The 72,089-nt window shown below is 38.6% G+C and overlaps 1 protein-coding gene across 1 annotated transcript; it reads left to right on the top strand.

Annotated features, from left to right (window-relative positions):
• The first annotated feature begins 18,764 nt into the window (after window positions 1–18,764).
• On the top strand, window positions 18,765–40,398 carry LOC139745523 (perilipin-2-like). Its single transcript, XM_071655913.1, has 9 exons — window positions 18,765–18,938; window positions 28,314–28,556; window positions 29,662–29,744; window positions 30,383–30,563; window positions 31,630–31,761; window positions 32,325–32,530; window positions 33,673–33,837; window positions 35,968–36,093; window positions 39,922–40,398. Exons 1-9 carry the CDS (start codon window positions 18,932–18,934, stop codon window positions 40,057–40,059), a joined length of 1,281 nt encoding a protein of 426 aa, XP_071512014.1. The 5' UTR covers window positions 18,765–18,931; the 3' UTR covers window positions 40,060–40,398.
• The last annotated feature ends 31,691 nt before the right edge of the window (window positions 40,399–72,089 follow it).

Genomic DNA, 72,089 nt, shown 5'->3' with positions numbered 1-72,089 from the left:
AAAAAAAGTGAACCTTATTAATAACCCTCCTTCAGTTCGTCCTTCTCTTTATTCTTTGAAGCTATGCGTGCCTGCTTTCCAACGTGTTAGCATTGTACTTTATCACAATGAGCAAGCGGAAGAAGAAATAATGAAGATTATAAATAGATAGTGAGCTATACAACCTGAAACACAGTCCACGGTCAATCTTACACTTGTAGAATAATCATTTTCCGGAAAAGAAAACAATATCCCCTCTGTATGAGGGTGCATGGGAATGCTTTTGTTGAATTTCGTCTGAAAGACATTTCTACAGATCAACTTAAAGGGACTGTACATTCCTAGTTGGGTGAGGATTTATCTTTTAACGTTTTGCGAGATATTCACCACACTATGAGATGTCAAAGAGCATGCAATTCTAAGGGGTATCAAAAGTTTATTTGATGAAAATCGGTTTTGAAATGGCTGAGATATCTAAAAACAATGTGAAACACAGAGATCCTAATAAAAGGCTTGGTCTGGATCACCTTTTATCATTGTCATTTTTTTTAATGTCTCAGCCATTTTGAAACCAATTTTCATCAAATAAACGTTGAATCCTTCTTAAAATTACATGCTCTTTCATATTTCATAAGAGGTTTCTCATTATCTCACTTAGGAATGTTATCAACCTGAATCCCCACCTCTACCAGTACTGCACAGTCCCTTTAAAGTCAAATTGACGTTTTGATACTAAACAGACAATCCATTTACTCTGACTGATGTATAAATGTAGGTTATTTGACTTTTAGGGATATTGGCAAGAAAAATATGATACATACGTAGATCACATAACGTGCTTTAGGAGTCATTTTTGTAACTATATGTATCGTGGATTCTTTCTCTTTACGTTTATGCATTCAGGAAAAAAATAAACTTCTTATATTAACGAGAAACTGAGGTACCACATTAGTTTATATTTATTCAATTCGGCTATTTTTTTTTTGAAACCATGACTGTCCAATTCAGAGCTATAAGTCCTGCTTTCCAATTGATTAACGTGTAATTCATCACAATGGACACGAGAAAGATGAAAAATACTCAGTAACGAAGATGAGGAACAACATCAAGCAAGAAACTGGAGGATGCAACCGGCGACCTTTTGATGGTACTGTTAGAATTTTTTTCAATAAATAAACGAAAAAATCAAGATGACTGGACATTGACATGCCAGGGTAATGGAAGAATTTCACAATAATGATTGAGGGAATGGAAAGCGACAGGATCAAACTTGAGTGATATTCTATTTAGTCACGTTTTAGCCATTGGAACTCTCGTATTTATTGTACTCATTCCACGAATCGTTATAAGAGTTACTTTTTAGATGGATGTACGGATGCAGATCAGTGATTGTCATGGTACGAACCATGTAGCTTTTCGATCATGACTGGGTGTAGATATATTCACTATTATGTTTTCCCCTTTCCCCCTTTCGCAACCTCTCGAGCGGAAGTGTGTACTAACGAATCCAGTAAACAAGACGTTCAGAGCGGATGTGACTCTATTGTTACTGATAGCGTAGCGATCATGAAAAGACGAGGCATTTCTCGGCCAATGTTCTTTAAGAAAGTACTTGTACATAATTATGAATGAAAAATCGCCTTTCATCCCCCTCCCACAGGGGAAGAAAAAGAGAAATAATTTATACCGTTAACTCGCAGTGAATAGAGTTTGTAATCGGATTATTCGTCAGGTTATCAGTCAGTACCTGTTCTTTGCAGCCTATAGAATGTTGCCAGAATTAAATCTTTGTCTTTTCGCAAAGGATGTGTAAATAATTAACACGTTACAGAAAGCCGTAGGTCACGACCGTTCACCGTGATGAGACGCGTATTCGGGAAAAGGATTCTGGCAATCCGTTTAACTCTATGCTCCAATACTGATATACCTGAGGAACTGAGAGCCTGCATAAAGTTACAAAGCGTGTGATTGAGGAGAGCTATTTTTCTCATAACATGGATTCATTCGACGACATGGATCGAGGTGATCTTGCATATTATGGAGTTATGGGACTGGCAACCGTCTGCACGCTGGGCTACGTCATTCTAGTTGCTGTGAGTATTTCAACTGAAGTATGTATATCGACAGTTCCGAACATTGAGCTATCGCTGTATAGACCGCAGCACCACAATGACGGTTTATTTTTCTGCGGCGTTCTTTGAAAATTATGAAGTTAACCCGCAAAAATGTCACCTCCAGTGAATCAAGGTTTTATTCCTTAATCTGACCATAATCTCGTATAATCTCACGTTCGGTCATGTTTGTATTTGCATGACAATATATAAATCACGTCTAATTGTATCAACTGCTTTAGTTTATGGGGCACTGTCCTAGAAAAGTCATACAGTCGACCAAAGTATAAAGGTCTGATTAGATTTGTTGAAGACACCATGAACTCGATAGAATAGCACAGTCTTATCAGATTACCGTAAATTAGATTTGATGAGCTGAGGAATGTCTGTTTGATCACTGTTTTCTTCTTTCCGGTAGTTTTCTATACCCTTGAGATTAATACGGTATAGAAGTATAGATTAAAAAAAAAAAAAAAACATTGAAAGAAAGGTATTATTCAGAGGGGGGGGGGGGAAGGTTCAGGTCTGAGTTTCTTCAGTTTGTCTCCCTCTACAAATTCAATTTGTTAAGATCGCAACTATTTGTTGATTTACAGATCAGCAGTTGCGATCTTAACAAATTTAATTATTTTGTAGAGGGAGACAAACTGAAGAAACTGACACCTGAAAAAAAAAAACCACACTATTTTCGCAATACCTGTCAATATTAACTTGTTAAGTGATAACGTGGCTACTACCAACTGTCTCCATTTTTTTTTTGTTTCTCACAGAATAATCATCGATAACAGCCGTTCACATAGAGCATGTCAAATTTCCCAAATGTCCTTTTGTAAGTCTTGCTATCATGATAATAGTTTTAAGATTGACTTTAATGGCCGTTGATTTAAAGTAGAGCAGACATCTTGATTCATAGAAGTATCTCTTCCAAAACAAACTTCACTTGTAAACAAGCGGCAAGTTTCGAGTATACGGCATGTATGCTTTGACTAAAGATTTATCATTGGACTGTAGTCTATAATAACACGTACTGACTTTTAGCATGTTTACAGAGATTAAAGGGGAAAAAAGAGATCCTGTGCACTGCAATAATCCCCTTATAATTATTAATTCTCCGTTTCGGAATCTTAATGAAAAAGTGGATCGGTATCAAGACTAGTATTAGAGGAGAATGAAAAGCAAAGCAAAATGAAAATGAGGGAATGTGGGGTCACTTCACATATTTTTGTATGATTTGTATAAAAACTGCTGTTGCCATGGCGACTGGTTTCTTCCACTCACGAATTAAAAGTGTCTTATACACAACTTACATCACATTGATTGCATATGCCAAATTTCAACTGAATTACACTGTACTTTAAAACTTAGAGAGTAGTTTGATCCACAACTTTCATGATTTTTACGAAAATATGCCGTTGCTACGGCAACGCATTATGCGATACTGACGAAGGACGTGTCTTGTACATGTAGGCTTTGATGGAGGTCACACAATCTGAATTCTAGGACAATTGCTCAAAAACTGAAAGTACTTCGAGCCACAACATTTAGCATGATTTTAATTACAATTTGCCGTTACCATCAAGACCATAGTACGCATCCATTCACACGAAAAAGGTATCTTGCACATCTACACTTATGACAGCGTTCACACTTGCCTTATTTTCGGTCAATAATATTGCTCCAAAGATTAGAGAGTAGTTCGAGCCACATGATTTTTGAACCGACCGACCGGCCACTCGACTGCCCACCTCAGAGTGATCCCTTTATACCCCCCCCCCCCCAAACACACACACTATGTATGGGTGGGGTATAATAACAAAACATGTATTTTCAGTGAAACAACTATAGCTAGCTTGAATACGTCGTCCATAGAATCGAATACGGACTGAAGGACTGACGGACGGACAACCCTGAAACATAATGCAACCTCCTATGATATACCTATATTCCGAGGCTGATAAAAGTAGGGCCTAGGCCTAGGCCCCATGCCAATTAGTCTTCATGGGTGTATGCAAGGGGGGGGGGGGGGTCGGGAGGGTCGTACGACCCCCCCCCCCCCCATAAAAAAAAAAATTCAAATGGTCCACTTTTTGTAAAAGACATTTTTGTTTTTTGAGGCTTTTTACCCTATATAAAACAGGAAAAAAATGACCAGGTGGTGTTCCAGCAAATTGTCAAAAACCTCGTAAATTTCGTAACTTAGTTTTAATATGCTGTACCTTATTTCTAAGCTGCACTGCCATGCCAAAAAAGTCACCTTTGTATGCACCAAATGGCCCCATTTTAAGATACAAAATTCAAAAACTCCCTACCATGGGAGGGGGAACACCCCCTCCCACCCCCCCCCCCGGCTCGGTCGCTCTGCTCCCTCGCAAAGGAAAAGGTCCAAAAAATTGTATTACGACCCCCCCCCCCCCCCCGAAAAAATGCTGGATACACCCCTGGTCTTCATTAAGAAAAAACGCAGTTCATAAATAATCATACAAGGGATATGATATTGTACATGTACAATGCATTTACTTTTTTTTTCAAATTACGATGGACAGCCAGGGTATTCCTCAGCAAGTCTAACTGCATCTCTTAAAATCTATCTTATACAATATCGTATTCTTCTCGCTCGCTCTCTACCCGATTCAGTTAGACGATACTCCGCAGCAGCAGCGTTCTCAACGGCAGCACACCGGCGAAGCTGCCAATGGTGGTCCGGCAGCTGCAGCCCACAACGGTCATCCAGCCATCCGTCACTCAAATTCGATTGGCAGCGACGATAACGACAATGAGTTTCACGTTGACAAGGACGGACCGAGGTCCAAAGATGTTCTCACATCAAATCGACACAAACCGAAACCTAAGTCGAAAAAAAAGTATTATGTACACTGACCAACCACAATTACAAGCACAGTCGTCAAGAAGGCCTGCCTCTGTATATGACTTGACAAGATGATAAGGAAACATGTGAAATATGATATGCATGTATATAATAAATATATACATATTTTTTAATACTTGAATTCAAGAGAGTTCATCCATCTACGTAAATGGCGTGACTGATGACGTCATTGCTTCAAAACATCACCGTGGTGGTAATATCCTATATGCACTTCTGGGCCCCGCGGTAGTGATTTCATGGCTTTGCTTGGCTAAGGGATAATGTTGCTGTGGTAGTCACCATTAATTGCAGTTATATCATTATTGTATAAAGTTACATAGAATCACATTATGCAATAGAGACCCTGGACTTCCCTCGATTCTTCATTGTTCATTGACTTAGTGGCGCATAACAGAAGGACAGATTTGCCCTTGATGACTCAAATTATCATCATAATTAAACGGAAAAGTAATCATCGTGTTGTTCGCTCGAACACATCGGAGTACGGACAGCCAATGTGTTTTTATGAGTCCTTTGAAAACAGAAGTAAGACGATGATTACCATCAAGTTATGTTACCTTTGGCTCCATACCAACGTCCGTGGCGTTTTTTAGCACTGTTTAGGTCGAATAGGAATCTTGTCCTCATACTCTGCTTACGTAATGAAGAGAATTATCTGAAATAATGTTATATACCTACACCGGGTCTCTCAAATTATGTCCCTGAAATTGTAAATCATATAAACAACTTGACGTAAGATTAAATTGGTAATGAATATACGAAATAAAATGTACTATATTGTATAAATATGTTTCACACTGCATGCTTTACATGAATCAAGTTAAAAGACAAGTTCACCTTCATAGACCTGTGGGTTGAGTGAATGCAGCAATATTAGTAGAACACATCATTGAGAGTTTGAGGAAAATCGGACAATCCGTTCAAAAGTTATGATTTTTTGAAGTTTCTGCTCAGTCACGGCTGGACATGAAGACTACTTTAGCTTGTGATGTCATATGAGTACAACTATGTAAAGAAAGTATAAAGAAAATTCAAGATATTCTCACTTTTCTCACATAATAAAAGAACACTCAACTTCTCTCTTTCAGAAGTCAAGGGGAATAATATTACCCCTAACATAAGTCAGTAACAAGTCGAGGAAACGTGCAATTTATTCAAAAAGTCAAGTTTTGTGAAATTCTCTTTTTATTTTTCTTATATCGTTGTACGCATGTGACATCATACACTGTAGTAGTCTTCTCCTCCAGCAGTGATTGCACAGATATTTTAAAAATTCATAACTTTTGAACGGATTGTCGGATTTTCCCCAAACTTTCACTGATGTGTTCTACAAACATTGTTGCCTTCACTCAATCCACATGTGTGAAGGTGAACTTGTCCATTAAGTTTCCATTAAGTGCCAGAGTCAGTTATTGTGTAATTCAACATTCACTCGCAAAGCATACATAAGTTAGAAGATGCTATTTTATTTCGACAACACAAGTATGCTTCTGCTGTAATAATATTACTATTTCTTTCTGGGATAATACAAGATTCAAGATGAACAATGAATGAACAAATTTGCCGAAAGCCGGCCCGGAGATTTGATTATCGTGCTTTCGGGAAAACACTGTGTGTCTGATAGAGACCATGCAATTATCATTTGTATGACATGTGTATTGGGGATGTCATTTATTGGTTTATGCATGTCAAGGGTAAAGGGTTGTATATTTTGTGGTCTCTATATGATGTATGCACATGCGATTACCTCCAACAATGTCCAATGTTTCATGAACCGAATTATTTGTATTTCATTCGGAATAAAAGTTCAGGTTAAAGGGGATGGCTAATAACTGATCAGCGGGAATCAGTGGGAATGCTGGGGGATGATTGTTCCAATCCTTGTGGGATTCATTTAAGAGTACATTATACACGTATGTCTATTGTTGTGTGAAAATTATTTGCTTCAGAATGGTCTCATATTCAACTATTCAAGTAATGTGCAGTTCAATGTTTTCAGGTTAGCGTGGATGCCTGTACAGTATCGGGGCAATCGTTAACGATCGCCCCGACAATTTATTGTAATCGAGTTCGCAAATAGCTTTATTTGTCGTGAGCAGTTTTTCTTGTTGCAAATAAATTTTGAACATGATCAAAATTTCTCCCCTTTGAAATGTTACCATTTATTATAGCATGCTGTTTTCTTTGACTATAATAATTTACAAACCAGAGAATAGCATCCTCGCAAGTTACAGAAAATTTTAATTTCTCGATCAAAATATCAAAAGAAAGGAAAAGCCTTTGAGAGATCGAGGGTTACAACAACAACTATCTGTCCAACGTCTATAACTTTGCTTACATTCAGTGAGGCTTAAAGGGGATGACTAGTACCTGATCAGTGGGAATCAGTGGGAATGCTGGGGATGATTGTCCCAATCCTTGTGGATTCATTTAAGAGTACATTATAGATCTATTGTTGAGTAAAAACTATTTGCTTCAGAATGGTCTCATATTCAAGTAATGTGCAGTTGAACATTTCCAGGTTAGCATGCCTGTACAGTGTCTGGGCGATCGCTAAAGGGCTGTAATTCATTTACACATTTTTCAATATCACGCTTTCTCATGTTGCATGATGAAATATAACAGTGGTTACCACTTGATTTCGGTTTGATGAGAAAAGAACCATTTCGTGATCACTAAGGTAGAAAGGCAAGACTTTGCATTGTGAAATATGTTCAGGTATATATTTTGAGGTATATATCAACATGATCAATGAGTGTTTTAGAGTGTTTTGTCACCCTCGCTGCCATGGAAACGCATTGAGTCAATGAGTATACTCTTCTGCTATACTTTGAAAACGAGAATGATACGAGGGTTTCTTGTTTAACAAGTCACAATTTATATCTCCTATACCAAAACATAATCACAAAAACGAGCTTTAACACTCTGGAATACATTTTCATGACTATATGAAATATTTTGAAAGACGAATCTGGTGGTTTATACCACGACATCAAAATAAAAGGCTGTTGCTTAAAAGAGTTACCTGTATACTGACTCATCAAGACTAGTTAACAAAAAGCTATTATATCAATACTGGCTCTACTCAGAAGTAATTGAATTTCATCCAGAAATGTAGAAGAATTTCAGAAGAGAACAATATTCATGTGTGCAATACTTATTCCGTCGATTGTTTTGAACTCAGTACCAATCTGTTCATAATCACTTATTTCTATTTCTGTATAATTACTGTCATCTAGAACATTCTGTTCAAAATCTGTACATCGGAAACATTAAAAGGAAGCTCAGACATTAAACATTTAGTACACGTATAATCAGAATTTGACTGAAAAAAAAAGTCGTATATACGTAACAGACGAACACATCAAATGAATCCATTCGTTACATCCAAGACACCTATCCAGCATTTTGATCAAACTTTCCATTTGTATTACGATTACATGAACTACATGGAAATATCATTCCGACCCATTGGAAATATCATGCATGTATAAAATGCTTTTATTTTCTCTGTCACCAGTTCTACAGCTTTTCAAGATCTCTGATTGATCTGATTCTTACCTTCTTGTTATCCTTGGTCAGCACTGAGATTTGTCCATTGATCATGTTGGTAGTCCACACTCTCTTCACCTTCTCATGCTTCATCGCCATGTAGACCATGTTGGTCATCTCTTGTGTGAGATCTTATAGTGGATGTACACATTGGAGCCTTTCATAGGTTCTGTCTTGCCGTGTATACTCTTGTTGCGCACGTTATACCCACATATAGCAAACTTGATATTGATGGGCTTCGGAGCAGGAATTTCGTCGTTTGTGATGCCACGTCCAGGATGCCGGGTGGCATTTCTATTCGGTCGTACGCACGAAGCGGGATACGATGAGATCGATCCAAGTCGGCCGGCTGGATGTCGACGTCCTGTTTCTCGCAAATGATCTTGGTGACGACATCACCACTTTGTTCTTCGCCGTTCTCTGCAATACCGTGGAATCGTAGGCAGTTCCTCTTGCTTTGGATGCTGCTCATGTTCTTCCAAAGCACTGTGGTATAAAGAGATCTTCTTTTCCAGATCCTCTACTTTGGCTTCGAGGGCGACAATTAAGTTTGTCGGAGTCCAATGGAAGTTCATGTTGATGGAGTTGAAGACGTCGTTGGTGACATTGATTTTCTGTGATGGGTTTTGACACGGCCTGTAGAATGGCGAAGATAATGTCTTCGGACAAAAGAGCGTCCTGAATCATTCTCTGCGAGGTAAGTTCATGGGTTTCCATTATCCTCAATCGCGCCGTCTAGCTCTGTGATGAAGGAATCGCTTGGATCAGCTGATATATGGTCTCCACATCTTACGGGGAAGTGTCTGAAATTGCGCCGGCTACACTCGAGTCCCGAGGGCTTTAGCTCGATGATCTTCGTGAAAACCCAAACAGATCCCAACAGTTTGAAAAATGTCACTCACAATGTTATGCGAAAACAGCGAAGTTCTTCCGAGTATAATACGGCATACCCACAAACTGTTGGCCTATGGCTACAGACTTCTTGACACATTCTCACGAACGTTTCGTTCATATTTGAGGGCAATCTCGCACCCGTGACGTCTGACTTTTATGTACAAAGCTCATGGCCGATCGTGTCTGATGTCACAAGGACTTTATTTCAAACCAATTTCTTTTATTTGTTTTCTGCAGATCGATATCGGATAACATTCATCTGCACATCAAACACCATTAGGGGGAAAATTAAGAGCTCATGTCTACAATTACATTTACATAATCATCAAAGTCACAAAATACATTCATCAAACGAGAGAAATATGTTTGAAGAGTCAAGATAAAAGGAACCTTCAAAAAAGCACGTTTGTAAATGGGGTATGTCCTCAGGAAAGAAGTCAGCACATGCACAGACACACAAACGTGCGTGCACTCACCGACAAACAGCAGAGAGAATTGGGAAAGAGGGAAGAGAAGAGAACATTTTTTACTTATTTCCACTCACACAGATTATATGCTATTCATAACTTTCCTTAAAAATATTTGGCCCGTGGTTTTTGGAACTTTGTTCTTCGTGTATGTAGAATGTGATCTTCTGACTGACTGGTTATGGGCATACTATACTTCAGCAGTGGTATGCACGACATTCGCATAATACGTCGTATAATACGCACGAACTGCGCAAGACTGGTTTTTGGCTCCGTTGTCGGGACACCTTCTATCTCTCATGCCATCGATAGGGAAGTTACCAGGGGAAGTCACCGTGTGGAGCCGGGATTTGTAAAAACGTCTCGCCGGGATTTGTAAAAACGCCGGGAATTGTAAAAATGTCTCGCCGGGAAATGTAAAAATCTCGAAAATTGCATCAACGGGATTTGTAAAAACGTCTCGCCGGGAAATGTAAAAACGTTCAATTTTGCCGGGAATTGTAAAAACGCTGCCGGGAAATGTAAAAATCATGAACTTCAACGGTATTACGTACCGATGGTATATAGATAATCGCGATGTCTAACAAAATTGCTCATGAACACTTACCGTTATAATTTTCTTGTATAAACTCCAAGACGGATTTTCATCAAACTTGGCAGATGACATCTTTATGGTGATATGATCTTAATTTGTTTAAATAATTCCCCCCACCCCCGCCGAAGGGGGGGGGGGGGGAACAACTGACGCCGCAGAGACGTAAAGTTTCATGTTTGGTTATGGCGGATCCAGGGGGCCCTAATCGGAAGGGGAGGGGGAGGGGGAGAAGGGGAAGGGGAATGTTTTCAGCATCCTCTTGAAAAATCTGTTAAAGATTTTACCAAACTTGGCAAATAGCATCTTTATGGTGATAGATCTTAAAGGAGAAGTCCGGACGATTTTGAAAAAAATTAACCAAAATCTACATAAATAAAGGACCATAATGACTAAGTTTCATTGAAAAAGACCCTCCCAACTCGCCACAATCGATTTTTTAGCATCACTAATTTTGAATCGTAACCGTTCGATTTCTGTACGCCGGCGAGAAAGATCACGTGACAGCGTGACGTATCCTCCTCACATTGCTTTTTGCTTGGAGCGTCAGCTGGCTCGGAAGAGCCCTGCTTGAGCAACGGTGATACGGGCCAAGCAAGCGGTAGTAGCGTACCGCTCAACAGTCTCTGACCACACAGCGGATGCACGCGGCATGATCTATTGCTTCATTAAAAAAATGCCGATGTGTCAAGTGTTAGGGTGTTGTCAATACTTCAACTTTACTAGTAAGTCTTCAAATTGAAGAAATATTTCGATTTTAAATTGATATTTATCCACGATACTACCTTATCATGATCCTGAATGCTACAACACGCAGCCCCATTACGCTGTGTGTATTGGGCTGCTGGTCGTAGTTACCGGCGCGGCGGCGGTACCAAGCTGGCGCTGGCGTTTCTTCCGTGGTTCAAGTTACATGTATACTGTCGTATTTTATCACCGTCAGACACACTTTTCAACAGTCTCGGACAACAAAAGAGGCAATAATTCTGACATTGACAGACTGATTTCAGATTGTTCACACTCAGAAGTCGAAAAAACGATCGCGGACTGTGATAGCACTTGGCAGCAGCAGACGTAAATGTATGCCTGAACAGCCCGACAACAGCTAATGCATTGTAAGTGATGGGGTGGACACTAATAAGTACGGCAGTATTATAATACATACATATTTCAATTTAAACGAAAATGTTATAGCATTGCAACTATTTTACATTAATCTTTGAAGATTTTATATAGATATATAACGAAGATTATTTGAATAAAGGAATACAGCGTTTGGCAACAGCACTCGTAAATCGGTGTACGGTCTCCTGCAGTAGCGCCGACAAGGCACACCTATGCAGGCATGCAGATACCGCCCGCAGTCAGCAGTGCAATGGGAGATCGATGCGTAGCTGGGCTTCGCTCGCGGTGCTCTCAGCTGAGGAAACTGCGCCCGATACGTCACGCGCAATGCATTCTGGGACAGATAGTACGAAGGGCTGCTCGCGACGGATTCGAACATGAAGAATTATCTTATTTTTTAAAAAAATCATAGTAAATGTATCTGATGGTCTTTTCTCGTCGGGAAAAGGGTAATAGGTTCATGAAATATTGTTCTTTACACACGAAGCGGCTGATAATCGTCCGGACTTCCCCTTTAATTTATATTTTGTTAAAATCCCCCCCCCCCCCAGCCGAAGGAGGGATTTTAAGTCACTAAGGATCTACAGTCTGGAATTGTTTGTCTTCTTAGTCGAACCAAAAGAGAGAGCTAAGTTAGTGCTATGAAGACATTGATGACTGAAAATTCAAGTTTGATTATGGCGGATCCAGAGGGGTGCCCTGATTTCTTTCTCTTTTTTTTTGGGGGGGGGGGGTGAGGGGGGAGGAGAATATTTTTACATTTTCAGCATATTCTAAAAGAATCTTTGACGGATTTTAACCAAACTTGGCAACTGGCGTTTGTGTGTGTGTGTGTGATATGATCTTAATTTGCTAAAATGAGCCCCCCCCCCCCCATACCGCTGAAGGGGGGGGGGGGGATGGGGGATTTGAAGCCTGAGAGTGGTAAGTCTGGAATATTTTTATCTTCGTAGTCGAATAAAAAAAGATAGAGCTAAATTAGTGCTATATAAAGGCACTAATGACTGAAATTTCGTGATTGATTATGGCGGATCCAGAGGTAATCTGATTTCTATTTTTTTTTTGGGGGGGGGGGTGATTAGGGGTTGAGGAGAATATATCACATTTTCAGCATCTTCTTAAAACATCTTCGAAGGATTTTCACCAAAGTTGGCAAATAGCACTTTTATGGTGACATGATCTTAATTTAGTAAAGTAAGCCTTTACCCCCCCCCCCCCCGCCGCCGAAGGGGGGGGGGGGGTGGTGATGGAGTTGAAGCCTGAGAGTCCTTAAAGTCTGGAATTTTTTTATCTTCTTACTGTTGAACCAAGAAAGATGGAGCTGTGTTAGTGCTATAAACACATTAATGACTGAAATTTCATGTTTGATTATGGCGGATCCAGGGGTGCCCTGATTTGGGGGAGGGGAGGGATGAGGAGGATTAGGAGAATTGTTCACATTTTCAGCATCTTCTTGAAAAATCTATGACGGATTTTCACCAAACTTGGCAAATAACATCTTTATGGTGATATGATCTTAATTTGTTTAAATATATGCCCCCCCCCCCACCCCCAACGCTGAAGGGGGGGGGGGGGGGGGAGGAAGGAGTTGAAGCCTCAAAGCCCCTTCTGGAATGTTTCGTCTTTTTAGTCGAACTAAAACCGATAGAGCTAAGTTAGTGCTTCAACACCCTCCCCCACCCCCACATTCCCCCTTTGGTGGTGTGATCATATATTTTTCAAGAAGATGCTGAAAATGTAGAAAATTCCCCTCCTCCCCCCACATTCCCCCACACCCTGCATCAGTGCACCCCTGGATCCGCCATAATCAACCATGAAATTTCAGTAATGAATGTCTCCATAGCTTCATATCACTAACTTAGCTCTTGTCTTTTTTTAGTTCGACTAAGAAGATAAAAAATTCCAGACTTTATAAGGCCTCTGAGGCTTCAACTCCCCCATCCCTCACCCTTCGGCGGTGTATAAGGGGGTCGTTTTAACAAATTAAGATCATTATATATCATCATATAGATACTATTTGCCACATTTGGTGAAAAGCCGTCATAGATTTTTCGAGAAGATGCTGAAAATGTAGAAGATTCCCCTCATCCCCCTCATCCCCCTACCCCCCCCCCCCCCAATCAGGGCGCCCATGGATCCGCCATAATCAGACATGGCATTTCATGCCGTCATTAATGTCTTCATGTACCTCTAACTTAGCTCTATCTTTTTCGGTTCGACTAAGAAGATGAAAAATTTCAGACTTTATGGACCCTGAGGCTTCAACTCCCCCATCCCCCTCCCCTTTGGTGGTTCGGGTGGTGGGGGGGGGGGGGGGAGGGGGAGGACTCGTTTCAACCATTAATTGAAATTATATCACCATAAATATGGTATTTGCCAAGTTTGGTGAAAATCGGTCATAATTTTTTCAAGAAGATGCTGAAAATGTAGGAAATTTCCCTTCTTCCCCTCATCCCACCCCCCCCCCCCCCATCAGGGCCCGCCTGGATCCGCCATAATCAAACATGAAATTTCAGTCATGCATGTTTCCATAGCACTAACTTTAGCTCTTTCTTTTCGGTTCGACTAGGAAATTTTTAGACCTTTGAGACTCTGAGGCTTCAACTACCCCCACGCCCTCCCCCCCCCCCCCCCCCCCATCGATGTGGGGGGAGGGCTATTTTAACAAATTAAAATAATATCACCATAAAAATACTATTTGCCAAGTTTGGTGAAAATCCGTCATAGATTTTTCGAGAAGATGCTGAAAAAGTGGAAAATTCCCCTCCTCTCCCTCACCCACCCCCCCCCCCGAAAATGGGGGTACCCCTGGATCCGCTGTAATCAAACATTAATTTTCAGTCATTAATGCCCTCATAGCACAAAGCTAATTAGCTATATCTTTTCTGTTTCGATTACAATGTATTAAAAGATCAGACTTAAGGGACGCTGAGGCTTCAACTCCCCCCAGGGCACCCCAACCCCACCCCACCCCCCCCCCCTTCGGCCGTGTGGACGGTGGGGGGGGGGGCCTCATTTTAACAAATTGATATCATAACACGATAAAGATGCTATCTGCCAAGTTTGGTGAAAATGCGTCATAGATTTTTCAAGAAGATGCTGAAAATGTAGAAAATCCCCTTCCTCCCCTCACCCCTCCCCCTCTCAGTTTAAGGGCCGCCTGCATGGTTCCGCCATAATCAAACATGAAATTTCAGTCATTAATGTCTTCGAAGAACCTCTATCTTTTTTGGTTCGACTAAGAAGATGAAAAATTCAAGACTTTAGATCTCTGAGGCTTCAACTCCCTTTTAAACAAATTAAGATAATATCACCATAAAGACGTCATCTGCCAAGTTTGATGAATATCCGTTTTGGAGTTTACAGGATTCGTTTGGAGTTCACAGATGCTGATTTATCGTTTGATGTATTCATGAAAATTTTGAAGTCATATTTAGATAAACATATTCAATTAGTGAAAGTTAAACAATCTAGTTATAAAAAACATCCCAGACTTCCGTGGATAACAAAATCACTTTTACGATCTATAAATCGAAAAAAATAGATTATATTACGCGGATAGAATCAAGCGTACTGAACAATCTCGTCGTAAATACACTATGTATAAAAATATTCTCACAAGATTATTACGTAATGAAAAAAGAGGTATTATATGGATCAGATATCCCTTTTCAAGCATGATATGAACAAGACTTGGAAATTGATAAATAGTGCTATTCATTAGAATAATGACAAACCCCGAATAACAAGTATTAAATTGGATGATGTTAAAATAACAGACCCTGTGTCGATAGCCGCTACATTTGATAATTATTTTTCCCAGGTTGGACATGACCTTGCTGAAAATATTCCCACATCTCAAAAGAAATTCCATGAATTTCTTGCATTACCCAACTCTAAGTCATTTTTCTTAATCCTGTCACAAGTTTAGAAATAAAAGATATTATTATGAATTTAGAAATAAAGTTCTGGACCTGATGCTATTGATAACATTATTTTACAGAATATTAGTGAAAGTATTGTCGAACCATTAACTCACATTTCTAATTTATCATTAAGTAATGGTGTTGTTCCATCGGAAATGAAAATCGCCAAAGTGATCCCAATTTATAAGAGAGGTGATAAAGAAGATATTTGTAATTGTAGACAAATTTCTTTGCTGTCTCCGATTTCTAAATTATTAGAAAAAATTGTATATTCTTATAGACTCCTTAATTTTTTTGATTTGCATGATATTATTTCTAACTCTCAATTCGGATTCCGTAAGGAGCACAACACATCTCAAGCTATTCTATCCTTTGTTGAAAAAGTCGCCAAAGCCGTATAGACCAGTGCTATCATACAGTTTACTTGGACTTCTCCAAGGCCTTCTATACCATCGATCATGACATACTTCTTTATAAATTGTGTCACTATGGTATCCATGGGAAGGCCTTGGAGTGGTTCAGGAGCTATACCTTACTGATCGTAAACAATTTTGTTTCTTTATCTGGTCAAAGTTACATAAATAGATCAGTCAGATGCGGTGTTCCTCAAGGCAGTTTACTGGGACCTCTTCTGTTTATAACGTATGTGAATGATATGATAAATGTTTCTCATATTATTTTTATCTTTTTTGTTGTTTGCAGATGATTCAAACGTATTTTTCCCACTTGGATCCCACATTTTGGTGGATACCTTAAATTCAGAACTTCAAAAGTTACTTTATTGGATAAGATCAAACAAACTGTCATTGAATCTTCTCAAAACTTAGTGTATGTTATTCAGTAATAATCATCTTTGAATAGTCTTCCTAATAATATAGTTTTAGATGATGCTGTTATAGATGTAACTTCATCAACGAAATTCCTAGTATATGTCTGACAATTGATATATAATAAACTTTCGTGGAAGACACATATTGATAATATTTGTCATATAATATCTTGTAACATTGGTGTCATAAATAAAGCTAAGTTTTATTTTCCCATTCCCACCCTCCTTATGCTATATTCAACTTTGATTCTGCATACCTTATCTTAATTACGGTATCATAGCTTGGGGAAATCTCTCAATGCATGTCGATAGACTGTTACGTCTCAAGAAAAAAGCCCTTCGTATAATTTGCAATGTATCATGGAGATCTCATACAGACGTTTTATTTTTTGAAAATAAGATTTTAAAGGCAACTGATCTTTATAATTATCACCTTGGTCAATTCATGTACAAATTTAGTAATAACTTATTACCTCCCAATTTTACTGGGACGTCCCTGAAAAAAAAAAAAAAACTCCTTCCCGGATACCCAACTCATCATTCTAATGAATTTCATTTACCTTTAACAAGGTCCATATTTACTCAATCTATACATTTACTTTTGTTGGACCAAAATTTTGGAATAGCCTTAGTGATGATTTAGAAACGGCCCCAAGTTTAGATTGTTTTAAAGTCAAGTTAAATAAAATAGTTTAGATATTTGTTAAAGGTCATTTAAATGCTATTATAAGAAAAATATTTATTACTATTTTTGAATAAGAAATGGATAAAATTTTGCTGAATCGTTAATGATTGCAGAAGTAGTGAATATTCACTTTTATTTTTTTTCATAGTGCGTATGGCTCAGCGGCTCCGTTTACTCATCACCTCTTGTCTTCACATCGACATTGTTCTTTCTTTAACCAATTTTCCAACCATGTCATCTCTTCTGCTTTATCTCTCAGTCTTTTCTTTCCTGTTCTATTCTCAGCATGACAGCGACTTAGTGTTTGGATTTGTCTGGGTGTCTGTCTAGGGTAGTTAGGTTTTTACTCGTAGTTTGTGTAATCTATATTTTGTAAATTTAATTTCGTGTACAAAGTAGAAGATCAACGATATAATATGTATTGTTTAACTATGTTTGGGGGAATGCACTGTACAAGCTGTGCTTCTTCAGCATTCCTCCCCATCTCCTGCATTTTCTAAACTTTAGAATGTTTTTTGTGCTTTTTTTCTCACCCTATCATTTGTTTATCCTTAAATATCATTTCATGATTACTGTTGACACATACATGATAAGTTTTATGTGAAAAAAAAATGTGTTTACAAGTTCTGTTGGAGATGGAAAAAAAATGAATGAATGAATGAATGAATGAATTAAAATTATAACGGTAAATGTTCATCTATAATACCAACGGTACGTAGACCGTTGAAGTACATGATTTTTACATTTCCCGGCAGCGTTTTTACAATTCCCGGCAAAATTGAAAGTTTTTACATTTCCCGGCGAGACGTTTTTACTAATCCCGTTAATGCAGTTTTCGAGATTTTTAAATTTCCCGGCGAGACGTTATTACAATTCCCGGCATTTTTACAATTCCCGGCGAGACGTTTTTACAAATCCCGGAGTTTTTACAAATCCCGGCGTTTTTACAAAACCCGGCTCCACACACCGTCGTCACGAAGGATCCAGTGTACTGTCTCTCTGACTGTAGTCTGCAACCTTGAATAATTGATGGAAAAAAAAAAAACAAACCCGAAGCAGGACATAATATTTATTTCATGCTGTGTTTGGTCCTAGTACTGCAATGAGATAACAATCACACGGGGTCATAGGTGCACGTTATCAACCTCGGATAGTGATCGTAACTCGGATCGACCCCGCGTCTGAATATTCCCGAGACTGAGGCCGAGGGCCGTACAGTTCTGTCGTCGAACTTTTTCAAAGTTCAAAGTACAGTATGTTCACCAATGCGCGCGTACCGCGTGTATGTTTTCCATGATCATGCAGCCATCTCATCCAGCACCGATTTTTGGCGAATATTGTGTGCCGTACGTACGTCTTAGTGCGACTTGAACTTATGATAAATACCCTCCGCAACTCTGCGCAGCAATGCTTATCTATCGACTGACTGCCATCAAGTCAAAGTAGGGCCTACTTCACAAGCTCATCCATTAAGTGAGGTAGCAGATTAATCCTTAATTAGAGTCTACTAGAGGACAATTGTTGCCCTACTGGAGTACTTAGTATCAGTTTTAGTACTTCTTCTGTTTGTTGGAGGCACGTACACGTGTACGTTTTGCGTTTTTCACCGCTGTGCGGCTGCATGCTGTCTGCAACAACAACGTCGCTCGGTGTACCGGTACCGACCGGGATCGGACTGCTCTTAGCTGCATCACCATCAGTAATCTCTTGAACTTGGGTGAAGCCTAACCGTCCGGACGTAGTACAGTAGGCCTAAATAAGTCGTACTGTAACGTTAGAAAGCTATCGTTCGGTTTACTAGAGTATTTGAGAATCGACGCTATATTCTTCTACTAGTAAAGGCAACATCTGCACAAGTCAACGAAGTTTCAGCCACCATTAAAGATGTCTGGTAAGTTGACATGTGTTGTATGTTTTCTATGTCACTACCAACTAGCTCTTGCACTTTTAATGTTTTAACGTTTTTTGTTAACCCTTTTTAAAGCCCAAACCAAGCTACTGATTGACCCTGATTCCCAGACCGATTTGATCTAAACTTGCCTAACTGTTAACGTTAGAGGGTCTAGATTTCTATCACCGCCATATTTTGCACATGTCATGGCCCTAGCGTCACAATGTATGTGTAGAGCAGCAGCGAGTAACTTCATTCAACCACTGGCATGGCCGGCCAAGTGCGCACGGCTGTACATTTAAACTTTCTCAAAGTCACCCATTGAGGGCGCTATTATTATAATCAAAATACTAGTATTATAGGGCCTAGATATGATATTGATTAAAAAAAAAAGAAGAAGCAGGGCTCTCAATAAACATTAGACACAGAAACTCTTTTCAGGCGTAGGAAATTGATATGGATATCTAACATTAGACCTAGACCTCTAACTGTTAGAGTTGTCGTAGGCTCTATGCAGAAAATTATTATTTTTACAATTTGCCTACCTCCGCCATCCAAGGTAGGACTAGGATAGGTTGTTTTCATCAGCATTGCCATTGCGTGGTTTGTTTTTTTATTTGCCTGTGTGCAAAATAGAAATCTAACTCAAAAAGTTGTGATGGATTTGGATTAAAAAAAAGTCTTAACTATTATTTAAATATTAGACCTGGTCTAACATTAGAGAACATTCTACAGCCACAGAAAATTTTGAAAACAACACAAGCAACGTTAACCAATATGCTGGACATTGCATTGGCACTGGTCCGACGGTTCAGGACCAGTAAAAATCACTGTCGAACCAATAGAGTCTTAACTTTTTCTGGAATGGACCAGTAATATAAAGATGAAAAATTAGGCGTGCACCTAAAATGTCCTAGACTATTACATGTAGTAGTATGTGGTACTACTGTAAAGTGGAAATTTTCGCGGTGTTGAAATTTTTGCGCATTTCGCACAACCAGAAACTAGCGCCAAAATAAAAGCATGCAAATACTTTTGCTTGCCATGTTTTCCAATAGCTGATGGCTTGATTTCGCAGAATTAAAAGCACACGAAACTCGTCTTCATACTTGGCCAAGTGCGAAAAATTATCTGACAGACAGGTTGGACCAGTAGAAAAAATTGGTTAGTTTGCAGCCCTGTGTTAAGAGATAATTCAATTTTGGTAGTGATTTTTGTGGATTTTATGAAGAATTTTTGATATTTTGGCAGGTAGGTTCAGTTAACTTGGAAGCTAAAGTGCGTGATCTAGTATTGAGTAGTATCTTCTAGGGTAAGGGGCGCTGCACACCTGGACCTACAAAAGTAGAAGTTGATGACGTAATAAAAAGCGTAGACCTACACAGTTGTATTGGGAAATCGGGCGACTTTCAGTACAGGCCTGTGCATATACAATGTACGTATAGACTCTAAGTAGCCCGACCAAACGCCATGCTTTGCACGGCATCAGACGAGCGGGGCTTTTCCATCACATTGGGGAACCACAACACAACTACAAAACTTATAAAAATGTATGCATTACTTATAGAAATTTATGTTCGTACTCACATAAAGTGCATGCTTATATTACAGAAGGTACATAACAATGTAAGTCCATAGTGGCATAGAGAGCCCCTGGGATAAATTCATGGAACAAAAAAATGGCACTTTCTAGCGCACTCCTGAACTGTCGGGGTTCATCGTTGCAGAATTCAAAATTGCACGTTGACCATTTTGCAAATTATGCGCACGTGTGCGTGGCTGGAAGTGCAGGTACATGCTTGTATCTGTAGCGTGTGTGCGCTCCTTGAGTGGTGCAGCTCGGTTGACAGCGCGACCTTTACTGTAAATGTACATTTAGATCCCGATTATCAGATGTACAACGCTGTACCGTTCGCAAACGCTGCATATAATCTTGTTTTCGGTAGGTTGTGAATTGTAATTGTAGTATGTCAATATCGCTAACGTGAAGTCTCATTTATGAAGATTACATTTAATAAGTTTGAGGTGACAAAAAATGATGGAAATTCGCTTTGTGCTTGCTCTGTGTTGTGGGCCGCTCTGGTACAGCCCTGTCGCTATCAATACAGCGACTGGGGCTGTGTATAGTTACACTGTAGACTCTAGGAGGAAATCACTGATCTCTATGGAAAAACAAAATCAGTGGTGGAAATGAGCTGATTGGCAGAGGTCTTCTCTCAGAGTGCTTCTCTAGTTCTTTATACAGTGTAATTTTTTATATTTTTTGTACGTAGGGTTCTAGTACCTAAGCCTCGGGCATTAAGAACTGAATGTCTTTATTTTGGACCAATCATTTTCATATTTCCCTGGTCCTACCAGAAATCAAAACCAAGTCAAACTTTATTGTTTGTCATGGTTAGAATTTCTCAAGGTCCCCACATGGGTGGGCTATTCATTACACTATTGAGACCATACAATGTACAATGGATGTGTTCTTTGGGATAGGTAGGCCTACATGTACATGATGTAGAGTACAACACATTTTGTTTCCATACCTACAAAAATTTTAAACTCCATAAAATTTTGAGTTTGCAGATTGATGATATGATAAACAAATTGATACTACAGCCACTGACAAAACTAGTGTGATAGATTCAAAGTTATATGAAATAAAATGGTAATATTTGTTAGAAATGCTGCTTTTTCTACCCCTCTATTAATGCCTAGACACCTATTTACATAATGTGACAAACTAGCGTAAGCACTGAGAGCGCAGACCTCCGCCCAGCAGCTACGTACTTTCCACCGATGATTTTGTTCCTTCCATGGAGATCAATGATTTCCACCCATACGTATGCATGCTGAAAACTTGGCCGATTTCCCAATACAGTACTCTCCGCGTAATCGGGTATCGCTTAACTTGCCTGTAGATCTTACAGATAGTAGACTATAGGTAGAGACATTACACTGTCGATTACTGTTGGGTCAGTCCATGGGGTTGGGTCATCATCTGTGGCGTACACCATGTACTACCTGAACTCAAAATCAATCTGCCAGTAATGAATTCAGAAAGGAAACAGTATCCCACCAAGATTTACTGCTCAAGCATCATGGGTATTACAATTTCAGACTGGAGAATTTTAAAATATTGCCAATGTTAATGTACAGTTGTACTATGTCTGCGGCAAATCCATGAAAGATTTCTGATCTTTCATGCATGCATGAAAGACATGCATCTCTATAGCAGGGGGCAGAGCTCATATTGGTACAGCAAAACTTAACCACATTCAAAGTGATCATCTTCATTATGAAACGAAAAATTTGGTACCTCCATTGCACAGTTGCACAGACATCATGCAATATATTGACTCAACTGAAAAAGAAGAAAGAAAGAAAAAAAAAAAAAAAGAAGAGATTCCTGTGGCCCAAAACACAAGTGTACAATGTACAATGGTGTACCTGCCCGGAATGTACAGTAGTCAGAATTTGTTTCATGTCATTCCATGCCCATGCAAGCAATCAACATACAATGTACTTCAAGGCTAAACAGGTTATTTTTTTATGACTCAATATGAGAAGAATCTGCATGCTGTACAGTCTGAATAAAATAGATCGTGTGGAGAAAATTGTATCTTTTTTGTTTTGTTTTGTTTTTGTTTTGTTTTGTTTTTTACTTGAGAACCTTGATCTCTACATTCAGAAGCCAAATAACCAGTTTGTCAGGTTTCCTGGAGTATTTTGGTATTTTCTGAAGGAATAGATTATCATAAAAATAATGATTGGCAGTACAGTGTACGGTATTTATGCTCATTCCTTGGGCTCGACTAAAATTCTCTTCTTCGTCCCATCAACTCTGATACAAATTTCCTGTTTTGGTTCTCATAGTGAATTAAAAGAAAATGTGTGGTAAAAATGTGCATTTTCACCCTAGCCATCCTCAGACACATTTTATCTGTAATTCTTAAGTATTCAGACCTACAACTACAAGTGTATGTATGATAACCTGTACTGACCTACATTCATTGCCCCTGTGTCATTGACGTGACCTCCAGAGCCTGTCAAAGAATGCAGTACAAGTGCATAATGAGTTCACCAGGCTTTTGTGTACTAGACTCTGACTAATACCATTACAGAGCTTACTGGGAAAGCCCTGAAAGTCAATAGAAGGTCAGGCTCCACTATCTGAGCGTGCGTGCGTAATGGAAGCAGTGTCCGCCTGTCATTCACACTGAAGTGCCAATCAGTCTATATAAGTACGTGCAGTTTCACAGGGGCACAGTCGTCTCTCAGTGACTGAACTTTGTGGCATAATTGATGAACTTCTCTGGAAAGAACTGGTTACTACGTATTCATTGTGCACATGTACACTGTACAGTAGCATAGTGTTGCATCATACTGTACAAATTCAAAGACTTTCAAGTTGAATGTTCTGTCTCGCGAGAGAAGGTGTTAAGATCAACCGTCAAAATCACATTTGTGCCCTAGAGCTTTGATATATTTGGTTCAGGAGGTAAGTTGATTGCATGGATTTAATGCTTTGGAATCCATATTCCATGTCTATGTCATGTCTGTATCATGATACAGTGTATTCTATCTGTCAGCAATGTGTGTAGTCTGCTAGTGCCAAATGTGTGGATCTGGACCCCTATAGCAACTCCTACTGTAATGGAATGGCAACTTCCAATAGCAACAGTCATTCAGGAAGCTGGATTCTTGTTGTTACCATGACAATTGACATTCCAGCAAGAGTTGTTATCATATCAACTTTTTTATGAAATTGGTCCCTATGTTCTTGAGCAGTAGCATCTACAGCTTGTATACACATGTACACTCATACTGTTTACAGGTGATTGTAATGTGCATAGTATCATACAAATTGTATGTCATTGATGTAGATTGTGATAGCCATTTATGAATCAAGTTGTTATATTATCATATTTTTGTAACGTTTTTCTTTTTTAATTTTATGTTTCTCTCTTTTACTTTTTTTTTTTTTGGGGGGGGGGGGGGGCGGGGGGTGTCATCCAGCCCAGTCAGTATTGTCACATTGTATATTCCAAAGATAGATAAAATCTTATCACTCATTGTGAAAAAGACATGGTAACATCATCTTTATATTGTAAAGGTGATCTATATCTATTAAAGGGAAGATAAACTCCAGAGCAATGTGGATTGAGTGAAAGCAGCAACATTAGTAGAACACATCAGTGAAAGTTTGAAGAAAATCGGACAATCGATGCAAAAGTTATGAATTTTTAGCTCACCTGAGCCAAAGGCTCAAGTGAGCTATTGCGATCGCCCTTCGTCCGGCGTCCGTCGTGCGTCGTGCGTCGTGCGTCGTGCGTCGTCCGTCGTCCGTCGTCCGTCGTCTGTCGTCCGTCGTGCGTCGTCCGTCGTGCGTCGTGCGTAAACTTTTTACATTTTCATCTTCTTCTTGAAAACCCCAAGACCGATTTTCATCAAACTTGGCAGGTAGCATCCCTAGGGGGTTAGGAACTCAATTTGTTAAAATGGGCACCATGCCCCACCCAGGGGGCCCCCAGGGGGGCCCAAACCCCCCAAAATTAAGGAATCTGTAAAAATCTTCTTCTCTAGAACCAGAAGTGATAGAGCTAAGTTAATACTATGAGTTAGTACATTGATGACTGTAGTTTCAAGTTTGTTCATGGCAGAATCAGGGGTGCCCCCCTTGGGACCCAGGGGAGGGGGGTGGGGAAGGGTTCTAATGGGGCCTAAATTGTACATTTTCATCATCTTCTTGAGAACCCCATGACCCATTTTCACCAAACTTGGTAGGTAGCATCCCTAGGGGGTTAGGAACTCAATTTGTTAAAATGGGCACCATGCCCCACCCAGGGGGCCCCCAGGGGGGCCCAAACCCCCAAAATTAAGGAATCTGTAAAAATCTTCTTCTCTAGAACCAGAAGTGATAGAGCTAAGTTAATACTATGAGTTAGTACATTGATGACTGTAGTTTCAAGTTTGTTCATGGCAGAATCAGGGGTGCCCCCCTTGGGACCCAGGGGAGGGGGGTGGGGAAGGGTTCTAATGGGGCCTAAATTGTACATTTTCATCATCTTCTTGAGAACCCCATGACCCATTTTCACCAAACTTGGTAGGTAGCATCCCTAGGGGGTAAGGAAATCAATTTATGAAAATGGGCACCATGCCCCACCCAGGGGGCCCCCAGGGGGCCCAAACCCCCCAAAATTAAGGAATATCTGCAAAAATCTTCTTCTCTAGAACCAGAAGTGATAGAGCTAAGTTAATACTATGAGTTAGTACATTGATGACTGTAGTTTCAAGTTTGTTCATGGCAGAATTAGGGGTGCCCCCCTTGGGACCCAGGGGAGGGGGTGAGGAGGGGTCCTAATGGGGCCTAAATTGTACATTTTTATCTTCTTCTTGAGAACCCCATGACCTATTTTCACCAAACTTGGCAGGTAGCATCCCAAGGGGGTTAGGATCTCAATTTGTTAAAATGGGCACCATGCCCCACCCAGGGGGCCCCAGGGGTCCCAAATCCCCCAAATGAAGGAATCTTTATAAATCTTCTCTCGAATCAGAAGTTATATATAGAGCTGAGATAATACTATGAGTGAGTACATTAATGACTGTAGTTTCAAGTTTGTTCATAGGAGATCCAGGGGTGCCCCTCTTGGGTAGGGGGGGGGGGGGTGGTGGTTGGAAGGGTCCAAATGGGGGCCTGAATTGTACATTTTCATCTTCTTCCTGAAAACCTCATGATGGATTTTTGTCAAACTTGGCAGGTAGCATCCCTAGGGGGTCAGGATCTCAATTTATCAAAATGGGCACCATGCCCCACCCAGAGGGCCCCAGGGGGCCCCAATCCCCCGAAATTAAGGAATCTTAAAAAAATTGGGCCCTTATTGTACATTTTCATCTTCTACTTGAGAATGCCTGGTCAAATTTTGGTAGAGCTGTGAATAATTTAGATTAGTGACTGCGTGAAAGGTGAACTTGCGATACTCAGGTGAGCGCTAGACCCGCGGGTCTCTTGTTAAAGTTTTGGTGTTGGAACCGCTGGACGAGGAGACTACTAGAGGTTATGACGTATGAGTGGACAACAATACCAAGAAAATATAAAGAAAATTCTACAAAAATACATTTTTCATGAAAATTACAAATTCCATCAACTTGATATTGACATATGTTAAGGGTAGCAATTATTCCCCCTGCTTTCTGAAAGAGGTTGGTCCATTGCTCTTTCATTATTCTAGAAAAGTGAATTTTTGTAGAATTTCCTTTATATTTTCTTTGTATTGTTGTCCACTCATACGTCATATCCTCTAGTAGTCTCCTCATCCAGCGGTTCCAACACCAAAACTTTAAAAATTCATAACTTTTGCATCGATTGTCCGATTTTCCTCAAACTTTCACTGATGTGTTCTACTAATGTTGCTGCTTTCACTCAATCCACATTGCTTTTGGGTTTACCCTCCCTTTAATGTTTAAACAACTTACAAGTTTTAGTTACCACTTGAATGACAAATTACTCTTCATCCATCTATGAGCGTGTTTCTATTGAGAGCACCTCGCATCACCACGAATTTTGTCCCCCGCATCACCTCATTTTTTACGACCACTCGAGCTGTTTCTACTGAGCGATAAAATACGCGGTGATGCGAGGTGACGTGCTAAATGTGGTGAATCCGGAAGTCGCGTATTTTCAGGTCACAGTAATCACAAGCCCTGCCTGCGCTACAGCTGCCTCTGCCATTTTGTGGTAGGCCACCGAATTTCGTTTAGTCTTTCTGTTAAAAATGCCCCTCACCAACATGCCACTTGGTTTAGAAATCATTGCAGGTCGAGGGTCCAGTTACTGTAAAACAAGAAATGTTCGCGTGCATTTTAATTTCGCGAATTTCGCGAGCGCCAAGATTCGCGAAATTAAAATTAAAATTTCTTATCTACACTATATGCATTGAACGCAAGAGGCAATTCGCGAAAATTTCTTGCCACGAAAAAGGCTGTCGGCTCCTATTCGCGAAAATTTCATGCCGCGAATATGTCATGTTTTACAGTAATGCTCTCACATACAAATGTTAGTATTCTAGCGAAAACTAGGGAATCTACAACTTTGAGACAATACGATTCTATCCATGGGGAAAAATGAATGCAGTGTAAAATCAGAGCAGAGTATAGTAGAGCCTATAGTATTATAATAGGCTGTTGGGCACGCAAACAATAGACGATGAAGAAAGCACGCAATTCACATGTACCACCACCTATTTAGTAGGAGTTGGTACAGTGTACAAGGCATGACGCGTGCGAAACTACAGTCGCTGTGTACACACAAGTGTCGGAGTGTGCGATGAACTGATTGAAAAGCGCGGGGCGAAAGCTCCCAATAATTCAAGACTTCCGGTACACCGCGAATTTCACTACCCGGTGTGTGGGCCCATTTCCGGTTGTGTGTGTAAAACAAAAACAAAAACAAAAAAAAAAGGGTCCTCAGCTCATCTCTCCCCTTCCATTTTACGGGTTTCTTCAGCTGACAAGCAAAAAAAAAAAGGGTCCTCAGCTCAAAAAAAGTAAACAATAAGAAATAATGGTCTTCAGTAAAAAACATAACCTTACCGCGCTCACACTTCAAGATCTCTATCTTTTTCTATTAAGTGCCACTTTTGTACTTCCGGGTTAAAAGAAGTGTGGGGGCCCAAAGTGATGACACCTTACAAGTGTATGTACTCCTTGGTATGGTGCACAAAAAGTGTGGGGGCCTGAGCCCCCACGGCCCCCACGGTTCCGCCGGCCATGACATGTACCTCTGTTCATTACTGTACTCCAAAATAAGGAATTTCACCACTCCTGAAATTGTCCGGAAGTCACAATTTGTGAAAAATTAGGCTTGCTAAACAACACTGTATGCTGTATACATGTACAGTACTTTATACTCGGTAACTGACGTACACTTTGTACAATGTATACACTGAGAGAGAGAGAGAGAGAGAGAGAGAGAGAGAAAGAGAAAGAGAGAGAGGTTTCAAGTACGTACGATGGTACAAAGAAATTTCTTCTACTTGCCCAAATGGAGATTCAGGCAAGGATCACATTCTGTTAACAATAACAGGCAGATGCCCTCTTTTTAAAGGGACTGTACAGTACTGGTTGAAGTGACGATTCAGCTTGTAATGTTTATATTATCCACACCTCAGGATTGTCACTGAATGTGAGATATTCAATAGTGTCATAGTGACAATTGCTGTGACTGCAAGCATATTCTCAGAGACAGAATGTTACCATGGGGTTCTGTTTAGCAAGGTGCACAACCATGGCCTTTCCCTTTGATATCTTTAGACGAGACCATAAAATTACTGATCTCGTTTTGCGTGAATTTGATGCCTGTCCTTGTATTATTTTGTCTTTGCTCAGAAATCAAGGAGCCAGCCAATATGCCTGCTGAAGAGACTAAAGCAGTTGACGCTCAGTCCAATGTCATCAACCGTGTGGCCGCACTCCCAATGGTCAGCTCCACTCTGACCCAGGTCACCAATGCCTACAACTGGACCAAGGACAAGAACAGCCTGGTCAAGTACACCCTGGAAATGGCAGAGAGCACCGTTGCTATGGCAGCCACCACAGCCAAGCCTGTTGTGGATCGCCTGGAAGGCCCACGTGAGTGTTTTTTATTTGCTGGTTTATGTGTTTTGGCCCTTTAAGTTAACTGACAAAACATAGGACACCATCACTACATACAATGTATTCCAGTATGAAGTAAAATATTGTCTATTTTATTAAGAAAAATCAGAAAATCAAAAAAAAAAAAAATCATGTGTTTTCAAATTTTCAGTTTGTTTATAGCAGTCTACATGGTGACTTATGACTTGTGCCTCAAGGCAATGACAAACAACAGGTGTACACTGTACTGTATATCTGGTGTGCACCAATCATGTTTGTAGCTCAGCAATTTTTTTTTCAGTCTGACATTCCGGCTCCTAAACATGTTTTAGCCATCACCCCTCTTCCAGTGTTCCCTAATCTTGTGATACCATGTTTGTGGAGTCATAGCGAGCAATTGCAGAAATCATTCTACGGCAATACACATTTACTGTGTAGTGTGATGCAAAATTAAAATGCTTCATGTGCAGAGAAGACACAAATAAGTCAAGAGAGTTATTTGACTCTTGGGTAATGCTTTCATTTTCATCTTGCACTCTTTTTTTTGTGCATGTGTGTTATTGCAAGATCTCAATATGTATTGTACTATTATTAGATAACACATATTTCTCTCCATTTTTGTGTCATTTTTGCATAGTGCTGTGATTTTGGTATGCTTTGAGAAGAAAACAGAACGACAGTTCTTCTCTTGCAGACGGTGGCATATTTAAAATGTACCATAGATGATTACTGTCCACTTCATGGCATGTCCATATTGCTGTCCACAGAGATTGCATTATTGTATAATACCTGCAGACAAATTTGTACACAGTTGTAAGATTTTTGTAAAGTATGCATACAACTGTACAAACAGTGATTCCATTGTACATGTAAGTGTGCATTTATGTGTTTCCATTCAATGGGTGGTAGACACATGACACTTCGGAAATTGTATTCAACAGCACTAATCATTAGAGCATCAGTGTACAGTATGTTAAAGGTGAACAGATCAGCACTCACGTATCTGAGAACATTGTCAGTGACACAGTATTGTCAGAGTATGTCAATACGTTGTACATGGTGAGGACTCATTATACCCCCACTCTTTCCATTGCATTATCAGTTTCTGCCGCCAATGAATACGCCAACCAGCGTTTGGATATGCTGCAGGAAAAGGCACCCATAATCAATGACAGTCCGGACAAGGTAAGCTCATGAATATTGATTGTTTATGCATGTCTCTGGTCTAAAAGGCCATCCTCTTTCATATTAAAACAGTTGTTTTCTGTTTTCTGCATGGTAAAGACTGTATGAGATTCTGCTGATCATTTGGAATGAATTGATATATTGTGTAATTCTGAGTAAATGTACATTGTACATTGTAATAATGCCTATTTTGTACTACTTACACCTCGTAGATAAAGGCAGTCATGTGATTTCTTGAATGTAAAATCCATGATAGATAACATTTGTATATTATTAGGATGTATCATGGAGATCAAAGATCTGTGGGTGTATTCAAATTCATGAAAATCACATAAAGAATACACTGTAGCTAATTATTGGATGTTGGAAGTGATAATATTTTTATTTATTTATTTATTTTTTAAGAGATTATAGGGTGTTTAGGGGTGTTCCAAGATAATTCAGATGTGTTAATACATTTGTAGTATATCTTGTAGTTCGCAATATTTTGGTAGTGTAAGCGTTTGGAAAGATTACATGTACAGGTGGGATTAACCTGTTTGCACTGAATTGTTATCCGTGTTTCCAATTTCCTGTGGTATGCATACCCCTCTCCTGACCCCCTGGTCCCTCCTCTTCTCTCTCCTGATCCCACTCAGGTCCTCTCCTCCATTCAGGATGGCACCAAGAGGGTGCTGGACAACACTAAGACTGCTGGGGCAGAGCAGATCAACAAGGTTCTGCTGACCAGGCTTGGCAAGGCAGTGACCCAGGGGGTGAACACTGCCATCACGCTCTCCGAGTTTGCCGTGGACTACTACCTGCCTCAGGAAGAGGGCAGTAAGTATCTTGTAACCTGCCCTAGAAAGATAACCTTGACCTGTCAGGATAAATCCCTTATCACTGGTGAGCAGATATAGAAAATGAAAGAACTACTGGAGTACATCCGTAGGCTAGATACATGTAGGTTTAAAAGTCAAGAGCATTGTGAAGAGGAACCATGCAGTGCTTGGATCAATAATGTCCAACTGTGGAAATTGGTGATACCCTGTAAATATGTCAACATATTAACTAACAGAGAAAAGACAGGAAACAAACTGAGGCCATGTTAACTTTGTCTGTCATTGCCTTCTTTTTTTTTTCTTTCTTTTAATGAAGCGATTGAAAATTGAAATTGTGTTTTGTTTCAAATATAACTGATATTACACTACCTGGCTTGAATGTGCTTTGCCCATGAAATTTGGTTATACATGACACTTAAGAATATTGTTAATGACAGCTTGTGGTGTGACTTTGTATCTCCCTCCATGTCCTAGCAATGTACAACTGTATACATATGTATAGTAGTCGACTGCCTTTTGCTGTTTCGTGATGTGAAAGTCATATACAGTAAATGCAAAACTTGCTGGCACCCATCGCATTTTCACTTCCCCTTTCCAATTTGCAAGTCATACTACCCTCTTAGATTAAGTATAGTTCCATGCTGCATCAATGGAATGGTAATAAAGTGCACTGCATGGAAGGAGAGCTGGGGATTTCATTTGAAACTACATGATACAAGCATTATTATATGTCTTGAAAGATGAACAGATTAGCCTCTTATATACCCAGGTACTGTTAGATGCAATTTGTTTACTGTGCTAAGCCTTTTCTTCAGACTTCAATAATCCCTTCAAACTGGACCAAGTAATACAGTTAGTTAGCCCACTGTGCATTTCTAACCTGTAATTGTCTGTTTTGTGTCGCAGAATACCTTTAAATTTAGAGATTTGGTATTTGGTTGAGTTCTGTTCAGCGGCACATATTTTTCAAAGTCACTACATTACCTCCACGAGAACAAGAACATTTTCAACTGTGCCTTGTTGGATCAGTGCCGATTCTATCCTGTCGTATGTCCTCACTCTAGATGCTTCTGAGAAGGCACAAACTGATGAAGCTGTGCAGTGTGATGGGGACAAGCCCTTGGAGGCCACCTTCAGCCAGGCCTCGCGTGTCACCAACAAGGTCCGCCGCCGCATCAAAGATTCAATTGTAAAATGTTTGTGGAGGATATGCGATCTTGCTTCACATATCCCAAAAGGTCATGTAGGTCAATTTTCCAATAAACCTTAAAGTATACTCTATCAGCTATTATTGGAAGTGAGGGACACTCGGTTGTTACAACCATCATATGCTTTAATCTGTGAACCTTTTTTTATGTCCGCTTGTATTGTACATGTATGTTGAATTGCCAAATAAATAATAATAATAATGATAGTAATAATTAACCTGCTCCATCCAAACTTCATTGGCAGGTATGCATCTAGATGATTTAAATTGGTACACTTGTAAATAAGCTTACTAGTACTGTTCTCAAAAGATACATCTAAGTTTGAACTTAACATTGCATGATTAAGGGAGGAAAGAACAATCAAGTAATATGAACAAATAATCTTTGTGTGAATACAGGGGTCAAATATGTTTTCATCATCACATTCCAGCTGTAGGACAGATGTCTCAATATGGGAGGTGGGTGTTCCTGCACTAGAAATGATTCAGCAGTAATCTACAATGTATAGTTGGATTAACCATGGTCACGTTCATCTGTAGTAAGGAGATAAGTTGGCTTCATTATTGTTGTGTGTTCCTCTGTCACTGTCAACCCACCACAGATGGAGTACACAAAGCAGCACATGATCCAGCCAGCCAGCCAGGCCGTCCAGGTGCGCATCGAGACTACGCAGCATACCCTCTGGAAGACCTGGGATGAGTGGACACTGGAGGAGGGAGAGGAGAAAGGGACAGCCACTGACGAAGTTGAAGCCACCGTAAGACCTTGACCAGCTGACCAGGCACTAGCTGCCAAAAATGAATATAATTTCTTTTTGTCATTCCTCTCTTTGTTTTTTAATATTCAAAATTGCAATGGTCAGTTTAAACCAGGCTTGCATATCACCATGCAAGTTTCTGTACATCACAAAGAGAATTGTTAGCAATTCCTGTTGAAAAAAAACCCACACACACAAAGAGTTGTGTAGCAAGACAAACAAAAAGAAACGGAGTGTATTTGAGAACTTACATGATGTGTTTTTGACCGAATGAGCATGAAATGTGTGAGTAGTGGAGTGAATCATCTTGTAACATTGTTGAGAAGAAGATGCAAAAACACAACTTCAGCTTAGTAGGGTTTTTGATTTTACAATGATGGTGCAAACATTTGGATTATAGTAGGAAGTAATAAAAAAAAATCATTTCAACTACTTTATGAAGGGCATGCATTAAATGGAGAGACCAACTTTTCTCATGAAATTTGTTTCATTCCTTTGTTGCAAAACAAGTGAAAATGTGTCTATACATCAGTCTGTAAAATTAGAATGTCATAAATCCCAAACTTAGTAGCTCTATTTAACGCGTTGAAGACGAGTCTCGAGAATACTCGAGCAGGTGTTTATGAGAAATGTGTGTTATAGCAAAATCAGTTGGTCCTTACGGGGTTAAACGGATTGGGATAAACTTGCTGAGGACTAATATGTTCTTACATCAAATGGCAGCAAGAAGTAATATTTTACCTAGTCAGCTGAGAGTGTGGCTGCTGCATTCAGTGCAGCTTCAAACTAAGAACTTGAATCTAACAGGATGAAGAATCTCCCCATTTTAAACACTTTGTTATCTGCACAAACTTGCAAATGTAGCCGAAGTGCACCATGTGTCTCCTTCAAGCATGGTTCTTGCCTGTACTTTAAAACCAGAAATTTCCGCATGCTTTTGCGAATTTAGCGAAAATCCAAGATCTGCGAAAGTAAGATCTGCATGAAAGGTTTTGTCTCCACAATGCTATGAATGCCAGTGGCAGTTCGCAAAACTTTCATGCTGCAAAGAAGGATGCGGCTCCAATTTGTGAACGTTTCTGGTTTTTACAGTATATTTGGTCCTAATCCTGTGCCTCTCCTACTTCTTTGCTGCTGTACAGAATGGTGAACAGAAGACTCTCGCCATCGCCCGCAGCCTTGCCAGTCGCCTCAAAGTCTTGAGCGGCAACATCGCCGGATGTGTCCGCCTCCTCCCGCAGAGCCTAGCAACCAAGGTGGAAGAGGGGCGCGACCTGGCAGAAGCCCTTTACAATTCCCTGGAAGAGGTAGGTTGCTAGAGATCAACTGGTATTTGAATTCCTCATCAATGCTTCATCATTGTAAGGAATATCCTTCATTGCCCCCACCCCCCCCCCCCCAAAAAAAAAGTAGCGAGAATAGCACTAAATGCAGACGTATCTCTTCCTCTAGAGAGAAATGCCCTTCATGTCTTCTCTAAGAGCATGGTATATATATTAACCCTAACTAGGCCGGGCTATTTAGGTAGTTGATAGAGCCGGGGGGGGGGGGGGGGGGGCTCCCAGGCCCCCCCCCCTCCAGATCTCGGCCGTAGACTGCGCGATCGCGACGAAAATTGGCACACACATTGCCTATGATGTAATCTAAAATACCATGAAGTTAATTTGTCAAAAAATCATCATTTATGCTAAATTATGCTAATTTATGCATGATGATGCATAAAATCAGACTATTTGGTATAAATCACACAAAAAAAGCTCAAAACAGGCACATTTTTTGTGTAAATATTCTTTTTAGTGTCCTTAGCAAATGTGATTTAAAAAAATTGTGATATCAGAAAAAATTCTTAATTATTTTATTGTTTTTTTGAATTTCTTATGTATTTCATTGTTTTTTCGACTTTATGTTTTTCATTGTTTTTCCGATGAAATTTGTCCGCGACATCGCTCCGAACAAGAAAATATGTTATTCATTGATTTTAATCAATAAAACACCAAAATAATCATGCTTTTATGAAATTTGCCAGTAAGCACAGTGTGCATTGAAATTGTACACGAATTAACGTTTTCAAGCAATTTTTGGTCTGACATGCATGTACATATTTATGCGTAACTTCGGAACCGCGTGCCCGGGTGTCGCAAATTTGGTGTCAAAAGATGCGGGAGACTCGAAAGAAAAAAGTCATGAAACGTCGCGGTGATAGCTTTTTGCGATTGCGATACATCGCGCAGAACGTCGAGGGGGAGAGGCCCCCCGGCCTAGTTAGGGTTAAAGGTAGTTAATGAATCAAGACTACTTGGCTCAGTCAGTAGCGCGTCTGCCTCCGACCCAAGCGACCCGGGTTGAAACCCGAGTCTGGACTGAGCAACGTTGTGTGTACATGTAATCATACCATCCCCTCCAGCAAGAGGCAAAACACTCTGTCCCTGGGATAGGACATAAAATGGAGGTCCTATGTGCGAAAGAGTCACAACTCATGCACGTAAAAGATCCCGCTTCATTCATTCATTGCAAAGAGCAGGGTATTTAACCGGGTGAAGTGATCCTGCCTCACATCCAACTGGACCCCATGGAAGACCAACTAATCCATAGCTGAATATGGGCTATCCAGCCATCTTCTCAGATGGAAAATGAACAAACAAAGAGGTCAGCTGTCTTCCAGCGATGATGTGTGAAAAAAAGAAGAAATAAGAAACTAGAAAAACAATGATTTTCATGTAATTTTCTTTGCCTGTTTTGTAATATGAAGCATGTGGCTGGGACGACCAAATAGGTCAGGTGACACACTACAAGTGCATAACTCAGGAGAGCTCCTGGTACAATGGTGGTTGTTGGTACAATGATGGAAGATTCTTGTTTCAGGAACGTAGTGGCAAATGGACTCCTTAATTTAGAACCTTTGTAGATCCCATGGAAAAGGAAGGTCAACCACTTTACAGTAGCAATATGCAAATTCTATGTATTTGTAAGTACTTGCATCATCAGTCTTTTTGTTCAGCCCTCAAGAATATAATCAGATCCATGAGTAGTGTAGTGCAACAATGATTAAAGAAGATAAGACATGACACATTTATCTTGACTTTCAAATCAAACAAAATTTGTGATGGAGTATAACATTCAATGTACACTCATTCTTGTTTATCTTCATGATGTTCTTTGTGTATTATCAGTTCTTCTTTGAGATATTTTCTCTGTTCACTTGTTTCATACTATCCTGTGTTTACTTTTTGAGAAGAATGACATGACAAATTATTCAGCAAGAATGTAGGTGAGATTTATCAGTGTACATTGTTTTGATGATAATTCATATGGTCGTAATGCATAAAGAGCTGTTTCTGTTACGGAATAAGTAGCAAGCAATTGATGAAGTTGAGAGAGAGAGAGAGAGAGAAGACATCCATGAAGTATCACATGGCATGTCATACTTCTTTGCCCAGGTCCAGACTGTCCGTGAGCTCCCCTCCAATGTGGTCAGCTCGGCGAAACAACAGCTGAACAGACTGACCGACATCACCATGTCTCTGGCGGACTTCCTTGTGTCGTCGACTCCTCTCCAGTGGCTGGTAAGTCAAGACTAACTACATTTTAACATCACATTTCTTCTTTTCCTGCTGTTTTTCTTTCTGTACTTCCTTCTTTCTTTCTTTCTTTTTTTTTCTCTCTTTCTTTCTATTTCTTTTTTTCTTTTTCTTTCTTTCTTTCTTTCTTTCTTTCTTTCTTTCTTTCTTTCTTTCTTTCTTTCTTTCTTTTTATCTAGTATCCCTCATCTTCTTATATGTGATCATACTGTTTTTCATATGCATGCTTTTAGGATTTTCTTCTCATTTTATCTTCATTTTAGAAAAAAAGAGGAAATGGTAATTTAAAATAGGAGGAAACACATTTAAACCCTTCATGCAAGCATTCTTTCAAACTAAAAAACACACAAGCAGAAGTTCTTAATCCCCTCCCCCCCCCCCCCATTGAAAAAAGAAGGGTAAAAAACAGAACTCCCACCTCAAAACATTTTCAGTAGTTTCAGAAAACTTGTAGGCACAAGCAGTGTATAAATACATTCTTTCAAACTAAAAACACACAAGCAGAAGTTCTTACTCCCCCTCCACCAGAAAAACAAAAGTTTTGTCAGTAAGTTTAGGAAAGTTTTAGCCACAAACAGTGTATAGATACATGTGTGTTGTTGTTTTTAGTATCTTTGTAAACATCAAATTGAGAAGATTTTAGGCTGTTCATTTCTCTTCAAATTGTCATCAGACAATGTTAGATATTATGGTCATCACAACAAATTATGCAGAAACTGGACATTACGAACACAGTAAGATACCCTACTCTAGTAATTGATTAGTAGATGTGCTGTGTAAGTTTAAACCAAACTGATATGAACCTTCTGTGGAGTCATTCACTTGTGATCATGTTTTGTGTTGAAGCTTTCACCATAGTGTTCTGATATTCTGTGGTTGAAACATTGTGTCCATAAAAGTGTCAATTGGGTGCATGTGGTACCACTTTATGTGTTGATGAAGCTTGTGCGGCAGCTAATTAGTACCAATTTCATGACCTTCATGCATCGCTGTACACCGTCATGAATCGAGTGCTTTATCTGGTGTAGGTCTCTTTCATGGCCGTATTCGAATGGGAGTTCCAGAGTTTTTGATCTGATGTTCTCCTGCTTGATGTGTGTTTGAACATTAACAAACACTTCATGTTGGATTATCTACTGGTATATTTTGGTGGGAAGGTGGCATGCTGTGATAACCTTGCTCCCTGTCTTCAGACTGACACTGCACTCAACATCCAGCTCCATTTTGTTAAAGACATATGGAATAGTGAATTGTCAGCTGAATTTTACCAAAATTTAGTAAGTTAGTTATAGGAATGTCGGAGTTTGTTATATTTTGAAGGAAATGGCACTATTAGTGACATTCACACATGCCAATAAGATGGGTAATGATGACATGCTCTCACAGTCTTCTCTTTAAACAAAAAAACAAAACAAAATCAAAGCAAAACAGATTAGGAGGTGTATGACTTGTTAGTAGTCATGATGATAATACATTTATAAACATAGCATTAGAGATGTGTGGCAGGTAAAGCTGACCCTATTGTTGATAGGTATGTATTATGACTGTGAATGCAGAAAATCAAAAAGAAATATCGATCAAAGGAATCGTGAGAATACGTATGTAGTCATAACAAGCAGGCAAACATTGATGGTGCTTTGTAGGGCAGGTTGAATTTGTTTGCATTTTTCCACCGATGCTTTGACTAAAAAGCAAAGCAGATTATGGATAAGTGACCGACATTTTGTTTACCGACATTTTGTTTTTTCTTGTTGACAGACAAAATAAGTGGCCCTGTGAAAAATAGGCACACTCATCCCCTCCCCTCCCCCCCCCCCCCCATAGAACAAGGTTGACAAAGTATGAATGTCGCTTAAATGCACAAGTTTAGGTGATGGAGGCCTGTTCATTGCTATTAAATGTACAGTAGTGCGGCAGAGATGATAATAGCATACAAAATGGTAGATTTTGTGACGCAGACGTACAAATGTCTGAGCTACACGTAGTACTGCTTCATCATGTCATGTGAATACATGACTCATTTTGACACACTCATTCAGGTCAATGTCCTTACTTACACACACACACACACACACACACACACACACACACACACACACACACACACACACACACACAAAGGTTGCTGGACATGTTGTCTTGGTTTTCTTCTGGTGGCAAATTATCATGTATCTGGCATTGAAATGGTACAACTTGTGTAACTCACTGGGTAGTTTGAGGCAGTAATAACACAAGAGTGAGACCTGGTAGTGATTATGATTTCATCATACCTTCGCAAGGTCGAGCTCTCAATATTCATGTTTGTATGTCATTGTCTTTTCTCTCAACATTTTGTGCACTGCAAAGTGTAGAATTGTCTGTGATCACAAAATTGTCTCGAACTGACAGTTTTTTATTCTTTACACACTGCTATTTGCACAGTATCATTTTCACACTACACTTGTTGAGCAGAGTGCCAGAGTCTGTATTCGATCTTTCTAGCCTTGAGAAAGAGGCTGTCATGTTGCGATCAATTCTTGGTATCAGATGTAGAAGTAAAACATCATCACAGCTTATAATCGAACATTGAGAAAAAAAAAAAATCTGTCCGTGGGCCAATTTAGATAAGGATTTAGTTGATGCAGTGACAGTATGCAGAAGCATGCATACATTGTACAATGTATAATTCACCTTCCGAGTAGGTAAAATGGTTGATTGAATTGTGATTTTATATGATACCGGTACTCATATCTTTAGTCCCATTGATAACTGTTAAATAGAAGATTAACACTTCCAAATTCTGTAGCTCTTTTAAAGTTATCAGGAAAGTAAGATTGAAATGCCAGAAGAAAATATGGGGTTAAACAGAGAATACTTTGTAATTGTTGGCCAATGAAGTAAAACTTAAAAGACAAAATGCAAATTGGTGGGGGAGGGGGGGGGGGGGATAGGGATAGAAATACAACTGTCTTTAAACACAGGCTTCCTTTTTCAATTTCGGTTGTGCTGTTCAACTGTACACATGATACTGTTCCAAAGTTCTGCATGAAGACATAAAGAAGCCATTCTTTGAATAATTTGCATAGTTACAGCATACTGATATTTGGAGTTAAAGACATTACATGTGTTCTGAAATTTTATCAAGCACTCTTTTCATCAGTTATTTTCTGATAACATCAGACTCGCTTGATTTTACTTGAAAAGAACACGTAAAGATAGTATTTTGTAATTTCCTTTACAAATGTGTACTAACAAGATACTTACTATTGACATTCGATGTCCTGACAAGTACCTCATACATAAAAAATGGTGTAGGGGATAGAAATCATATATATACATTCACAGTAACTTTGTGCAAAAAATATTAGTGCTGTAGGATGAATGTATACACAGCTATGCATGACAACTCTTTGACAAGGAATGAAACAGATTTAAGATGCAGAGAGAGATAAAGAGAGAGAGGGAGGCTGACCTTGTGAGTGCTGCATTGTATTCAAATTCTTGTTGTTGATATGAACTTGCAGATTGATAATTATTGGTGATAGTACAGGTGTTTTGTCTGTTACAGTGGTCTTATTTGAGTGACTGAGTCATTTGAGTCTCTGGGTTGCAGATTACATGATAAGCTTGCTGTAGATTTTTTATCATATGATGTGGCCTGAGCATCAGGTCACAAAGGTGTGCTTGCCGTGCGCTACGCATGAGATATATCTGGAAATTCTTGCCATGGGAATTGGTGCCCCACCCCTACCTTTTAAAGTGGATGGTATCTCTAGCGACAGCCAGCCCCCGAATGAATCCTTGCCCTCATTCCTTTGTTTGCACAATGCCCAGGTACCAAGCAGCGCGAGGACATACTTGGCCTCTTACAAGTCTACATCGAATGGGCATGTCGCTGAAATACAGACCCCATCACCCTTGCCATGCGGACAGGACCACAGCTATGCTAATAGCAAGCCTCCATCCCAATGACTAAGCAACCAGCAGCCATACTCAGGAACATTTAAAGGTCTTCCCATGGCTTTAGGCACCCTCATCACAGGGTATCAGCTTACAGAGAAACCAAACCAAAAACTGCATCCCAAGAGTTGCTCCCCAGTCACGAGGCACAGAAAAGTCGTCCGCCATCCGCTGGAAACGGGTGAAATCTGGAAGAGGGCAATGAACAAAGGACTCAGCTCTGGTTCCTTGAAATCCCTGCAACAGTCTGTATGCCCTTTTCTCCCAACCATTCACCTCAAGGCATCAGTACGTATAAGCATCAAGGTGCAAGAACACGAGGACACCCAGCAGCACTATCAGTTTGGTGTGAGCGCATCTTCACTGGTATACATCCCCCATCTCAATCAGCACTGCCATCCCACTACCATGGTCTGCAGGGCTACCCATGTATTAGCTGCTGACTGACCTCTCCTTGTCATGCTCTTCCCCCCCTCTTCTTCTGCTTCTTTTTTTTTTAATATAATCATTTCTGAAATTAATATTATGTTTGTTTTTGAGGCATTCAGTGCTACATTTATGCCGTCTGAACCTGGAATATCTTAGTACAAGTCACATTTTGAGGCAAATCAAAGATTTTATACATGCTGTAGCTTTGTTTTGTATTTGTCAGCATTCTTGTTTGGGTCAAATTTAAACTGCATTGTCTTTTGAGTGCATATTATGTGTTTGTATGTTTGTTCGGATGTCTTTGGTACCTGTGATTTTTCAGAGAAATTGTATGTTTCAAAGTTGTTGTTTTTTTACATGGTATATTGTACGTAGATGATGTAAACCTGATTTTTAAGGAAAATTTAAAGGCTTTGACAGAGTGTTCATGATAAAAGAAATCATAGTTGCTATTACATGCACAGATGTGGAAAATTTTGAACTGTTAACCAGAATATCATTTTAAAGCATGCATTTTGTGCAATTTTTGCAAGTGAATGGCCCTTACAGTACCAGTATGTGATGTTCCCAAGAGGGATAAAGTTTGCAGTGTTTGTACAACATAAACACTTTAATAAATAATGCTGCACAGTTTGTGTTTGTCTTCATACACAATTTGCTCAAGATTGTTTTGGTGATTTGGGATGTTGTAATATTCTATTACTGTCTGTTTATATTCTCTTGTATTGCTGTCATGTCAGTCCCATCATATTCTTGTCTTCTTGCTCTCCACACTTCTCAATTATGCATTGTGTATTATACATAGTGGACTATGCAAAGCATTTCATAATGTGAACAATGAAATATATTGATGATCTAAACAGTGACAATTTGCTTGTTTTATCAGGTTTCTCATTCTATCAGGCTACTGAAAAAAAAAAATTAAAGAGCTGGGACCTGCTAGATTACGTTTTTTCATAAAGGACTTTGTTACAATTACGTTGTATGTATATCCATCCTTAATTACAAGGTCCCACTGTACCTTTGTTATCTTTAAATAGTGGAATTGATGGATTTTGGTGTGTTCGCACATATTCTGCAATGTAGATTGGCGTTGATGTGTTATATTTCTTCAAAAGTTCTTGCACCAAGTATTGTATTTTAATCATCATTTCTCAAGTGCAGTACTTTGTTGAATCAGTAATGATCTGTAAAGATGTTTTGTGATATGGATTTTCATTGATGATTTCTTGACCGAATACTAACATTAATACCAAAGTGTAATATATTTTTGTGTTTAGATAAGTGTGCTCATATACAAAATGAAATAAACACTTGTTTCTTAGAGTTCCAACCTTTAAGTCATTATTTGCAAGGGAATGAGTCACAATATGAGAAAGGAAAAGTGTTTCACATGAGGTGGTTACTATTGAGAATGATTTTGTTTTGTCTTCCTTTTTATATGACGAGATAGCGCAATACATTTATCTTCAAACAAGATTTCGATTGCTGATATGCTTACACTCTGTATATGTACAATGTACTTACCAGTAATCTTTATGCTGCCATGTATGTATCAAAGACCTAGTGATAATAAAATTTCTGAAGTGCTGACATCTCCTGTGTTGTCATCTGTGCAAGAAGTGCAAGAATGTTGTGTGTCACAGGTCAAATCAGAGTGTGGGTGAAGCTGAGTGTGCAGTGAGCATTTCAGACTTTTGGCATTGGCTCTAAATAGCTAGCTGACAGTGTGCTGGTACATCAAATGTAACTATTGCAGGAATCTTAGACATTTGATTTGTCCCCAGTAGTGGAAGAAGGGAGGGGGACTTCTTTCCAATGCTGTCAAAGAGCTATGATAATTACAAGTATGTTTTTATGTATGTGTGTGTGTGTGTGTGTGTGTGTGTGTGTGTGCGCACGCACGTTTGTATTTCTTGTTTGTTTTGTTTGTTTTTTACAAGTACATGGCTTCTATCAAGGTAATATCAGTAGATTCAATTTCATTTCACCTCCTTTCCTTTTCTTTACCTCCATTTGCCGTGTGAAGCATATTGATACAAATATCTGACTAGAAAAAATATTGGTAAACATTTTCACTACTTAAACTCTTTGATGAAAACAAAGTAAAGTTTCAATATACTGTGGTGACTTTTTAAAGGAAAGTTTTTGTCAGTCCGAAATCTCTGTCCGTATTGACAGATATAAGTTTGATGACTTTTGCAGAATTTTACCACCAGGAAATAAACCTAGTTACTCTTTTTTCTTCACGATCTTGACAAAAGGGTCATTAATTAAGGGGATAAGTCGGGTAGAGTATTGCATTATGTAAAGGACAACATACAACATATCCTGCACAGTGATAGGGGAAGAACAGAGCACACCCATGCTTTGCAAACCCATGCTTTGTGTAAAAGATCAGAGCATGTGAAGAAAATCTAGCAAGATTTACAAAAGAAGCTTTGCTGTCCTGTAGATTTATAGGGTATTCAGCAGTAACAAGAAATTTGCAATCTTCCTCTATTAAAATCAAATGCTGAGAAATGATGTGGTCCCATTTGTGAATGTGTTCAGAGACTGCTACTGATTGGTGACTAAGGTGATTGATTGATATACAAAGGAGCTGAATAGATAAACAAGCACATGATAAAGGATTGGGAGGATTAAAACCATTTGAAGTGATGACAACTACAACAATTTTATAGCAAGAACTCTTCATGTGCCCTTGTGTACAGGGAAAGACTTGTAGCCCTCCCTGTCTATCAGTGTGTTTTACAGGCTGCAGTGGATAGTGATCTCTGAGTGAGAGAATAGAAAATGAGTAAGCATCCTTCATAGTTCTTGATTGGTAGGATTGACAGCCAGGATTGTTGCACATTTACTGTCATGGTGTGATTGAGACCGACTAATCTGTTATTACAGAAAAATGCAGATATTCACAGTTCCAGAAATGCTCCAAAATTTATTCATGGGAGTACACTGTATATTATGATCAAATACAGAGATGACAGATAGATGCAGGTACATGTACCAAATATATATTATTTGTGTTTGTGAGAAAAACAGAGCAGAAATGGCATTGACCTTGTGACTTACAAGGCTAACTCTTTTAATAGAATATTATGTGTATAATATGCAAACAGAAGTTTAGAATACATTGGTCATCCCACACATGTTTCATAATTATACACACACACACACACACACACACACACACACACAAGCACATGCACAGCAATCCAACACTTTTCAAAACGAGTCGTAAATGAAACCTAAAAGTGAACCATGACTGTCCACACCTTTACCAGTGGGAGTAGAAAGTGCCCAAATCAAAGACATCGCACTTTGTGAACATATTGTAAAACTGCTGACTAAATGAAATCTTATGTATACTGCATCAGTTCCTTACATCAGGGTTTTAAAAAAAAAAAAAAACAGATGAGACACTGTACTGTATTAAGAAAGTCTGCCCAAAGCTGGAGGGAGGGACATGGGAGAAATATTTTCAGTAGCTGTTGGCATTATAAATAATCTTTCACAGCAGCATCAAACATGAAGATGTGCATTAAACCCACACACAGTGGTACAGCTAGAACTCTTACCCATCAAGTTCTTACATCAGTAGGCCAATGGATATACACATGCCCATAATGTCCATGATAGCACACTCACAGAGAACAATGTTAATCCCAGTCCAGCCCACCCCTCCCCCATTTTATTCAATTATACAACTTTGCTGCTTTTAGTTTGTGATAGAAAGCAATTGTATGGAATTAACCCCATTTTAATGCACAGTCCTCCTGCTTTGCCATATTTTGGGCTGTAATCATGAAAAATCCACAGTAGAAATTGATTTCCTCTTACTTCACCTCCACGAACATGTACTATTAAAGGTTTGTAGTTTTCTTTTCTTCTTTTTTTCTTCTTCTTTTTTTTTTTGGGGGGGGGGTAGTTTTGTTCTTTTTGTTTCTTTTTTTCTGGAAAAAATATGGCTAATATTGATGAATCATGGTAATGTTTCTTCAAAGTTCATTCAGAAAAGTTCATATAATATTATTATTTATTTGTACATGGATGTATGTTTTAACCGTATAATAGTGCATTTTACCCATTGTGCGTATGAGCAGTGTAATGAAGGGAGAATTGGCTGTTTTATAAGAATTTGTCTGTACTTTTGTTCTCGCCCACCAAAGGTCCCAGATGTGGACATCGACTCCATAGAATTTGACTACGTCATTGGGTCGGACGAAGGCGACTTTGACATCCGCAGTGACACCTCAAGCGACATCTAAATTTTGTGACTTCGCGGCAGATTGTGTGCGATGATGATGATTTTCCCTTGAGCAGATTTCGTAGGATTTTATGCAATGTTACACTCTGTGAATTTTGTTAGGCTCTTTCTGTGAATGTTTTTTTGTTCCTCCAGTAATGAAAAGCTCAAGTTTGCATGTATTTCAAGCAATCACGATTGTATGTGCACTTTCCTGTGAGAATGTCTCTGTTTAGCTCTTTTCACCTTACTGTTTTTCAGCCTGTTAGCACACTCGATGCATCTGTAGCCATCTAAGAAGTATGTGGGGAGCTATCTAATATCATTATTACATAACGGAACTCTAGTATTATAATGGAAGATTGCATTGTCAGAGCATAGCCTTGCCGAATATGGGAAGTCTTAACTGACAGGGAAATGTAGTTCGGTCTCCAAATCTACAAGGATGCTTTGCACAAATCCATCATGTAATTCCTTTGTGTGCCTCATTTATTTCCTGCCCATAGGTTTGTGTGTGAAATTTGTGCACATTTAACTCATTGGCACAGAATTAAAAGGTCTTTACTTTTAAGAGGGTACAAGGTTAAAGAAAGCAGAAACTTTCTCATGGCACATTGAGATTGTCACCTTGTCACTTACGATTATTCTGTAAAAGTTCTCACAGTCTTGGCACAAGACAGTTTATGTCGTACATGTAGACTGTTTTCAGATTTTCCAGTTAGATTTTGGTGATATGCTTACTTGATGCAGTATACTGCAGAGCAGATGATCACAACAGAGGCATTAAATTTTAATAGTTTCCAGCTAACCTGTTCAACAACAACAACAAATGATTTTATGTTATTGTCTTCATTTATTGCTTACTCAGCTTAAGGAACATGAATATGAACTAAAATAAACCTACATTATAAATTGGTATATTTATTAAAAACGTATAAATGCACATTGTGGGACTCATAGTTAACATGTGGTGGGATTCTGATCATACCTAGTTCTATAGATACTTTTTTAATAGTGGTGAAGGCGAGTGACCCTAATGTTATACATGATGGTGGTATATCGTATTCTGCCACATTGTGTTTAGACCTCTTGCGTTTACAGGCATTATTACTGACACATTCACAGTTTATAGAAGCCTACAGAATTTATTTGTGCTTATATGAAATATTAAGAGACAAGTGTATGTGTCTTTCTGTGATAGTGATACATTAGGTTTATTTTATGATTTATGATATATATATATACATTCTAGCAGAATTCATGTGAGATATTATTGTCTCAATAAAAGAAATACTGCAGTTAAGCAAACATGACTTCTGTCTTCTGTTCTTTTTTTAAATAACTTTTAACCCCCGTTTTCTTGCTACTCTTTATGCTGCTTCTTTGCAATAATAGACAGCAATAGATATAAATTATGATAGGCCTATTCTTCCAAAGGGGAAGTGACATCGATGAAGTGTTTGATAAATTGATGCGCCAAACTGAGTCATAATAAGGTTAAGTTTTGTTTTGTTTGTGTGTGTGTGTGCGCGCGCGCGTGCATGCACATCGATTATGTTGAAAAAATCCATACATTTAAATTAATTTGCTTCATGGAGATGGCGATGCAAGAACTGGTACAAAAGACATCACTGACAGGATGATAACAGAGAAAACAGGAAAATATGTCACAAAATGTGTGGGGGGGGGGGAGCAAAGAGATTACACTCTTATGAGTAACCCAAATGTGCCTGCTGAGACTGTGCATGTACACCCACTATTAAACATGGCCACTCCTTGAGTGAACCTATACAATGTACGTCTGGAAACTGAATGCTCTTACAAACAGAATTGCTTCGTGACGCAAGCTTAATTCCCAAGCACTTAGAGAAAGTGATACCACAGGAATTTGAGCAAACATATTTTTAGAATGAATTACACAGGCAAGATGTTGATGTATTGTCGACAGCTATTGGTAGATATATTCTTCCCCTAGATTCTTTCGCGTTACTTTCACATCAATAAAATCTTAAAACGGGTTGATTGCAATTACAGTATAATTATGGTTTATCTATGCTTGTATATCCTCACCCTATTATGGCTGCTCTTCCTTAATAAAGTGTCTTTCGGATTTTCGGTTTTGTTTCACTGATAGTCAATCAAGTTCTCTTGTTCGTAGTCTAAAACATCTTGCAGAACTTGCGCAAAAGTCGAGACGTTTAAAGGGGAAGGCTATTCGTAGTAACTGATCAGTGGAATCAGTGGAAATGCTGGGAGATGATTGTTCCAATCCTTATGGGATTCATTCAAGAGTTCATTGTATATCTATTGTTGTGTGAAAATGATTTGCTTCAGAACGGTCTCATATTCAAGTAATGTGCAGATTAATGCTCCGTCACTGACCAGGGACGCTAACCTGGAAGCATTAAACTGCACATTACTTGAATACGAGACCATTCTGAAGCAAATCATTTTCACACAACAATAGATATACAATGAACTCTTGAATGAATCCCATAAGGATTGGAACAATCATCTCCCAGCATTTCCACTGATTCCCACTGATCAGTTACTAGCCTTCCCCTTTAAAAATATGTTCCAAACACACTGAGCACGAACTGCGATGTCACACAGCCGTTAAAGGTCTTCTGCACCAATGAGTTTAAGGCATCCGGTAATGACTCGCCAGGCAGCATTTAAGGCTGGGCCGATTTTGTCAGCATGAACTTATCTGCAGTGGCGTATCTAGGGGGGGCAAGGGGGGCACGTGCCCCGGGCGCCACTCCTTGGGGGCGCAAAAAACGAAAAAAAAAAACGAAAAATAAAGAAGAAGAAAAAGAAAAAATCGAAGAAGAAGAAGAAGAAGAAGAAGAAGAAAAAAAAAAAACCCTCGCCCGGAAGGGGGGGGGGGCGGGCAGAAAACCAAATCAAACAAGATAAACACAAAACATGACGCGGACAAAATGACAATGTTTATTGTGTTCACACAAGAATTCCATGTTCTGTCAGCTAAAATACAAAAATTTTCGGCTCGCTCGCTGCGTTCGCTCGCCAAAATTTATATAAATAAAGAAGGTAAGAACAAAACGTGATGATGACGCGGACAAAATGACAATGTCTATGGTGTTCACACATGTCATTTCATATTTAGCAGGCAAAATGTTTCACGGAGCAGCGGCTGCAATTTCTTTCGTTCTGAAGCGATTGCCAATTGGATCAAAAGAATGCGCCAACGGTTTCGAACATACGGGGGGGGGGGGCGCAAAAAAAAATCAAGCAAGATAAGAACAAAACGTAATGATGACGAGGAAATATGCAAATTTCGGCTCACTCGCTCGTACAATTTAGAGTATTTTTTTCAAGTCCACAGTTTGTTGGTATAAATCGTTATCTATAAGGCCGTCACTATATCTTGATTAGGATTGTAAGATTAGATAAGAAAAAATGACAAGAATTCAATGTTTTGTAAGCTGAATACAACAATTTTCGGCTCGCTCGCTGCGCTCGCTCGCCAAAATTTATCCAAAAAAAAAAAGAGATAAGAACAAAACGTGATGATGACGTGGAAATATACAAATTTCGGCTAACTCGCGCGTACTAATTTAGAGTACTTTTTAAATTCCTCATGCAGTTTGTTGGTATAAATCGTTATCTATAAGGCCGTCATCACTATATCTTGATTGGAATTGTAAGATTTGATTAGCAAAAAATGACAAGAATTCCATGTTGTGTAAGCTGAAATACCAAAATTTTCGGCTCGCTCGCTGCGCTCGCTCGCCAGAATTTATCAAAATTCATTACATTTAAATCACCCTCAAAAGACCCCTTTAAAGTGCTTGAAAAAGCATATCATGTGAACTTTGTTTAAAGTCCCTACCGGGATTGGGTTGGGGTTGAACACTTTTTCAGAAATTAGGGGCGCAATTTTCGCGCTTGCCCCGGGCGCCGTTTTCCCTTGATACGCCACAGCTTATCTGCACCAGACGGGAGAAGTATATTCAGCAGTTGAGAAACACGAGGTGAGAGCCGCAGAAAGAACAGTTTCGCAGCTACTCCTCACTTGGTCTTAAAGGGACATTCCAGACGATTTTCATAATTTCACATCATATAGTACATAAATCGACAACTCCTTGTATAGATTTGTGGGATTTATTGTGGTTCTTGAGCAGAGAAACAATACTTTGAAAAACCTTAAACAAATTACACTGAACAAGGATGATGACATAGGAGGTTCACATATTTCAGAAATGTAGCAGTGTAATTCCATTACAATACTGCTTGCTTGCGAGTTCACCTGTGTATAATCTATGCATGCCTTCTTCTTTTGTTCTGCTACCTTGAGCCCCAACTCATGCATTCTTATGGTGACTCTGCCATGTCATTATCCTTATATTCATTGCAATTTGTTCTACATTTTGAAAATATTCTTATTCTTCATCCCAATTATCACAAATTCTGAAACTCTGTCCTCGGTATAACTAATTTATAGTTGTTCAAAAGTAAAAATCTTAAAAATCATCCGGAGGTCTCCTTTAATTAAGCCAGTATGGTCCTTGTAGGTGAGGGACCTACTTAGACTGCCACCTAAACTTGTAAACAGATGGGCTTTGAGGAGTGTTAGAGCTGCTTCCCACGCCAAAGCACTATATCAAATGGGAGAGTCTTTCCATCGACATGTTGTGGTGGCTTCATCTTTGGGGTAAAACAGATAGGATTTGGACAGGACATCACTTATCCGATTATCTGACCATTAATCCAAAAAAGTCATTTTCACCAAATTTCAGATACGACGTCTTGTCGCCCCAGCGACGTTATGCATGTCTGATCTTTAGATAAAAAGCACACTGCTGAGTCTCGTCTGGGTTTGCTCTAAAGGTGGTTTGAGACGCAGTGTACACTGGTGTAGGGGTGAGGTTTTTCCAGAGCATAGCTGATAGAGTCCTCTACCTCTTCAAAAGAGTACAGGTTGTCAGCATGGAGGAAACTTTACCTGGATGGATGGGTGGGTCATTTGTGTAGATGTTTAACACCAGCGGTGAAAGATCATTGCCTTTTGGAAGACCATGTTTCGATCTGCTTCCTCCAGGGACTTTTCTTGCCGCCAACATTGACAAAATAACCTTCTATTTCCAGCAAGTTGCGGATCAGTTCGGTCAGTTTTACACGTTCTGTGACTTCACCCAGTTTTCCTGTAAGGATTCCGTGGCTGGCAGTATCATATGCCTAAGTCATTTTAACAAATGCAGCTCCTGTTATTTTCCCCTCTTCAAACAGATCTTGCATCAATTGTCTTCGGTTTAGAATTTTCCTGCGCATGACTTTCGTGGTCTGATGCCGCCTATTCCTGGAGTAAAGTTTGTTATCCACATGAAGGGTTATTAGGTTTTAAAAATGTTGTATTTGAGGTGCATGTGATAAAATTGACTAGATGACACCAGGTTACTTTGGTGGTCCATGCTTCATATACTTGCATGTGTTGCTTGTTCACACTTTGTGTGTACACCATAAGATACATTGTGAGGGTGTGTGTCATACACAATGCCATAAGTGGAAATTAAGTAGCCACATGACCGACTTTTGAATGTCAAAATAATGTGTACATATTGTATTAAAGTCATTATTCACAACATCCACACTGGATAGTACAAAAAGAAGGCGTTCAAAGAGCTTGTACATGTGTAGGTCTGTAGTTATTGGGGACGGCTGGGTCTTTGACAGGTATAAGATGGGTAATGATGCTTGCTTTCCTGCATACATTTGGGTTGTTGTTGCCATACTGATCACGGGGCCTCGATTTCAACAACAAGCATCATGCCAGCTTGTGATAATATAGAATGAGGATGATAGCAGGATGGCACTCGGTGTGTTCACTGGAGACAATCACAGCTACATTGCTTGATCGTGATTGGCACCGTTGAGACATGGAGGTGAGACCTTTAAGGCCCGAATTCTCGAACGTGGTACAATCTTGTTCATTTTTTTTTATATCATGGACAAAGACCATGGAGCGCCAAGTGTCGCATGGAATAATTCGTTACGAAATCAGTCATTTTGTCGACGAAATGACTTATTTCGTAACTAAATATTCCGTGCGACACTTTTTGTTCATGGTTTAAACAATGGAGAAGATTATACCACCTTCGTGAATTCGGGCCTCAGTGTTCACAAATACTATACAGTTAATCTTCATTTTCATTTCACTTATTTCATTCTTTCTCTTCTTTTTTTGCAAACATAACACGAAATGAATCAGAAGATATAACATAGGCGTGTAATTCGACTTTACATGGTAAATAATAGTTAACAAATACAAAATTATACATGCATACCGGCAAAATACAAAGTTATGTCTGGAGAAAAAAAGAAGAAAGAATTGAGAGGTCCACTGAAAAGCATGCTTGTAAATTGTGGACCACTCAAATGATTCTTCATATGAACATATTTGTTTACAAAGACAGGATAGAACAAAACAGGACAGAACAAGACAGGAGAAAAACACGACATTACATGACTTGACAGAAGGGTGTACTATTGAAAGTAATAAAGCACAAAAGAATAATGGAAAGAAAGGAGAGAAAGAAACGGAAACATGAAAGGAAAAGCCAACACGCTGAACATCGGGATCGAAAGAGGGAATTGAGGTGCTTCAGAGCTAGAGCAGCTGACCAAAGTTTGTAAAAATATTAATGTAAAAAAACCAATGATGAATCAAATGATTGACGAATTAAATGATTGACGATGAACCCTTAGGTTGTAGAGACCAGCTAAGTAACGAATAATATTTTATCCTAGTATGAATTCAACAAAAAAGTTTCAACTTACGCTTGTATGAACGAATTCAAAGATAAAGAGTTTTTTTTTTTTTTATATATATCACAGCTTGAAGAATTCCAGAATCTAAGGCCAGTGTAAATAAATGTATTTTGCGCCAATAAGGTTCTCAGAAGGGGTAAATGAAACTCATTAGATCGCCTGGTGGAATAAATATGAAAAAATTGATTTCTTGGAAACATTGAATTAAAGATGCTGGGAAGTGCATTTGTGTTATAATTAAACATAAACTGACCCAGCTGAAAGAAAAACAAATCTTTAATTTTTAAGATCTTTATATTTCACAAACAATGGATCTGCATGAGAACATGGTGAAACGCCACAAATAATACGAAGTGCCTTTTTTGTAATGACAGTAATTTATCTTATAAAGTTTGATGGGCACTACCCCATGCTAAAATTCCATAATTAAGATAAGGTAATATTAATGAAAAATACAACGTCAGCAAAGAAGACAACGGGATATGAAATTTAAGTCTGTTAATAATACCAATATTACGCGAAATTATTTTACTAATATTAATAATATGAGGCTTCCACGAAAGTTTATCGTCCACTGTAATACCGAGAAACTTTATGTGAGATACACGTTCTAAATGAACGTCATCAAAAATGATATCTGTGAGTAAAACTTCCATAGACTTACTAAATAACATATACTTAGTTCTCTGAAGATTTAGTGATAATTTATTTGCTCTTATCCATTGAGTCACTTTTTAAAATTCAGAATTGACAGTATGGACAAGGGTAAATGGATTTTGGTTGGAGAAAAAAAATATTTGAATCATCGGCAAAAAGTGTAAAAGATAGTATGTCGGATGATCTGCAAAAATCATTAATGTAAATGATGAAAAGTAAAGGTCCTAATATACTACCCTGAGGGACGTCACATTTAATGACTTCAAGACTAGAGCTGTGCTCGTTCAAAGATACATATTGTTTTCGGTTTTGCAGGTAACTCCTGAACCACCCCAAGGCCCTCCCTTGTATACCATAATGAGACGATTTATGATGTAAAATTTTGTGATTAATGGTATCGAAGGCCTTGGAGAAGTCCAGAAAGATACCAACAAGATGAGAATGGTTATCAACAGTGTGTGCGGCGTTATCAATAAATTTCAAAAGAGCATGAATAGTGCTGCGTTTCTGACGAAACCCAAATTGGGAATTCGTAAAAACGTTATGATAATCAAGAAATTTATTCGTTCTTGTAAATATCAATTTTTCCAAAACTTTAGATAGGGATGAAAGTAAAGAAATATAGGTCTATAATTACTTACATCAAAACTGTCTCCTTTTTTAGATAAAGGAAAAACCTTAGCAATTTTCATACAATCAGGAAAAACACCATATAATATGGATTTATTAAAAATATGAGAAAGTGGATCAGCAACAGAAAATATAATTCTCTTTAAAACAAAATTACTTATATCATCATAACCGGCACTTCGTTTATTATTCATTGCAGTAACAATGTCTATTATTTCATATTTCGTAATTGGAGCAAAGAAAATAGAGCTGGGATTGGATTGACCTAAAATTTTGCAAAATGCGTATCAGACTGTGGTACTTCTTTTGCCAGATTCTCTCCAATCATTGTAAAATAAGAATTAAAAATATTTGCTGTATCACCAGAATCTTCATAAATTTTATCATCAAATCTTATTTTTGTAATATTTAATTTCTTTTTTTTTTGATATATTCATGGCCTGCTTTAATATCGTCCATGTATTCTTTACATCATGTTTATATTTTTCTATCTGAATCATATAATATTTCCGCTTTTCCAATCGTATAACCTTGGTCAAAATATTCTTATATGATGTAAATTTATTCTCTGACTCTTCAGTTTTTTTTCATTTTGAATTTATAGTATAACCTATTCTTCCTATTAATTGAACGGAGGAGAGATTTCGAAATCCATGGAAGTTTAAGGGATGTTTTATAATTAACTGACTTATCTTTTAATTTGGTAATACAATCATCTAAATGTTTATTAATTGTCTCCATAATAATGATCAAATGATACATTAACATCATCATTATCACAAACAGTTGACCAATCAACCCTATCTAAGCTAGTGCCAAGACAAGCTAAATTTTCCGGTGTGGCTCTACGTTTATATGAAGGAAAATGAGACTTATTAACCGAATGCTTGAGATCACAACATGTTATGATTGGAAAGTGATCGGTCATATCGGATAAAATTATAGAAGAATTCAAAATTTGCAAAGAATTAGTAAAAATATTATCAAGGAGGGTGGCGGAATGATTTGTAACACGTGTAGGTTTGGAAATGAATGGCAAAGAAGAGGATGACAAAAAAAATTCAAAAAATTCTTGTGACGTATTATCATCACTCTTAATCAAATCAACATTAAAGTCACCCATTGTATAAACACATTTATTAACAAATAGAGGGCCTTTTAATAAGTTTGTAATACTACTGTATCTAAAAAACTTTAGAATTGGAGTTTTGGGGTCTATAAACAACACCAACTAATATTTTTACTTTGAGGGATGGAAATTTCAACAAACAAAGACTCTACAATATCATTCATTACATTTAAATTATCACAAACATTAAACTCAAGTTCATTAGATAAATAAATCTCAACGCCACCACCGGTCCTATTCATTCTATTATTTACAATCAAATCGTAACCATTCAAGGCGTACGGTAAATTAATATGTGATAACCATGTTTCTGTTAAACCTATTACAGATATTTGTTGTTTATTTTGATTATCTAACAATATCTGTAAATCATCAAAATGCTTATTAATACCCCTAATATTCAAATGTACCATAGAAAATATACTTTCTGAGAAATCTTTCACAAAATCTTTCACAAATCTTTAAATTGATCAACCGTAACATATTTCGAAGAAATTAAGGTGTAATCATATTCAAAATCAAAATCATTAAACAAATCATTACTCTCTAAAAAAAAATCGAGTGAAAATATTCACTCTTAAAAGAGTGAATACAAAAAAGAGTGAATTTTGAGTGAAATTCGAGTGAATTTTGAGTGAAAATGTTCATTTTCACTCATTTTGGAGTGACGTCAGGGATCACTCCAAAATCTTCGAGTAAGCATGAAAAAAGCATGAAATAGTTTTGATTGAGATGAGAATTCAGCCCATAGCCTTTCTCGAGATACTTTGAAAGCGTTAATGAAACATTCAAGGGAATGGCTACTAACTGTTCAGCGGGAATTCGTGGAATGCAGGGGATGATTGTTTCAATCATTGTGGGATTCATTTAAGAGTACATTACATATCTATTGTTGTGTTAAAATCATTTGCTTCAGAATGGACTCGTATTCAAGTAATGTGCAGTTCAATGTTTCCAGGTTTAAGCATTTCTGTACGAGTGTCGTGGCGATCGTTAACGGCCCGTTATAGATCGCCCCGACAAATCCCACTTCTCTTTAAATCATAATGGTAACAATAAAAGTAATCATGATGAACGGTCTTCTCTATTTAGACCAGACTCTTCGGTGCTGCCAGTACTCAAGTCAAGCTATAAGAGTCTGACATTATAAGCCAGTTCGGAGCTAGCTCATGGGCACATTGGTCGGAATGACCTTTCTTTTTTCTCAGTCGGTTACGGGGCTCTTCACTCGTTTTCAGAGCGACATAATGCATAAGCTTTACGCAACGATTTATGGTATTCATCAATCCTGCTTAGGGCGGACGTCCACTTGGGCGCGGACAAGCTCCGGAAGGGTTGCGGAAGCAAATTTTGTTATTTCGGCATCCTGTCCGCGACAGACGCAGAATAACTTTGTGAATCGGCTTGTCCTGTGACATTCCTAGGAATCACTCCGGAAGAGCGCGAAATACCTCGGAATATGCTAATCGTAGCCGGGCAGCGCGGAAACATCTAGGATTACACCAGGAATGAACGCGGACAATCAGAATGCCTTCCGGACAACACAAGTTAGGCATGCGGACAAACTGCGGACAATACCAGGAAAATGGAAAGGTATAAATTTGGCGCTGACTTTGACTTTTTCTCATTTGACTGCTAGCCGTCATTGATGCTCCTTGTTGTGCTTCCGCAGTAGCGGCTGATATTATATTAATATGATTGGTCAATATTATTTGATAAATGTGACCATCAAAAGTCGAAGAATAGGATTGTCTGCATGTCGGCCGACTACTCATTTTTTTTTTTTAATTTGTCTCATCTGGGAGAACAATTTTTGTCTCTGCCTACAGTCACATGGATGATATTCGCAAACTTTTTGAACCATATATAGCATATTATATATATCATATATATAAAACATACATAAAAATGTAAATGTATATACTGATACATATATATATATATATATATATATATAATCATGTTGATAAGGTAATCCACGTGTGGCCAAGATAAAAAGATAAGTAACAAAACTGCAACAAAGTTCATGCTGTATTCACTACGATTTATTTCTTCACAAGAAATAAACCGTTGGTGAATACAGCATGAACTTTGTTGCAGTTTCGTTATTTATATATATATATATATATATATATATATATATATATATATATAATTATATATTCTTTATTCCCTTTTTTAGACCTGTGCTTTATCCATCGTGAAGTATATACACGTTTTGTCTGATACTTCTGTAGAGCATGCCAAAATGATCCTAATCATTATTTGTTTTTCTTTCTCTCATTTTTACCCTTGTGCATCTCTAACCCTCCCTTATTTTGATCACTTTTGAACATTTTCAAGTCCGAGATTTTTTTTTATGCTTAGAGCTTACTAGCCTATTGTCAATGAAGTGTAAAAATGGGGAAATATTTGTAACCTACTTTGATTTACTTTTTTTTTTTTGGGGGGGGGGGGTTCAGCTGGGCTGTCAAATTGGACAATCGAGTTTATTTGCAACTAAAACAAAAAGAGAAGAAAAAAATATTGGGTAATAACAACTACGAAAATCATTCAGGTAAAGAATATTTCTGAAATGATTTGTGATGCTTAATGTGTACTTAAATATATACACTCAGCAAAAAATAAAACAAAAGAAAGACAGAAATTTAACACTTTTTCGAGTTCATGATTTATTGCCTTTTCTCTCATTTCACTTGAATTTTGAAGTGACAGAAAATTCTTCATTTTCCTCCATCCACTTTAGCTTTCATTGGTATTTTGGGCTTAAAAGATATTACATTGTAATGAGACCACAGGTATATCTTTGCAGTTGAATTCATGCTTTTTAGTGTGATGAATTTGTCTTTTGTGCTAATATGTTGTATCATTAGAAAGTATTTACGTATGAATAACAACTTGTTCATGTTTATATAATGCATTAATATTTAGCCAAAAATATTATGCATTTTTTTCTGAGTGTACTTCCACCTACTTTTGTGATTTTTCAGCTGGGCTGTCACATGGGACAACCTTGTTTGTTTGCAAATAAAATACGAAAACAACATAAAGGGAAATGTACTGTAGTAAGTAATAGGAACCAGGAAAGTCACTCAGATGAAAGATAATTTCTGAAAAGATCAAATCAAAACAAACTTACTAGGAAGTTAGGGGGCTGATTTCACTTCTTTCTGGTTGCTTTTGGCACAGTCTCTACTCCCTTCTTCTTTGTCTTCTGGGACCGGAAATTCCTTAGATTTACATGTTCTTCATCACTAGACGAAAGGTGTGCCTGTGATGGGGATATTTGCTCATTTGCTCATTTTGCGTTTCATTGGCATGACGCTCGCCGAAAGTGTCGACATTTTCGTGTCTGGATCACAAAATTTCCGCATCGGTTCCGGACACTTGCATATATAGATCCGCATCGGCTCCGCGCTGTCCTAAAACATTCCTGGTGTCTTCCGCTTTCATTCGGGAAGCTTCCCCACACCGCGGGATTCTTTCCGGAGGGTGTGCGGAAGGAGCGGAAGGGTTCCGGACAAGCGGGACATCCTCAGGACATCGTCAGGACAAGTTGCCGAAGGTGTCAGGAAGTTCATTTCCGCGTCCAAATTTTGGTCTCGATCAAAATTTGGACGCGGAAATTTTTCTCTCTCCCGAAGGTGCGGAAACGCCCGGACATGTTTAGGACAGTGAGCGGACACGTTCAGGAACGTGCGGACAGGTTCCCGAAGGAGTGCGGAATACCAAATTTGCATTCCGGGGCTTGTCCGCGTCTTGTCCGCGCCCTAGTGGACGCCTGGTCTTAAACAACGAATGAACTCGCATAGACCAGCTGGCCAGAATGATCCGTCAATTAACACTTGGAAAAGCATCCATTTCATTATCTTACATTGAATGTAAGAACAACCTCTTTCTATCGATATTGCCAAATACCACTTTTGCTGTCAGGTGGATGTGCTGGCAAACAGCATTTATAAGGATTACATGAATAATCATTATACATAATAATACATCACAGACGCTTATCCCAGTGACTTTAAAAACCAACGTGCCTGTTGGTCTGAATGACCTTTTTTCTGCTCATGCGCAGAGTGGAACTCCGAACTGGCTTATTGCCCTATAGTGTTGTTACAGGACGTAATGGGACATAATCGCTGGGCGGGAATCGAACTCGGGTCCTACGTCTGAGAGTTTTGATTCTTATCCATGGTGCCACAGCGCCCCCAACCCCCCCCCCCCCCCCCCCAGTCTCCCCCCCCCCCAAAAAAAAAACAAAAACAAAAACAAAAACAAAACAAAACAAAACAAAAAAACGAGAACCAAAACAAACTCTTGATATAATAAAAGCATCCTGTCAGAGTGAATATTCTTGATTGCGTTTCATATCTGTTTTCCTTAGCTCCTGGAAAAACGAGTCTAATATTGGTGCATTTCGAATCGAAGCATCTCCCCCTGTCTTATGAATAAATCTATTCTGGTAGCCCGCTGAAAGGACAAACAGACAACCTTCAAAACGCAGACATTCCTGAGAGGACCTGCACCCAACGGTCAAACAAAGAAGAGATTACGTCAGAGTGCCGCCTTTGTATTCTGTCTCGCATACAAATCACTTCTATCCTCTACCGCTCTCGTATAGTCGGCGCGCTCCATTCAAATCGGCAACATCAGTGGTAGAGTTCATTAATGAGACACCTGGCGGGCGTCACTTCTCGATGGTATAAATTTGGGAGCAATCAGGGCATCATCATCACTATTTCGTTCACTGTTCGACAGCAAGTTACTTCAATCAATGGATCAGCAAATCACCGTGAGATGGCTCCATGCAGGTTGGCGTGGTATGGAGGAAGTCATAGACAGAAGACAAATCAACGAAGAAGGCAGGCTCGAAGCTGGGATGGTGGTGGATGTCACGCTTGACGGCGGGCACTACAAGGCCAAGATCGTCGACAGACCTCCGACTGAAGAGATTTCGACGGAAACTCCAGCTGCACGCAGCCGGCGAGAGAGCCACAAGAAAGAAGAGAGAAGAAAGAAGCCGTCACTTCATCGGGTCCTTCGAGCAGCGTCGAAGATCCACCTAGCGACCTGGGCGATGAGCTTAGCGACGTCGAGGGTCCACCAAGCGATGATCAGCTCAGCGACCTGAGGGATGAGCTTAGCGACTTGGGGGCCCACCAAGCGATGATCAGGTCAGCGACCTGGGGGAGCAGGCGAGCATTGTGGAGACAGATCGGCCAGGTGACCTCAGCAGGCTGCCCGTTGATCAGCTGGTGCGTAGTGTGCATATGCTCATTGAGCAAAACAGGGCGATGCAACTACAAATCAGGGAATTGAGGGCAGCAGTTGATGGAAAGACTTCGAAGAAGAGTCAACCAACTGCCAACGCTTTCGACACTAACAACGTGTTGATCGGCGCGGCAACGATGCAGCTCATCTCATCTCCACGTCCGCCTACCTTGATGCGTTTCATCGGTCACAGGGGGCAAAAGACTCCGTCCTTCGACTGCTTGGTGTGGTATACTCAACTCAAGAGTTGGCGAAGTCGAACTTCTACGGCGGATTGGTGGTATACAATGGGGCACGAGTTATGAAAGAATCGCTCAACACCAAACTGGCATTCCACGCCATCCTCATCCAGGCAGACTTTGGCTTCCCCGGCTGCTTCGGTTCTCAGATGTTCCAGAATATGACCTTCGCAACGCCATCAATGCCAAGTGTCGCAGAGCTCTCTTCAGTCTGAAGAAATAGGCAATACACTTGCCGACAAACGGCTCTTTTCAGAGCCACCACAAAGTCAAGAAAGAATACCGATGCGTTAAATTGAGAAATCACAATAACATCAAATCACAAGTATCATACATACATTGAAACATTACCACCGTCTAGCCTTTCTTTTTCTTTTTCTCGCCATCCTCTTCTTAGTGTTTAAGCTTCCGTATCGTTTTTGTTTCTACCTGTCTCACAAAATCTCTCTTTCTTTTTTTATCACTATCAATTACTCTCATGGAGACTTATGGTCGACGCACAAATCTCCTCTTTTACGGCGTCGAAGAAGCCCAAAACGAGCACGTTGAGGACGTTCTTCGTGATACCTTCACTTACCTGGGGGTCAACGACGTCGACAACATCGCCATGGTCAACGCTCATCGTCTTCCTCGCCGTGGTATCGCGACTGCACACCAGGACACCACTGGCCCGTCCCGCAAAACAGTCCCACGTGCTATCATCGCCAAGTTTGTGTATATGCGTGATCGCAACAGAATCCTGGCCGCCTTCGAGGACCGCCAACGCCAACGCCAACCGCCGGCATCTAACGGTGTCCTCTCGGACCAGGATCCCCGTAGGATCACCGTCCGTACAGACCTTCACCCAGCCTTGAAAGCTAGAAGGAGTGTCCTCGCGAAAGCTGCGTACAATCTCCGAAAAGAGAAGCATGTGTCCACGAAAATATCGTTGGTAGGTCCAAATGTGTTACTTCACTGGAAAGAGAAAGGCGCCACGAGCTGGAATCTGTTTCAGGATTGAGCTTCTACACTGCATGTGTTAACCCACTTGAATTCGTTTTCTTTCTCCTTACCCTTCATCCAAATATGTCAACTAGTCTTCTAGGTATATCTTGGTAAAATGCAATCTTGATCAGTAAAACATATCGTGTTTGCATTATCTTGAAGACTTTTTTTGTGGTAAAAACTAGAACACCACCAATGTTAACTAAACATAATTGTTGTGTTGTTATTTCATAGCCTTGGCTCATGCCGTACATGTTATACTTTGCTGCCTTTATAGGATTCATGAAATCGTCATACACCAAACCTGCCTTTTATCCTTCGTCTATTTTGCTACCAAGTAGTCCTATTTTAAGCTTATTGTGGTGAACATGAATCTTGATGTTTGAGATCAGAATCCTTCTTGTGTTCCCCTTAAGTATAATATAATTTTCTGTAAATACACATATGTATTTGTACCGATATATTGCTTTGAAGATATATGGTAAATATTTTCACTTAATGTCTTAATGCCATATCGCACGTGTCATACTCGGCTGCCACTCTGGTATCATGAAACCTATCACGACTGCTTATACGCCTTTAAATTACGAGTATTTTTCACTCACACAGACTCTGATACCCTGTTATGTCTCTTGTTTTGATATGAGACTAAATCAGCTTCTTTCAAGGTTTTGTAACACAAATTGGTAGTATTTTACTTTAACTCAGTCAAGTTACAAACTGGACAAAACTTAGTCTCAGCTATCTGACTGGGTTGGGGAGAGGGAATGGGGGGGGGGGGGTAGGGTGTGTGACCGTTGATACTCCGGGAGTCCGTCCATGACATGTCTATTTGGAGTCTGTTTTTGATTGCCTTCTTATGTGTTTTAACATGCTCGAAGTCAGAGCAAATCCTATTTTTCTCCCTTATTTTGGATATATTTTCCTTCCTGAATATGTTTCGATCAATTTTTACTTCTCAATGCATTTCCTGTATACCAACCAATGACTACCGTCTTACTTTGTGTCTCATCTGTTCCTGCTCGCTATTACAAAAAAGCCACATGTCTGTAAATGTAAGCAACAAAATGCAAGTAATTTTGATGTGTAAGCTATTCGATAACACCTTCTGGTATTGTCTGGCATTTGGAATTCTTCAACTTTACACTGTTTGTAGGACTAGCGTCACTCATGCAACGTCTAGAAAAATCCATGAACCTGCTGTTCCAGCTACTTGTTACGTAACGTTTATACTCGATCAACTCACGCGTAGATACAACGAATGTCAAGGACCTCACTTTGTCACTGTCGATAGCGGTTCCTTGTTATTTGGTTCCTTCTTAAAATATTCCATTATTTATTGCCCATGCCCATCTCTTGAAATATATACCTGTTCTTAGTGCGTAGTTTCACAATGTGCAATGCACACCTGTAATTACCACCTCTTCATATATTATCCCACGTAAGCGCCTGTACTTCTGTCATTACTTACTACTGGAATGTTGTTTTTGAAAATTGTCTCAAAGTGATAGATGGAAAGCGAATCTACGAATATGCATTCCTGGTAAACAACCCATTATGTAACTTGTGTTTGTTTGTCACCAAATATGGCTGAACAAATTAATGCAAATGTACTTGTTATGAACAATGAAGTATGTGATTATCAGTCAGCTGTACTAAATTCTCCCTTAACGTGTTCTGATTGTGAAGAAGGCGACAGCACCGATTTTATCACATCTTTAAATGCAGAAACCCAGGAATTAAATCTGGATTTTGATTTAAATGATGTTTCACTGCAAAATGTATTTTCTAACTATCTTTTGGAAAATGACATAGTTACCTTGTCTCATTCTAACCCTAAAGATCTTTTTGTTTCGCATATCAATATTAGAAGTTTGAATAAAAATTTTGACCAATTTCTTTTATTTGTTAATGAGTTACAATTTAGTCATATGATTATTGGCCTCAGTGAAACTTGGCTAAAGGAAACGTCACCTGCTTCTCAATACTCCATCAATCGTTTTAAATTATTTACCAATAACAGGACTGGCAAAAGAGGTGGTGGAGTAGGTTTTTATGTTTCACAAACTCTAAATTGTCAATTGTTCCACGAATACAGTATCACCTCAGAATGTATAGAGTGTATTTTTATAGAGGTTATAACTCCAAACAAAGGTAACATTATCCTGGGGGAAATTTATAGACCCCGCATTCTAACCCTACTGAGTTTATTGGGTTGCTTCCTGATCTCCTCTCTGATAAATATTTTGATAACAAGACATGCATTATTATGGGAGACTTTAATATAAATCTCCTTAATTATAATGATACTGCAGTTTGTCAAGATTTTCTCAACCTTATGTTGTCCAAATCCTTTATCCCTTTTATAAGAAAACCTACTCGAATTTCCGATGTCACTTCAACTCTCATCGATAATATTTTTGTTAATAATTTATCTCTTGACGTCACATCTGGTATCGTAGTTTCTGACATTTCTGATCACTTCCCGATTTATGCCCTTGTACCTCAGTTCACAACCAGAAAAACTCCAACATCTAACCATGGTACTCGTGACACGTCTGAACGCAATCTAGATAGGCTCAGGGAGGGATTTGGGTCCGTTGACTGGTCCCCTGTCTACAACGCAGGAAATGTAAACTCATCCTTTGAGGTTTTTATGAAAATTTTGATAGAAACTTGTGATAATTATATACCCTTGTGTAAACGATCTAAATCTAATTACAAAAAGATACCAAAACAGCCTTGGATCACGAAATCTCTTCTTAGGTCTATTAATAAGAAAAACAGATTATTTTTTTATATATTTATTGTAGATACCGTAGATCCCCAAATTCTTCAACTAAATCTCGTTATGTTTGTTATCGAAATACGCTGACCTCTACGTTACGCTTAGCTAAGCAACAGTATTTTTACCGATAGTTCGATAGAGAGTACGTGGAAGGTGATCAACACAGCTTTAAAATCCAGCACTGAGGCGAATTCCCAAATCGTATTCTAAAAGAGGGTCGCGTGATAGACAATCCAGGGGAGATGGCAGATGTATTCAATGTCTTCTTCGTTAACCTTGGGCCAGATCTTGCCAAGAAAATACCTCGCTCCGGGACACCTTTTCATTCGTTTCTAAGGGAAAGGAATGCACACACTTTGTTTTTTGTTCCTATTATCGAGGAAGAAATCAAAGAAATTGTTCGCAAACTAAATAACAAGAAAAGTACAGGTGATGACGGAATTTCAGTTTTTCTTTTAAAAAATATAATAACTGAAATAATTACTCCCCTTACTTATATCTTCAATCAATCTTTGTTAACTGGAAAAGTTCCTGAAAAGATGAAAATTGCTAGAGTCGTTCCAATATTCAAAAAGGGTGCTAAAGAATCGGTTAGCAATTACCGTCCAATATCTCTTTTAACTTCAATTTCAAAAATTTTGGAGAAACTTGTTCACAAACGAACTCTTAGATTCCTTATCAATTGCAATATTCTTTCAAATTTTCAGTTTGGATTCAGAAAACAGCATAGCACAACCCACGCTTTGCTAGCTTTCATTGATAAAGTAGCCCATGCTTCAGACGAAGCTTCCCATACCATCGGTGTTTTTCTCGACTTCTCAAAAGCGTTCGATACGATAGACCATGATATTTTGCTTTATAAGTTAAGCCATTACGGCATTCGTGGGACAGCTCTAGATTGGTTTAAAGACTACCTTACTAATAGAAAGCAATATGTTTATATAAACGGTCATGAGTCTCTCTTGAAAACAACTTCTTGTGGTGTCCCCCAGGGTTCCCTACTTGGCCCATTATTATTTATTTTGTACATAAACGACCTCCAAAATTCGTCTCAGATTCTTTCTTTCATATGCTTTGCTGATGACACAAATTTATTTCTTTCACATCGTAACTCTAACACGCTTATACATATGTTAAACAATGAACTGAAACTTGTTCAGTCCTGAATCCACGCAAATAAGTTGTCACTAAATATTGATAAGACTCATTACATGCTGTTCAGCAATTCTCTGCAATCTGTTTCTGATTATGTTAAGATCAATGGTATCAATTTAAACCAGGTAGATAGTATTAAGTTTCTAGGACTTTACATTGATAGTGATCTATCCTGGAAAACCCATATTAACTATTTAAGTAAAATTTTGTCCAGAAACATAGGAATTTTGAATAAGCTGAAATATTTTCCCCATACATATATTACAAATTATATACTCAACAATGATTTCCCCTTACCTCAACTATGGAATTCTTGCATGGGGTAATTCGTCCAGATTTTTGCTTGATCTGTTTTGTGCTGTACAGGACTATCCCGCTGTACCGTACTCCAGGGTTGTTGTTATGTTAAAACCAGCTATTTGTGCCCTCAAATTCTGTCACTGTGTCTATGACCTATTGCATTTTCTTCCTTCTCTAAGACATTTGGGGCGAGGTAACAGCTGGTGTTTTAATTCCTTCTGCACTGTAACCGGTTGTTGAATGTCTTCTTTTTTTCTGGGGGGGGGGGGGGGGGGATTTGCAGGTGCATGTGTTCCCTCCTTAATACACGCAATGTATAAATCTTTAATATTTTTTAACCGTATTATTGTTATCATATATTGAGTCATATTGTTATTATCGCCAGAACGACAATGGTTCATCCGCCTACAGCATGTGGCTTATCCGACCCCAAATCTGCATTAGAGAAGAATTTGCTATATAACTGTATAAATGTACTTTTTTTTTCTCTATGTTTCGGTCATTGCTGTACCCGTGCTCCCCATCTTAATCTTTAACTCGATTTTAACTAGGACCTACGCTCAACAAGCTCGCTTTTAAGTAGGTTCCTTCATATTTCTTTAGCATCCATTCACAGATTCAAAACGTCATAGATCGACCACCATATGTTTTATATATTTGCAATATTTTATGTATGTCTCCAGCTTGATATCATGTACTTCATTTAATTTTGTTATATTTGATGTATTTTTTCATCGAGAAATATGAAAATAAATCGAAATTGAATTGTAGCGATATTAAACGCTTCCCCTTCAAATTGAGTTAAGTGAAATTGATTATGATGATGTTTTTCCCTTGAGCAGATTTCGTAGGATTTTCAATTTTACACTCTATGAATTTTGTAAGGCTCTTTCTGTGAATGTTTTTTTGTTCCTCCAGTAATGAAAAGCTCAATTTTGCATGTATTTCAAGCAATCAGAACTGTATGTGCACTTTCCTGTGAGAATGTCTCTGTTTTTGCTCTTTTCACCTTACTGTTTTTCAGCCTGTTAGCACACTCGATGCATCTGTAGCCATCTAAGAAGTATGTGCGGAGCTAGTATCATCATTATATATAACAGATCTCTAGTATTATAGTAAAAAATTTCCACAATCAGTAAATATCCTTGCGGAAAATGGGAAGTCTTAATTGACAGGGAAATGAAGTTCAGTCTCCAAAGCTACCACAAGGATGCTTTGCACAAATCCATCATGTAATTCCTTGAAATGCCTTTACTTTAAAGATGGTATGAAGGGTAAGAAAGCAGAAATTATCTCATGGCACATTGAAACCGTTAGCTTGTCACTTATGATGCTGTAAAAGTTCTCACAGTCCTTTGCCGGAGGCAGTTTATGTGGTACATGCAGACATTGAGATTGACTGTTCTTCAGATTTTCCAATTAAAGTTGAAATATTGCAGTTTACTGCAAAGCAGATGAGCACAATAGAGGCGTTATGGTTTAATAGTTTCCAGAGCAAGTTGCAAAGCCAGCTACAGACGCAGAGTCAATATTCTGTGCATCACTAGCTTTCTGTTACCTCTTGCACAAATGGGCACCTGTAGTTTAAGTACTGTAGCTCAGGGTTAACTTCCAATCAGTTGCTGTCCAACTGCTTATACCTGTATTTCCATGAGAAAGTTTGGTTCATTCAATATACTTGGAATGGAGGTAAAATGTTTATGGAAAGGGGAAGAGATACATGTGTTGTACTACATGTATACTTGAAGGTGTTGTTAATATATTCTTTGGCATTTGATTATGGTGATATTTCCAAACAGTCTTGCGTGATATTTGATGTGGATCAAAATGTTCCATGTGCACTGAAGGACAATGATAGCTAGTATAAAAGAAGAGATGGTGACTATGGTATAGTTGTCTATTGCAGTCAAACTTAGACATTCCTCTGAATAAGAAAGGAAACATTGTTGTGCTAGATCGAATACTCCTGTGGGTGATTAAAGTGACACTCCAAATGAAAACCATCTTCTTGCATATCCCATGTATGAAGTCAGCTTGATTGATATTTGATAATGATTGATATTGATAGTCCATTACTTTTGGGACAATAAGTCAATATGATACACTTGCTAACCTGTTCACAACGAATGATTTTATGTTATTGTCTTCATTTATTGCTTACTCAGCTTAAGGAACATGAATATGAACTAAAATAACCCTACATTATAAGTAGGTGTATTTATTAAACACGTATCAATGCAAATTGTGGGACTCATAGTTAACATGTGGTGGGATTCTAATCATACCTAATTCTATAGATACTTTTTTAATAGTGGTGAAGTCGAATGACCCTACTGTTATACATGATGGTGGTATTGTGCCACATTGAGTTTAGACCCCTTGCGTTTACAGGCATTATTACTGAAACATTCACAGTTTATAGAAGCCTACAGAATTAATTTGTGCTTACATGAAATATTGAGACAAGTGTATGTGTTTTTCTGTGATAGTGATACAGTAGGTTCTTTTTATGATTTATGATATATATACATTCTAGCAGAATTCATGTGAGATATTATTGTCTCAATAAAAGAAATACTGCAGTTATTAAAGCAAACATGATTTCTGTCTTCTGTTCTTTTTTAAAAAATCTTTTAACCCCTGTTTTCTTGCTACTCTTTTTGCTGCTTCTTTGCAATAATAGACAGCAATAGATATAAATTATGATAGGCCTATTCTTCCAAAGGGGAAGTGACATCGATGAAGGGTTTGATAAATTGACGCGCCAAACTGAGTCATGATAAGGTTAAGTTTTGTTCTGTTTGTGTGTGTGTGTGTGTGTGTGCGCGCGTGCACATCGATTATGTTAATAAAATACATACATTTAAATTCATTTGCTTCATGGAGATGGCGATGCAAGAACTGGTACAAAAGACATCACGGACAGGATAATAACAGAGAAAACAGGAAAATATGTCACAAGTGTGTATGGGGGGGGGGGGGGGGAGGAGCAACTCTTATGAGTAACCCGAATGCGCCTGCTGAGACTGTGCATGTACATCCGCTATTAAACACGACCACTCCTTGAGTGGGCCTATACAATGTACGTGTGGAAACTGACAGCTCCTACAAACATAATTGCTTCGTGTCGCACGCTTAATTCCCAAGCACTTAGAGAAAGTGATACCACAGGAATTTGAGCAACCATATTTAGAATGAATTACACAGGCAAGATGTTGATGTATTGTCGACAGCTATTGGTAGATATATTCTTCCCCTAGATTCTTCCCCGTCACTTTCACATCAATAAAATCGTAAACGGGTTGATTGCAATTGCAGTATAATTATGGTTTATCTATGCTTTTATATCCTCACCCTATTATGGCTGCTCTTCCTTAATAAAGTGTCTTTCGGATTTTCGGTTTTGTTTCACTGATACAATCAAGTTCTCTTGTTCGTAGTCTAAAAGATCTTGCAGAAGATATTACAACTTTTACTGTCCTGTGGAAAATACTTTCACTTTATCTGTTACTCTGATGATAGTTACTTCCTGTATATATTTTAGTTTGAAATACCGAGTATGGGATTCTTTTTTTTTGTCATTCCTCCTACATACATCGTATTATTTAGAGAAATCCACAAATGAAATTCGTCATTACTTTTATTCCTCGAATGATTCTGTGATATATACATTTCAGTCTTTTCTCTGACTAGTGGACCCCGTAGCCCTGTCAACCTGCTGATAGGATCCTAGTTCAATGTGAAGATGGATGGGAAGGTTGTGAAGGGTTAAATTTTACCCTCCACACTCCAATCAGAAAATGTTCGACATTTCCTGGAGTTTGCAATTTGCTTGTTTGTTGTTGTTGTTTTTCACTCGACCCGAAATGTTCACTTTACGTGTTCATGTTTTTATTGTAAACCATTGAAAACAGTCCAATACTCAATCAGAATATACTGTATTAAAGAAATTTACTTGAAATCCACAATTATTCCAGACTTTCAAGAAAATGCATTCTCCGTGTTCGCATTCTTTTAACGTTATATAATTTTTTTATGAATGTATTTTGCATATAAACCACACGCACACACACACACACACATGCAAACACACATGTACATATATATATATATATATATATATATATATATATATGTATATATATATATATATATATATATATATATATATATATATATACAGGGTGGCCCAGAAAGAACGGAACACCTAAGATCTTTATTTTCACCAACATTGTTGCAAATATGTCATTATTCTGCATACTATTGGAAAGGCTATTCTTTTTCCAATACAATGACACCAAGTTCTTTAGTTTTGGTCAATGTGTTATGATTTTAGGACCATTTTTGTCAACCCTTGCAATTTTCAAAATGTGATCATTTTGCACTCTCAGAGATACCGAAACCAGCGACAATTCGGCTTGTTATAGAACCAGTAGCGTTCACAGTGTGTGGAATGTGGGGCGGCCGGGACGCGTTTTTTTTTTTTTTTTTTTTTTTAGACGGCACAGATTGGGGGATGGCGCGTATTAAACCTATGGGAAACACGTTGGGTTAGGGTTAGGGTTTAGGGTTAACGTTAGGGTTAGGGTTAGGGTTTGAGGGTTAGGGTTAGGGTTAGGGTTAGGTTCCCCACTCTGTGCCGTCTAAAAAAAAAAAAAGAAAAACACGCGGCCGGGATGGTGTGATTGTCATTGTCCGCCCCACATTCCACACATTGTGAAAGCTACTGGTTCTATGACAAACCGAATTGTCGCTGGTTTCGGTATCTCTGAGTGTGCAAAATGATCACATTTTGAAAATTGCAAGGGTTGACAAAAATGGTCCTAAAATCATAACGCATTAACCAAAATTAAAGAACTTGGTGTCAATCTATTGGACAAAGAATGGCCTTTCCAATTAAGTGTCCAAAATAATGACATATTTGCAACGATATTGCTGAAATTAAAGATCTTAGGTGTTCCGTTCTTTTTAGGCCACCCTGTCATATAAAAGTATATCCTACTAGCATTTATAATTTCAAAATTGACGTTTTTATTTGTTGTTCTTATGCTGCACCTAATGGCGTGATTCGGGATAAATTATAATTGTGAAAAGTAGTGATATTCTGTAAGTTTGTGTCCGTCCTTCTTCGCCCCTCCATCTTGAGGGTTACCATCTTGACACATCAATCATACACTTGTAAATCTTAAAGCTATTAATCAGTATTCTATAAAGCCGTTTACTAAACAACAGAGGATACTTAGTAGTACCTTGGTTTACAACATTTATACCTTTCATTCAGTAGTCACGATTCAAGCGCACGCAATGATCAACCAAGGTTATAATGGATATATTTTTGATGTTTCTACAGCACAAGAGCTTTCATTGTCAATAAGTACTTATAGAAATTATCGATATACAAAGCTCTTCTGGTCTTTTTTTTTTTCAAAGTAACAACTCGCAAATGGAAAGCTACATTAGAATAATTATGTATAGTTATTGTCTTTATGTTTCCTTTGTGATTATTGAGTTCAGCGTGAAACTAAACTTAAAATCGACAGTCACTATAATACAAAGCGTAATTGTATTGGTTACATCACGGATAGTTTAATGGTTACACTAGGTAAAATATCACATATTCATCATATGGTTGTTGTTTTTTGTCTGTGCATGATAGGCAAACCAACTTACTTTAAAATAGTTTCACAAATGTCTTCTCTTACTTTACTTTGGACCCAATAGATTATGACCTGCATAAATTGTGACATATTGGCGCAACGAGGTACTAATAATATGACAGTCAAAGTCATTCTTTTAAAAGTCGTCTCTTTCTACGCCAAAATTTTCTAATTTTGTGTCATTTCGTACTTAGTACTCGCGCAATCGTGGATACTAGACATAGAATAGATTTCTATATGCTACATTCATTTATTAATGCTTGATCAACAGTTTATGTTAAGCAATCTGCTCTTTACTTAATGTCGATGCTAACATTACGCATTACTCAGTACAATGATTTTCAAATCGTGCAGTCATGAAGGCATAGATACATTGAACTGTAAAGTCGTCAATAACTAATGAAATCTTACAAGGAAGTAATTACTCGTTTGAGCATGATGAGACCCAATATGCATGCCACTTGCTATGGTATGAGATAAATGCATTACTGCGTGAAGTGAAGACATGAAGATATTTCAGAAACAAAAATGTTCACACAAGTTATATACATATAACATGTTGTATACATACACTATGTACACATATCGTAATGTGTGAGTATCACTTTTGTTTTGTACAGAAGGATAAGATGGATAGTTCATGATCTAGTGATAATAGACTTGCATTATCAGCACCTTTGACATTGCTGTTATCTACCCAAAGAGGCGTTTCATTTGTAACTTTAGTCAATTTGTATATATTGCCATTTCTAGCTCATCTGACTTTCTGATAAGATTAATTTATTATTTAGTTTATCCCTTTGGGAGTACAGTATGCAGTCCATGTAACAGGCCTCTTATATTATGCAAAAACTATTCTCTGCCAGGAACGTTTTTATCTCCTCCATATAGCATATTCTAAGTAGTCTACATGCATGTGGATGTGGTAGATCGAAAACAATAATTCTTTTAAAAAAAGTCATGATTCGCCCCGCCGTTATCACATCTGAATCTTTTACTTTTTCTCTTTTTATTTTACTTTCACTGTGGTAACATTACTCAAGAGGTTGCATTGAAATGTGAAACACCGTATCATTAAACCAAGGCGCAATGGTTCCAAGGTTTGTCGTTGTTGTTGTTCCAAGGTTATTTGTTTGTTGAGTCATTTCATTACTTCAAGGTATCGTATAGTTTTGGTTGAGACATAACTTCAGGTTTCTAACACTTTTTTTTGGGGGGGGGGGGGTGAAATAACGAGAAACCTCTTTAAAAATATGAAAGAGCATGTAATTCCAAGAGGAATTCATCGTTTATTCGATGAAAATAGGTTTTGAAATGGCTGAGATATCCAAATCAAAGCAATCTTGATAAAACGTGGGATCCACCTTTTATTACAATAGCTTTGTTTTTACTTTTTTATTACATGTCTCAGCCATTCCAAAGTCGATTTTCATCAATAAACTTTGAATTCCTCTTAGAATGACATGCTTTGTATTTCATAGGTGGTTTCTTGGTATCTTGCAAAAACTTAAAGTTAAAAGCCCAATCCTCATCTAGACCAACGCCATGTCATCCCTATGAAACAATAACAACCGAGTAACGATATATGCCCTCCGACTTAATCTGATAAAAAAGGGAAAAGACAGCAAAAATGCTGAAAGTTCAAACATTACGTAAGTTGGTAAGGTTGAAATTCATCATTGAACATATTATTTTACTATAGAACGCTAAATGGATATTTGCAATGAGACTAGATTTGGAAATTTGGGGGAACATGAAAGTG

Source organism: Diadema antillarum, unplaced genomic scaffold (genome assembly GCF_040938485.1).
Source record: "Diadema antillarum isolate AM-2024a unplaced genomic scaffold, OU_Dant_1.0 seq00001274_RagTag, whole genome shotgun sequence".
Classification (NCBI taxonomy): Eukaryota; Metazoa; Echinodermata; class Echinoidea; order Diadematoida; family Diadematidae; genus Diadema; species Diadema antillarum.
The sequence above is the reverse complement of the archived record's forward strand: the minus strand, read 5'-3'. Positions and strand labels throughout refer to the sequence as shown.

Excerpts from the sequence above, each read along its gene's own strand:
- LOC139745523 (XM_071655913.1), top strand. Across the intron at positions 31,762-32,324 it reads CAAAGATTCAATTGTAAAAT|TTGGCTTCATTATTGTTGTG; the intron begins GTTTGTGGAGGA and ends TAAGGAGATAAG. Across the intron at positions 32,531-33,672 it reads CTGACGAAGTTGAAGCCACC|AATGGTGAACAGAAGACTCT; the intron begins GTAAGACCTTGA and ends GCTGCTGTACAG.